Source organism: Uranotaenia lowii, chromosome 3 (assembly GCF_029784155.1).
Source record: "Uranotaenia lowii strain MFRU-FL chromosome 3, ASM2978415v1, whole genome shotgun sequence".
NCBI lineage: Eukaryota > Metazoa > Arthropoda > Insecta > Diptera > Culicidae > Uranotaenia > Uranotaenia lowii.
In genome coordinates, this window is record NC_073693.1 from 256,773,117 (window position 1) to 256,836,678 (window position 63,562).

A 63,562-nucleotide genomic window follows, 5' to 3' on the forward strand; every position below is an offset into this window, starting at 1 on the left:
GGAGATGCGGCTATCCACGATCAACAGGATTCACAAATTCATCCAACAGCGGATCAAGAAGACCCACGAGAAGACAAAGAAGCGCTACGATCTACAAAAGCGGACTGTGTCCTTTCAACCGGGCGAGCTAGTATGGCGCCGCTCGTTTGTTCTTTCTTCGAAGGCGGACCATATCAACAAGAAACTGGACCCCAAATTTATTCCAGCTATCGTTAAAGAAAAGCTGGGAGCCAATCTCTACACTCTGGAGGATGTCGTCACCGGAAAGCGAGGTCGCTACCACGTGAAGGACATCAAACCAGACTAAAATATTCAAGCTATGTAAGCAACAACGCTGACCACAAGCTCACGCGGAGCACAAAATACGAAATGGAGAAGGCTGAAGGACCAACATCATCTTTGAAACCTCGCCCCCAACAACTCGGAGTAAATTATGCAGAACTCTTCCATTCGAACAACTCAATGAAGCACAGCTGATGCTAATTCGTCGCTAGGATACCGACGAACACAACGAAGTAGGCGTTTATGAAGGAGACAACGGCCTTGCGCGAGACCAGCGTCGGCTGAAAGGACTCTGAGAACTCTGCCAGGAAGTTCGTCAGAACTTGGAGAGGGCTGGCAACCTTGCGTGGGATTGCCGCCACTCATTGTCCAGAATGCAATCCTGTCATCTTGAAGCAGCGTAGCAGCGCAGGGGATAGTAGCACTGGTGAGCCACCGTAGCCAGGCGCTACACACCATCGCAGAGAACCCATCCAGGTTCGGGATATTGGAATGTTCGGAAAGTCAAGTACAGCAGCTCCAAACACCACGTCGCTGCAATTGAAAGGATTGTCAGGACATCAAGAAGAGGATTCAGCACCATAGAATACAGTTAAGCGAAGAAGTTGTGAGGAGTAGACATCATGACGGCCGCTACTACCATATCGACTCTCTCTCGCTAACTGTCAAAAGCCACACGCCCATAATCCAGCTATGACCGCTACCCAAGGTAGTCAACAAGAGCCTAACGAGGTCAAAACACGCCAGTCGTTACTACCACAAACAGGAGATCATCCACCAACCCCAAAAATCTCCGAATCAATACAAAAACCCTTCAGCTATGACCACAGCCAAAGCCTGTCAACCAAGCGCAACAGCGCAGGAAATACCGTTAGGCCGATCGGGAAAAATCGTGCATCTGGAAAACGCAGTGAGCAATATCTCTTATCTACCTCCTCGTGAGTACAGTAACAAGTCTAGCTATGTCCGCTACCCAAGGTTGCCAACAAAAGCATCGCCGATGCGAAAAACACGTTCATCGTCAGCACCACAACCATCTGCTTTGCTCGACGACTCCGGAAGAAGGGCCCGTCTGAGGGAGCTCATTCGCAGCAGCAGCAATATCCGATTTTGTCCCGCTAACACGAACCCTGCTTATTCAGCACAGTATCAACAGGACGAATCAGGACAACGCCCAGGGTAGCTTGAAAGAGGTTGCAAGATTCCTGCTGACTTTCTCCTAGTCCGGAGGACCATAGCTGACCAGGCTTCCCAGAAATAAGAAAACCGAACAAGTACATCCACAAGGACCTCCCGATTAAGACTACCCGATTAAGACCTCCCGATTAAGACTACCCGATAAAGACTACCCGATAAAGACTACCCGATCATGACTACCAGATCAAGACCATCTTCAATCAACCATGACAACTCCCGATTAAGACTTCCCGATCAAGACTATCTTCAACCAGCCATGTCAACTCCCGATTAAGACTTCCCGATCAAGAACATCTTCAACCAACCATGTCAACTTCCGATTACGACTTCCCGATCTAGACGAAATTATCAAAAGCTATCTACCAACTTTGTCAAGACCACAAGCTATGAGAACACCATCTACCACGGTCCACACCCCAAAATACGCGCAGCGGAACCACAAATTACCCTCGCCTGAAATGGTGTCGACAGTTCAACTGTCCGATTCAGACTTGACCACAAATCACCAACCTCATAGAATGATACATAATGGATCATGCACAGTTGTCAAGGGAGTTGCCAAGGAAACATCAAAAGGAACGCGATCTGGAGGCGCGGTATAACCTCTATTCCGGGCCCTTGGTAATTAAAAGGATTAAATCCCTCTTTTCCTTAGACTTCTGTTGCTTTTAGTATAAACCAGTTAAGTTCCCACCTAAATTTCGTTTGTTAAGTTCTATTTGTAAGATCTAGGTTATTATCTCTATCAATAACCATTTGATTTTGGATTTTTGTATGCTGCTAAGGTGGATGTTATTAAGTGGATTGTTTTAAGGATTCGAAGGAGTTTCTTTCTGCCAGATATACTGGTAATTATCGACACATTTGCCATAACTCGTTGGCTTAGATTTGATTTGGATTTTGCCAAGACCCGTTGGCGTAGAGATATAGTTTATTGTTTCTGTCCTTAGTCTTTGAAGATACTCACCACTGCAGGGTGACATCAGTACGAGGTTTTCTCGACACAGCCGTCGATTTTAATATCTCCTTCGAATTCCTAGTGGCGTGATTATGAATTTTTCATGGATCCTTGTCATGATCCATGAAAAATTCTACCAAAGCAGCAATGTTGTGTTGCATTTGAATTTATTTTAAGAAATAAGTCGGAAAATTGATACGATTAAAGCGATCGGCAACATAACCCATTTAAAAAACCCAACCCCATGCTAAGCAGCGCTAGCGTGTACAAGGAATACATGCAAAAACACATGAAGAATACTGAGCGTGCAGAAAATAGATTAGCAAAACTGAGCGTGCAGAAAAATGGGTAAACAATACGGAGCGTGCAGAACCGCCGAAACGTCAAGTCAGTTTCCGGTGAAAAAACGAGACGGTCGGTCGCCACATTTATAGCGTGGTAGTGCGCGTGATTCCGGATTGTGGTGCCAAGAAAAGCTGTGCCAGAGCCGTTCCCAGCACATCCGGAGCACACACGAAGAGAGAGTGCCATTTACCGAGAGTGCATTTTACCGACGTGCACCGAGTCAGGCGAAACAAAAGGAAAGCCAAGGGTACCCAGCGCCGAGAAATCTATTCGCAAGGAAGTCGGGTGTGGAGGAAAAAAGCTTTCCTTTCCAAAAGGGTCGCAAAAGGCGGCCCTTTTTTCCCCAATTTCCTTCTAGGAAGCTCCTCGCCGCATCTAAGGCGCTACAGCCGAAAGCCACTGCCGAAGTAAAGGGCCTCTGACCGCCGCAACAGCCACCGAAGCTCCTTGCCGCATCCGTGGCGTAACCTCCGGGAATCGCCGCCGAAGTAAAGGGCCTCTGACCGCCGCCACAGCCACCGAAGCTCCTTGCCGCATCCGTGGCGTAACCTCCGGGAATCGCCGCCGAAGAAAAGGGCCTCTGACCGCCGAAGCAGCCACCGAAGCCCATTGCCGCATCCGTGGCGTAACCTCCGGGAATCGCCGCCGAAGAAAAGGGCCTCTGACCGCCGAAGCAGCCACCGAAGCCCATTGCCGCATCCGTGGCGTAACCTCCGGGAATCGCAGCCGAAGCAAGGGTCCTCTGACCGCCGCAGCAGGCGATCATCGGGCGCAGCAGCCGCCGAAGTTCCTCGCCGCACCTGTGGCGTGACCACTGCCGAAGTAAAGGGTCCTCTGACCGCCGCCGCAGGCGATCATCGGGCGCAGCAGCCGCCGAAGTTCCTCGCCGCACCTGTGGCGTGACCGCAGCCGAAGCAAAAGCCTCTGACCGCCGCAGCAGGCGATCATCGGGCGCAGCAGCCGCCGAGGTTCCTCGCCGCACCTGTGGCGTGACCGCAGCCGAAGCAAAAGCCTCTGACCGCCGCAGCAGGCGATCATCGGGCGCAGCAGCCGCCGAGATTCCTCGCCGCCTCTGTGGCGTGACCACTGCCGAAGTAAAGGGTCCTCTGACCGCCGCCGCAGGCGATCATCGGGCGCAGCAGCCGCCGAGATTCCTCGCCGCACCTGTGGCGTGACCGCAGCCGAAGCAAAAGTCTCTGACCGCCGCAGCAGGCGATCATCGGGCGCAGCAGCCGCCGAAGTTCCTCGCCGCACCTGTGGCGTGACCGCAGCCGAAGCAAAAGCCTCTGACCGCCGCCGCAGGCGATCATCGGGCGCAGCAGCCGCCGAAGTTCCTCGCCGCACCTGTGGCGTGACCACAGCCGAAGCAAGGATCCTTTGACCGCCGCAGTAAGGCGATTATCGGGTGCAGCAGCCGCCAAAGTTGCTCGCCGCATCCGCGGCGTTACAGCTGGAAGCCACCGCCGAAGCAAAGGGCCTCTGACCGCCACAGCAGGCGATCAACGGGTGCAGCATCCACAGCAAATTTCGTCGCCGCATCAGAGGCGAGAGACATCGGGAGTCCAGGCCGAGGAGGAAGCATGTTGCAACCTTGTGAAACGAGTGAGTACACGCTATTTCGGGGATAATGGGGGGTGTTTGAGTTTTCTAATGTTGCCCAATACACGTAAAGTTTACCTCAGCTTGATTTTTTTGATTGTGGCACCGACCACGGAAAGCCTCCATTACAAATTTTTCCAATTAACATTACATAACATCAACATTACCTTCAAAGTATGTCATGTCTGCATTTTTTTTAATTTTAGCTAGTTTAAAAAAATTAAGAATTTTGCAACCATTACTATTGCACCTCCAATTTGGTTTCGTTACTATTCGGCCATTGAACATGCGTAGTGATGTTGTTATTTTTACCCTACCACCAAATGCCGAAAATTGTAAACATGAGAAATCAGCTGTTCGGTTGACAAGTCGGGAAATACTTTATAATACCGTATTTTTTTTCACCTGGAGGCAAACTAGAGGCAACCTAGGTTCGCTCTAACTGCTGTCATCGTGCTCATTTATTGCTCGAGAGGCAACCTAGGTTCGCTCGAAAAACGGACGGAGTCGCCCCGAGAAGAAAGTCAGTTTTGCGAGAAGTTCACCAATACTCTCAACGTTGTTGTCAAAACATTAAACAGCTGTTTTTGGCTGAAAGCAAAACAATTGAAATAATAGGTGGTATGAATAAAAAAATAGCAATTGCTTCGATAGCTTTTACTTTGCTCGAACTTTTGAATGGCAACATTTGAAAGCATTTGCTCAGCTAGATATGAAAAAGCTGAGTAAAACATTTACTTTCAACCTGCTCCGGATTAAAAATATGCATGCCATTCGAAGAAATTGACTAACAAAACTGCTCGAAAATAGCAAAAGCAATTACTAGAGCTTTATTCATATCAGCCAATGAACGGGAAAATGATTATTGCCGCGATTTTGAACCTCTCAGCCAAGCAAAATCGTACTATCTGCTGTCCAGTGCAATCCGGACACGAAAAAAGGCAATCCGGATGTGAAGAACCGAATGAAGAAATCCAGAAGGGAGAACAAAATGACAGCTGCATGTAAACATTGCGCTTGTTCTCACGCACACCTACGTATGGAATAACTCGAAACCCGAAACTCGCTTTTTTTATTCTGACGGTTCCAGAGCCAAATCCGGAATAAAAAAAAATACGCCATAAGGCATTTCCCCACTCGTCAAGCGAGTTCTCATGTTTACATTTTCTCGGCATATCGTGGTAGGGTAAACATAACAATAACATTACGCATGTTCAATCATATAGTAACGAAATAAAATTGGCAATGTAATTGTAGTAGTTTTGCAAGCGCACCTTGGTGAGGAGAATATAAAGTCTTTATTTATTTAATTTTAAATTAATAACAAGTTAAGACATGAAGGTATGTAAATTATTTAAATTAAAAAAATGTTTAGAAGAAAGCATTGAACAGTGCTTATCATTAAAGATCAAAATGGCGACCAGTTGGTGTATAAATTTTTCAAAACAAAAACAAAAAGTTACCCTATACCACAATCTGTCTCAGGAAATACTCTATTGGCAGTTTTGAGGCAAAAGGCTTAAGGGTACGAACACAGTGAGCGCGAAACGAACTGCGAAGCGAAATATTCATTCACCGGATGAATTTCGCAAGTTCGTTTTTGAAGGCCGGCCACAGTGCACGCGAATTGCGAAGCGGTTCAACACTGAAAAAAACCTGTGTCTTGCAAAAACTATTCACACGTGAAAAAATCTTTGCAAATTTAAATATTTGCAGAATCAAAACTGTGAGCGTGGATTACGCGCGCGCGCAAAAAAACATTCCGCGTTAATTCCGAAAAACCAAGATGGCGGCTTCAGCCTAACATCAAAATGCTTTAAATGACTGAAAATCGTATAAAACACCCATAATGAGGGTATTAGGTAAAAGGAATCAATTAGTAGAAGTCGAATTTTGCAGTCTGACGCTATGAAACGCCATCTTAAAATCCCATTCGGCGGCTTCCGCTCAATTTTAAAATATTTCAAATGACAGAAAACTGCATGAAAAAAAAATCTACCAAAACTATGACAAAAATATAACAAAATTATGAAAAGAAATTTTACAATATTATGACAACATAAATTACGAAACGCTGACAAAACTTTGAGAATAATATGGCAAAGGTGATAAAAATATTACAAAAATATTAGAAAAATATTAGAAAAATATACCAAAACTTTGATAAATGTGACATTAAAATGGTGAAGCCATGACCAAAATATTAAAAAAATCTGACAAAAATTAATTAAAATTGACTAAACTAAATAACAAAAAATAACAATAATTAACAAAACACGAAAAAAAAACTTTGACAAATATTTGACAACATTATGGAAAATATGACAAATGAAATATGAATATGACAAATATAATAACTAATCAAAAATTACAAAAATGACAAAATTTTGCTATAAAATAACATAAATCTGCATTTTGTCTTTTTTTTTCAATGGTTCTGTCAGATTTTTGTTCATTTGATTGTAAGTTTTTTTTATTATTGTCTTTTTTTGTTCGATTATAGTCGTTTTACCATCTTCTCTTCATACTGAAAGTCTTACCCGGTACAACTGTGTTCGATGATTACTCTTGTATTTGAACTCGCCAATTGAGCTACACATATCACAAGCCCATAGATTTGTCTTTGTCATATTTTGTCATTTTTTCGTCTAATTTGCCATATATTTGTAACGTACATTCTTCATTATATTTTCGGATTTTTTCATTTTTTGTTAAACTTTTGTAATTCTACTGTCGTATTTGTCATCATTTTGTAATTTTTTTTACATATATTTAAAAGTATATTGTTATATTTTTATCTCATTCTTCATAATTTTGTCAGTTTTTTGTCATTATTTTAACAAATTTTGGTCATATTTTTTCCAGGACTTTGTCATATTCTAGCCCGTTTGTCTTATTTTTTCATTTTAATGTCAAATTTTTGCCATATTTTTACCACCTTTGAAATAATTTTTTTATAGTTTTATATATGTATGTATGTGTCAGTTTTGTGTTTTTATTGTAAATTGTTTTTATTACTTTGTCATTTTTGTAAATTAGTAGTCAAATAGTTATCCTTATATAAGTTCTGTCAGGTTATTTTATTGTCAAATTTTGTCATATTTTTTCCACATTTGTCATAGTTTTGCCATTTATGTGAAATTTTTATCATATTTTTGTCTAATTTTGTAATATTTGTCATATTTTTCGGCATAATTTTTTCAGCACATTTTTCGTGTTTTATTCAAAATTTTGTCATTTGTTATTATTTTGTTTGTCATACTTTTGTCATGGTTCTTTCAAATTTTTGTCATTTGTCAAATTTTAGCAATAGTTATTCATATTTTTGCCACAGTTTTGTTATATTTTTGTCAATATTACTTTATTTTTATAACACTTGTCATATTTTTGTTTATTTCTTTCAGTGCTTTTTTGCAGTTTTCTCAAAATTTTTGTTAAATTTTTGTCAATTATTTTTCATATTCTTTTAGATCCCTTTTGCTTATTTCTTATATTGTGGATGGTTCATGCGATTTTCAGTTATTTACTGCATTTTGAATTTAGCGGAAACCGCCATCTTTTATTTCAAGATGGCGTCGGACAGCCAAATTCGACTTCTACTTATTGAGCACTTTCATCCAATACCCTTATTGTGGGAGTTTCATGTGCTTTTCAGTCACTGCCAGCCTTTTAAAGTTGAGAGGTAGGGGCCATATTGGATTTCAAGATGGCGTCGGACAACGAATTCCAACTTCTATCCGTTCAATCTCTTCACCCTATACACCTATGCCGAACGTTTGTTGCCAGTTAGAATTAGTTTCAATTAAAAAAGACTAAAACCGCGTTTGTTCAAAAATCCGCTTTAAAAAACCGTGCATTTTTCATAACCAACACAGAAACGGCAATGAAAATTAAATAAATAAACTTTTGAAAAGATTTTTTGATAAATAATCATTTGCGATGAAAAATATTCGAAAGAATATTTTCAGTGTATGTCCGGATGAACAGAATGAATTCACGCGATCGAGCCGGGTCTTCGCACGAAAATTCGCTTGTACTGTGGCCGGTCGATGCTTTTTCAACGTGTTTCAATGAGAAGCGGTTTTTCGCGCGAATTGGAAATTCGCTTCGCACTTCGCTTCGCGCTCACTGTGAATTCGACCTAAAACGGTTATTTTTGAATCAAAAATGGTTATAAAAAAATTAGCGTGAACAGTGCACCGAATTATTTTGGTAAACAAAGATTTTGTTTTCATTATGAACGCGACGGACGTATTTGTGCAGTTCCAGATAAAATGTATGCAGATAAACGACGGAAACGGACAGCCCGGAGCGTCCCTGGGTCCACTTCTACGAAATCAGAGTCCCAAGAAGATGATGCCAACAGTGGCTCCTCGAGCGATGAGTTGGTCATCGATATCCCGAATGAGTTGCAACAAGCAAAATCTTCGTCGAATCCAGAACCGTTCCAGCCTAAGCAAACTAGATCGATGACCGGAAGCTCGGCTATTACGCCGACCAAAACTACCCCTCCAGCAAAGCAGACATCAAGATCGGTTCCGGTCAGCCGGAGAAAGCGAAAACGATCACCTTCCTGTAGTTCCACCGAGGAAATCGAGGACCCAACGCTAGAAGAAACGATAGAACGGTGCGCCGTGAAAAACAATCTGACGACCGAGTGCGTTCAAAAGTTACTTAAAAAGTTGGTCATGAACGAACATGTATTGGCTATTGTTAAACTTAAGGTAAATTTAATTGTTTAATAAACTATTTGTAGCATTAAAGTTCTTTTCTGGGTAACAGGAAGAGGAAGAAGAGCGAAACGAAAAACTGCGCAAGGATTCGTTGGAACATGGTGGTGCAGACAGTGATGACGAAGGCGATGAACTACAATCCGTGCTGCCAAAATTGACGCGCCTCAAGGCAAAACAGCTAAACAAAAAGCCACTTCCAATTGTTCCTCTGAAAGTTCCGATTGCCGATGAAGAGGTCGCAGCCCTCATCCGAGAAGAGCTCGGTTCGGACGAAGACGATGACGAGGAGTACAAACCCACCGAAGAAGATCTCCCGTCGGATGAGGATTTGAATACCACCATTTCGGATTTGGATTCTCAACCTCGAACGCCAGTTACTCCGGCGACACCAGGTCGTTCCGAGGACATTGAGTCGGAAGCAACGGCATTATACAGCAAAGATGGAGTCTTCAAGATACCTCGCTTTCGAAACGACAGTCACTGTTCTCAGCAATCGGAACAGGAGCAGGAAAACATTGCCCGTCGAACTCGGTCCAAACTTTGTCTGCAGACAACGGCCATTGAAACTATCGAATCAACGTTCATTCCGCCGGATATTACAACCGACATGTACGATTTCGATTGTGACATGGATCACGTTTGGAAGGAATTTTTGACTGATTTCGTAAAACCACTCTGTGAGTAACTTTATGTTCTTTTGGTTTAAAAGAAATCTTTATCGGAATAGTTTTTTTAAATTTCTTTTATGACTCGAACCAAATTTCTTTAAAAAGTGTACTTATTCATTTTTTTACTTATTTTTTTCCAGCAAATCACAATGAAGATGACGACGATGCGGATCCCGAATATGTAGCTGCAGATACGATTCCAGGTCAGTTTTTTACTTTTAATAAAATGCACTGTGAGATAAAACTTCATATTAATAATTCACAGTTGACCCCGAGGAATTGCGCCAAGTCAATGTTTCAAAAAAGGAATTAAATGAGCTTGTTTCGGAGTTGCTGGAAATGAGTGGAATCATCGATGAGTCTTTTCTGGACAACAGCGTTTTTAATAGTGCAATTAGTCCCGATCTTATACGGTCCGATACCAACGAAAATGCGGATAGTGTGGATAAGAGAACCAGTAAACCTTTAGAACTAAATACGGATAAACCCCGAGAACTATCCACTCCAGAACAACAAAATCACGAACTAGCCTTGGATCAATCTCGAAAACTACCACAGCCAATGAGCTCAGCTACATTATGCCCTGTTCCTTCTAGACAGTCTGAAGTTTTCAATCCTAGCAATGTGTCTACACCGATCGCATCTCAATCGAAAAACAAAGTGGGGAACAACACAGCGTTATCAATCGCACCGCCAGTTTATTCAACTATCGATCCATGTCCCACCGTGCCAGCCGTACCGGTTGTAGTAAACGTTGAAACATCAGCGTTCCATTCGCAAGTCCCCGTTAGCCAATTTCATACGTTTAGTCAACCACAGTATACCAACTATAACCGACTACCAAATAAAGCGCCTTATCCAAGCACATCGTACCAGCAGCATCCACAACATGATCCACGTTTATACGCTTTAAATGCAACGCCAAAACAGTACAGCTTCCAAGATTATTATCCGTCACCCTCAAGAATACCCAACGAACCTGTTTCGCAAAGCGAACCAAGAAAAGCAAGTGAACGACGGTACAAATACTTAGAAAAACTAACACCAGTCCGTTTAAACTTTCCAAAGGACCAAAAAGGATTTACCGATTTACAAATGCAAATTTATCAACAACAATTACGCATGCACGTCCAGTTTGCTGCACAAAATTTTCTCCAAACATACGCTCATCCCAAGTTTTGGGAATTGGCTGAAACGTTCAAGAAAATTTTGGTGGGTGATAATTCATTATTTCAGCTTCAAAGATCACAGTACACCTTAGGTGAAAATTATTTCGATTTTCCCCAATATCATAAAATGTCCGCAATAAAAATCGTGGAAATCCAAATTAAAACATTGAAAGAGGTTTTGAACACTGAGACCGGTTCAAAATTCATCTTCTAACTATTCCCCATCGATTCCAACATGTTACAAAACCAACATATGTCATTTTTTTCGAGTTTTTGACGAAATAAGATTTTTCATTTTTATCTGAGATGTACCGTGACCTTAAGTTAGAACAGAATTGAATATTATGACTATTCTTTCTACAGCTTGAACTGCAGGAACTGGCAAAAACAGTTGAAGCTGCTAGGGCATGTAATCTGGAACCTGCTATTAAATGTTGTTTGTCTTGGGAAAAAGATTTACAAGACATTAATGACGAAAATAATGAGATGATGCAGTTCTTATTGAAACAAGAACAAAAGGCGTATGTTTGCTCTACTATTTAAAAATTAATTTCCATATGTTCAATCAAAATTTCTTTGTTTTTACAGCGAAAAGGCTAAAAAGGAACATAAATACTACGTAGGGTACTTCCCATATAAGATGATGAAACAGGTATTGAACTGTAAAGCTTTCATGTACCCGAAATTGCTTCCGTATTTACCTTTCCGAATGGATTACCGAGCAACAAAAAAGGCGATCTCACTTGGTGAAGAAAGGTTGATCGCTTTTGGATTGGAGTTATTTCACGATATCATGACCAAAGAGAATAGCAAAAATAATTTATCGAAAAATAAAAAACCCTCTACGTTTATCAAATGTCGTTACATCAGTCGGTTTCTTCTGCACGGACACCCAGCAGAACAGATCTATAACTATGTAATAGGACGAAAGGCTAAGCCTAACGAGCTGAATCCCATCACGGTGAATATTCATTTATTTACAACATATTTTCAATGTAATATGTTGACAAAATGGTTAACCAATTTTTTTTACAGTATTATTTTAAGTACTTGAAAGCGCCTCCCTACACACATGAGTTGGAAGATATTGATTTGAGAAACATCCTGTCCCCGTGCTCATATCGAAAAGGAGTTCTACCGCAGCCATGGGATAATTATTTGAGTTCCAAAAAAGAGGTAAGTTACATAGATTGTAATCTTACTCAATTCTGTTATTCAAGGGAAAAAAATTATCACCCATTATATATTTTGTATTTTAAACGGTTCCAAACTGTTTCCCGAACCAACATTAGTGCTTGTTAAAACATATTCTATAAGGTAATGACTAAAAATTCTTAAAAAAATAGATCGTTTTCGATCAAAATCATTAAGGTATGGACCAGCCATTAACAGCATACCAGCAAAAAATAGTCTTGAAATATACGACATTTGGGGCGGGGTCCTGAATTGAAAAATTGGTTTCGAATCGACCATTCTAATTGAACAAATACAAATTTTTCTATATCGACATGTTGGTAACTTCTGATTAGAATGCTATCCAAAATATTTCAACACGCGGTTTAAAGTTAAAACTTAATTGCAATTGTAATTTTTAATTTTGCAGTGTAGAAGAACGCTTCGATAACTGCTTTTTGTTAACCGTGCATTAAAATTGTTTTCTCTGCTTTTTGTAGCGTAGGTAAATAAAAAATATTTCAAGTCAAATATTTGAAAGTTTTAAAAGAAACTTAATACTTTTTTCTTTATTTTGTGCCATTTCTAGCTGGTGAAATATCGAGGGGGACAAAGGCGCAATTCGAGTATTCAGACTAGCTCAAAGTCATCGAAACAGACGGAACCAGTTCAAGTGGCAACGATAACAGAGGAATCATCAACCAACTTGAATATAACCATTAGCCTCAGTCTAGATCCTGCACCTTCAGCTTCAACTTCTTCCGTCACGGAACTAAGAGATCCAAATCCTCAGATATCAGATCCAGTTGAAAAAATAAGTGAACAACTGGAGGAGGTACAGAGTTTGGCTAGTTTTGTCACAAAGTTTAAACCAGAGAATTCCCCCATCCGAGATAATTCCTTCAGTGGGAGGTTTTTGCTGGAAGTGAACAAAGAAGAAATCCGGGAGCCTGAAGCGGAAGAAGGACAAAACATAGCAGTACATAAACACCAATTCCGAGTTGATGGCTGTTGCCATTGCAACTGCCACAGTGACGATTCTTTAATTCCGAATTGTTTGGATAAGGGCCAAAAGAAGTTAACAGACTACTTCCGCCCAGTGCCGAAAAATCCTGTTACTAGTCAACCTCGTGAAGCTAAGCTGAAGAATAAGCTTTCGCAAATTTGTTTGCGTTTTAGAAAGGTATTGGAAGTGAGAAAACGGTGGTCAAACACTCATCTGGGTATAACTTTTGAACATTTCAAGCTGATTGAAATTTTTACTTATTTTTTGGACGATTTAAAAAAGATGAGCTGCGGTCAACAGTCTAGGAACGATTGTCCACTTATCAATGGGTCAGGGCGCAAGCCCACCAAAGTAGAAGCTACAGATGACAAAGACTGTAATTACGCATATAACTTTTTCGAAAAGGTTGAGGAAACCTTGTTAGCTGAAAATAAACGCAGCGAATATGAACAATTCCTAGATATTCTACAGAACTTCGACGATAAAGAAGATCATGTACCGGATTTGTATCGTAAGATTGAAAATTTATTGGTGGCCGATCATCCTGAACTAGTCGATTTGTTTTTGACATTTTTGCTTCCGGGCCAAGCTGCTGAGGTAGGAAAATTTTTCGAACATTTCATCCTCACCAGCGCAAACGATTTTTTGACGAAACTCAATATATATTTTGCTAAACAACCCTCTCAAATCAAAAAGATCTACACTTCTCTGAATGAGTTGTCTAACGAACCAGATGTGACAATGGAACAGATTAAATCGAAAATAGTTCCGCTTCTCAAGGGCAACCAACTGCTGATTGATTGGTTTTTGCAGCTTTTCCCTCCCGAAAAACCTCCCGATAGCACGGTTTCTGATTTGTCCGATTACGAAGTGATATCTGCCAAGAGGTTCATTGTCCCTGAAGGGGTCAGTAGCAGTCAAACGTACGAAGATATCCCATTTGTTGAACCACCAGCAGAAACGGGCTCGGAAAACACTATCTGCGGCACCAAGTACATTCAGGGTAAGATCATGTGCGGAACGCTTCCGGCTCGACTTTCTTTCCTGGCGCACGACAGTCAATCTTGCCAACAGCAATTCCAGCGAGCGATGTCTCCTTTGAAGGGATGCATGCACAATGTAGACCGATCGGCCAAACTAGGCTCGGACGGAGAGGATGGGAAATCCGAACAGGACTTTGGAGACTGTATGACTGCAAGCGATTCGATGGAAGATTCGATGGATCGGTATAAGCTCTGCGATGAAGCAACCTTCAAAGCACACGCCATACGGTTGAATCCCTTGGTTCACGGCAGAAAAGGTGTAAGCTATTCCGATGTCGAACATCTTTTAGTTCCACCTGAGTCGGACAGTGAAGAAAGGTAAGTAGTGGATTTGTAACCTCATCAGTGTTTCAGTTTTAGCTTTTGTATTTATTGGTTTAGTAGTTAGTGTAATGTTGATAGCTTTAAAACCGGTTGAAAATATGTATGTATTTCAACTAGCTAATTGTGCTACCATGAAAAACAATCTTCTCAGGATTTTGGTTATTAAGAGTCATCTGTAGTTGATGGCGTTTAATTCCTCCAACATTATTTCAACTTATATCATCTGTGGCAAAACAAAAAGCAGTACCGTTTCCCAAGATAAATGAAAAAGACGCTTAATGTTCAAACAGTTCCACTAAATTCCACAACCATTTTTTTCGGGAAAATAATGAAATAGGTACAATGGAAAAAACTCTCTGGCACCAAACTTATTACGATTTTTCATAAAGTATGATGTTTAGTGCTTCCACGTACCTAACTCATTTTTTTTTTCAATTTTGACACTTAGCCCCCTCTGGCCCCAAGGACCTCATATGCCTTTGTATAGTTTAAGCCGACATAATTAAAACACATGTCAAACGGTGCTTAAATACTGAAACTTCTAATCTGGGTTTCTAGTCCATATTTTCATCATATTCAAACAAGTGTTTTGTTTAAAAAATGTGAGAAACGAATGGAGTCCCCTAACAGGTAGCACATACACTGAACGATCCCTGAATTGGCAAACAAGAGGTACCGTCAAATACTTTTTGTAAGTTGAAGTTTTCACCCTGTTCATAATATAGATAATAACCCAGCCCATTTTTTAAAAATAACTTAAATCTAATTCAAGGCATTGCTTAGGCTTAGCTATAATTAAATACTGTTGAATTATATAGACAACAATTATTAATTTCCATTTGAACTTTGACAGCCCCACTATTGAGGACGAGGACAAATTTAGCTCTCCAAAGAAGCAAAACGCGCAGCCGAAAGCTATAGTTAAAAAACGTATCAATTCACCGGTTAATAAAAAACTTCCTGTTGCTGTCTCCACCAGCAAAGTTTCGCCTACATGTGGAGGAAAAAAAACCTTCCCCTCTGTCCCTGTCGATTCCAAAGTGATAGCTGTTTCGAAAAAACTAAAAAGTATGGTTGAAGAAGTAGCCGAAGAAACTTCGACGGAGTTAGATGATGAAGGGTTTAAACGAAAAATACCAATGATACAAAGTCAACCGGTGACCCAGGAACCAGAAGCAAACGATTCAAAATCTGTTCCAAAACCAGAAGAGTTAGAGCCTCCGAAATGTTCGGCTACAGAATCTCAAAACACCCAAACAGGGGTGACCTCCGTCCCGCAAAACAACTGGACCCGCGATGAAGATAAAATAATATTGGAGGAGATTAAAAAAGGTTCTAACGCAGTGGAAGAACTGATCGAAAGAATTGGAGCAAAGATTGTTGAACGAAATGCTTCGGAGATTAGAGTAAGGTATGAGTTTCTGATTGAGGTGCTCAAAAAATTCCAGAAGGGAAACAAATAGACTATTCAAGGCATGTATTACGTAACACGAGTAAATTGTTTGTTTAATGTTTCAATAAATTCGGACAGATAATCTATTTTTACGCAGCCCTTAGACCTATCACTTGAAGGATGATGACAACCTTCACCGAATAAGCTAGGGAGGAATGCTACCATATGTAAAATTCGCGGAAAAAAATGAAATAGCTATCTAATTTAAAGCTCAAGATCGGTAGTCCTGGATTTACGGAAAGTTCAGACGTGGTCATTGCTAAAGTTCTTTTCTTCTCTGTTTCGGGAATGCGATCGTTATAGAACAACATTAGATATACCTTTTGAAACATATTGAAGGGATAAGGTATTAATATCTGAGAAATTTGTCAGAGTAGGTGGTGCATGTTTCAGATACTTCAGCGAAGTTCATAAATGCGGCCGATTCCTGCCCCGATAATGTACTGTTATTACCCACAGGTAAGTTAACATACCATTCATTTTATGTAGCTTCTCAATTCAAATTTTCGGATGTTGATGAATTTTAACTGATGCTTTTCAAATTTTCTAGGTTTATTTCGTAGTAAACATGTTTCTGCTCTCTACACAAACGCCAATCAAGCGTTGTGGAGGCTCAAGAAATGTTCACGGTTTCGAAAATGTGACCCCCAGACAGCCGGATTATCGGCCGCTGGTGGCTGCACACGGTTTGCGGCATTGTTGGCAACAGGGCGTTGTGCAATTGGCCTTACGATTTCCTGCGGTCTGTTGTTGTTGGAAGTTTGTCGATCACTGTTGGGTGGATTTCTCGATCTGTTACACATTTTCTGTAACATTTAATGCAATTTTAAAAATGTCAAAAGATTATGCAACTACTACTAATGAATATTTTTCTGCAAATATCCTTCACACGTACCACCTTGAAATTTCAAAGAGAGAAGATGTTTAGAATCCACACAAACCTTTTTTACTAATTCAGGTTATAAACTCATGCATGAGTAATATTAAATTATTATGATCACTTTCTCACAGCTGAACAGTAGAATATTTTTTGAAATTTACTTTTACTATTATTAACGTACTACGTTAACGTACATTGAATCTTGAAAGATTCTATCAATTTTCGCATGTCTTAATAATTTTGCTCTACTATTGTTGTAGACGTTGTGTTTTTTTGTCTATTGTTCACCAAAACATTTTTATTCGTCGCAGTTGGGTATACCGTAATTTATTTTGCTAGCGGCTTATGGTAATGAAAGCGTGTGATGATAGGCTTGAAATTTGAAACATCAAACGGTCTCGTTAAGAAATCGATAACCGATCACAATGCAAATACAGTCATTGAAAAAAGTTAGTAGGTAATCAAGATCAATTTCCACCATTTTTTTTCCTTTTTTCTCAGGGATTTTAAACCAAATTTCCACCATCATTTTGCCTACGTGCTTTATAAAATGGATGCTACAATGATTCATCTAAAGGGTGTCGACGATGAAATTGCCACACACAAAATTGATTGCATCAAAAGCTTAGTTTACGTGAAGAATCCCGTATATTTAATTTCAAAATTATTTTGGGTGAACGAGTCTGTGGCGCAGAATTACACAGAAATTTTTTTTGACCATTACGTGTCACTGAAACTGCAACCTTTAATATAAATCAGCCGGTAATTAACAAAATCTGTAATTTTCAATTGTTTTCCTTAAAATTGAACGAAGAATTTGAGGAATGATTACCTGCACAATTCGCACACTTGAAAAATTCTGTTTGTGGTTTATCACCACTAAAAAGGCATTTAGATTTTTCATGATCGAATGAGCCGCAAAGCATGCATCTGGCATTCATTCTACAATTTTTAGTGCCATGACAAAAAGCTTGACAACGACGACATTGAAAATTGGTAGAAGATGTTTTTTCAAATTTGACTCGACAATCAAACAAAAAATGAGCCTTTTCAAGAATTTGCAAATTATTAACCTTTTTAAAATGGATCAAATAAAGCTCAGGAGTAAAACCAACACTACTGATAATATTCGTGTTGGTTCTTTTCTTCATTTGAATTACTTACTTGAATCGGAGAAAAACCTAACAAAGAATTTGATTCAGTTGTGATCTCATCCGGTGTATGATCGCCACGAAGTACACCTTTAAAAGGACGATCCCTTTTAGTGTCGTACGTAAAAAATTAGTGTTTTTTATTATTCAAATAATTTAAATTTTTTTTGAAAATCGTTAAAAGATTCCGCCAATATACGAGCAGTTTTCCTTCGACCGATCTGAAAAGAAATCTTCACATCCTTGACGGAAGTGACAATTTCTTTTGGAAAGGCATTGAAGTCTGCGCTCACCCGAATCGCGGGACGTCTCAACTCTTCTGAAAACCGAGACAAATTTGCTACGAGAGCACAGGAACTTTAACCAACCCCGTGAACTCAGAACAGTGTTCTCCTGAATCGCTGTAGACACATTTCTTGTCAAATCTCCCATCTCTTTCTTTCCTGTTTGAAAAAAAAACAACCGGATTTCTGTTTCTTTCTCTCCAGTGCACAAAATAAAATCCCACGAAAGAGTTCAGTTTGCCATTTTTCGTTGCGGTATCTGTTCGTTGCTGTTAACCAGAAATAGTGAAAACGCATAGTGAAAATTTTCGTTGACTGCATGGTTGGGTCGGCATATTCGGGTGCAAGATTTTTCAACGCGTTTGCTGGCATGGACCGGATAAGGATAAGGTTCTCAAGGCGCATCGGTAAGTTTCGCTGTCAGGCGGCGTTTTACTAAAAGTAATAGAAATCTTTTCTATTTGTTTTTCAGATTGACAGTCTCGCCTGTATTATAGTGAAAATACCACCACAGACTAATATTAGTCTGTGATACCACCTTACCAAATAAGAAAAATGAAAAAAAAAACTGTAAAATGTGAGAAATAAATTTAAATACTTTAAACAATCACTGTGTTTTTTTTTGTTTTTATGGGAAAATTAAAAAATTTAGAACCAGGGGAAAACAAAAGCTAATTTTACTACAAACCACAGGAGGAACACGTTTCGAGCCCGTAGGAACATTTCAAATCTTCTGCAAATTACAGGAGAAAACCGCTTCGATCCTACAGACGAGTTTGTCAGTTGTTTTCCTGAGCGGTTTTTCTGTCCTGAAATCATCCTGTAATTTCAGCTGTTGAAAATACAGGACGAAATCGTTCCGATCACAGGAGAAAAGATTAAGTGTGTACCTATCCGTTAGATCCGCGGCCTTATTTTGTGAAGCATATTTCCAGCAGTCAGCAGCGGTTTCATCGGCAATCAACTTCTCCGGCAGTCAGCAGCAGCAACATCGGTATATAATTCTCCAACGGCCAATTCCTCGACCTGTTGATCTCTACCGCCCGCTAGACTTTCAGCCACTTCCGCTTTAATCGAACGACTATTAGTTTATTTCAAAAGGGAAAATTATGCGAAACGTTATACGTAAGACAGAAAAGGATGAACTATAGAAAACGCGACAGAAAACTTTTGACAGCTGAAGTTTTCCCATGATACAGGAAAATTGTTAGAGTGCCTGTGCATTCGTGAATATTATGTCCCGGATTTCAGGAGAAATCAACTGTCCCAAGATTCGGGAGGGTCTATACGAACTTCGAATGAATTCAGCCATTACCCTGTGTTTCAGAGAGTCATTATCCCGAGGGGGAAATATGCAATCTAAGTGTGTATACAGATGGAAGTCGTCTTTATTGGAAAGATATTTATTACTTTATTAACCCTCTTAAAAGCAATCCCACCTTTAAACGTAGTTTATTAAAATCAGCATAAAGTTAAAGTGACCCATTATTTTAATTTACTTTTTGCGCAGAATATTTCAAAATAATCTAACAATCTATACAAATGGCTGCTATTTGACAAAAAAATATTGTCAAAAACTACAGCTTAGAAAAGCTTTAAAACATGAGAAAACTGGAGGAATAAAGATGGGTATCCTGAAAATATCAAATTGAACAGATCAGCTTAAGGAGGAGTATTGAAAATGTAAGCATAGATCTGTTAATACCAATCTAAGTAATCATTGAATTGTAACTAGGCGTAACCAATCAATAAAATTTTCCCTCTTGTTTGATCTCTCTTAAAAGCAAGTCACTTTTATTCCTTGCGCTCCCCCACATCTGCTAATAGATCCGCACGAAGAAAGTTCGGTCTTGATGAGCTTGTGGATAAGGGTCACAGGATAAGGCGATACAATCCAGAATCCTCGAAGGCTTTTTCCTGCTGAACCTAAACTTCCCGGCCCGTTGGTGCATTTTGGACGTGCACGTGGTTGATTGGGTCAAGAAGCAAAATAATCTTGGCTCTTGCTCGGCGATCCTTATCGAAATCGACAGCCTCTAACGTTCTGTCCTTCTTTTGGTTCGGTTTTAAGACACACCACAGGTCTTCGAGCTCCAGGAACATTTAGACGGCAAACTTCCAGGTTGCCCAATTTTCGCGAAATTCGTGCTGAAAAACTCTTCAGAATAGGCCCATAACCTATTAGCAGATGTGGTTGAGCAAGGAATAAAACGTTGACTCAACTTGACACGCTCGTCCTTTAGAAACCCCGATTCAGAATTACTCTAATGTTTTGGTAATTTACTGTTGATAAAGATTCTATGTATTTAATGAATAAATTAATCACCGTAATTTATGTTTGTTACTCAATTTTATCGGCATTATCGGTGAAAAGTGTTGTCCTATTCGTTCGCACTGCATGTTTCCGCTCGTGGGGTGAACCACGCTTGGCCTACTAATTTGTAGTGGTAGATGCAACTCTAAAAAAAACGAGCACAATCACATACAGGAAAACTCTATCTCTATCACTTCATGTAGGCCCGTGTGGAACAAAAATTAGGTATGTGATGAAAATGCTTTAAATAAATTCTACCCGCCCATTTTCTCTATCTTTATTTTTTTCTATAACTTTCTATCCGTCTATAAAAGATAAACAATCATTATCTTCAGATGTCCTTACTAAAAAGGACATCTCGTTTCACCGATAAGGCCGATAAGATAAAATTAAGTAATTTATGTGTATTCGTATATTTTCCGAAGTTACGATGAAAATTGATGTGGACTTTTTTTTGTTTTCTTTTTTAAACAAAGATGATAAATATTAAATAAATACAAAAATCTGGATTTTTTTTAAAATAAAAATGATATGAAGTTTTAGCACTGACCATAGTTTTAGTAAAGTATTGAAGCAGGCCAAAACGTTTGAATCAAGAAAGTACCGTAAACTGGGGGAACATTGATTAATTTTTTAATTTATTTTCGAATATTTTGGAAGGGGTTGCTGTTGGGCTTGGCAGAATATTCAAAAGACGTTAGAGACTATAACTAAATGTTTGTTACAATAACAGAATTCATGTTTCGGTGTAAATTTGATCTCGACATCTTCAAAATTATTGTTTTAATGCCATTTAGCACAGAAGGCTTAAAACATCATAACAGTATTTTTTTGTTTGGGCTCAATTGAATTTTTCAACGTTTTCTTTCAAAAACAACTATACTCAAAAGATGGACAATGTTGGTGCATACATTTAGGGGCAAAAATTATAATCACTTCTCAATATTTTTGAGCCCCTAAAAAATGAAATTTCAACTTCATGCAATTCCCTAGGTTAACCCAGCGTTCCCATTTTCTTTTTTTCTTCAAACATAACCATTTTATATATAGGGTTTTCAGCCATTTGTTCTATTCAGACTTACTTATAAAAAAATGTCCGTTTTTTTAAACATCCAAAAACTATCACAGAATGTCCATATCCAAAACACTTAAACTATACCTATACAAAGGAAAAAAAGTAAAACATTCACCCAACCCATTTGCTTCTCAATGCTATCATTTTATCAGGAGAGGTGTTTGTTTGTGTCCCTTCGAAAAAACAGATATTTTAAAACTTTAAAATTACATTTTAAGTAATATAAAAAATCTCGAACTACAAACCAAATTAACCTATTTCAAACTCAATTTATAGGATTTCAAATTTAGAAAACAGTTTTCAGATATTTTATCAAAGTTTACCCCGGTGATCTAAGTTTACGGTATACCAAAATATGACCAAAAAAAAAACATTTTCGTTGTCTTCAAAAAGTTGTTTATTATGAATTTAGGGACTAAATATCAAACGAAAAAAAAAGAATACTGATCGATTAACAGAAATGCATGCTGATAAAATGATCGCGATTTTTGAAATGCGGTCCCCAGGCCGATGCGTTGTTTCCGCCCGACGACTGGCTCCGGTTATCCGTTCTGTTGATGCTGCCAAACGTGGACCCCGGAGCGGTCATGTTCGATTTTTGAGTAGAACCAAATTTCTCCGGCTGCCGATGGGTGGTCGAACCGTTGGTCTGATGGCCAGCGGCCTTGCTCCACTTTTCTTGTACCATTTTCGGTGGTTTTTTGAGTTTCTTCTCTTCAACTTGTGCTCTTTGAAAGGAGTGTCCTTGGAAGGTTTCAGGATCTAGACGGGCCGAGTCGTGGTTGTTAAATTTGGGTGGGGGACTGGGCGGAAAACGGCACAGCGGCGGTGTTCAGGGTACGTACTGAATTTGTGTGAGCACTTGAAATTCCAGCGGATTTCCCGAGTTGCCGGTGCGGCTACCTTTGCGAAGGCTAAGGTTGTTGATTAGCCTGCAAGAAAATAGAATGATAATAGGATTAGTTGTTTCAAGATAGTCGGACGAATTGTATTCAACAATTATCAAAGAAATAATTTGTTTAGAGCATGGGTGGCCCGCGGATGTCTTTTTGTGGCCCGCGAAGCTTTTTCCAGAATGACCACATTCTAATATTAGTTCCTTTTAAGAATTGAGATTTCTGATGGTTTCTGTATTATTTATCAAATTATTATTAAGTATTATGTTAAGTTTATCGAAATCTGCATAAAACAAAAGTGGGAGAAAAACCTGTATATTTTTCTAATTTTCCTATACTGTTGTTCCAAGCAAGATTGTCCCATGTAGGAAAACGTGCAAACGAGAAAAACGCGATTGAAATATCAGCAATATTTTCAATTTTTCTCTCAAACTAAAGATTCACCGATAGTTTTTTCGTAGTGAACAGTTCAAATTAATCATTCTACAATGTTTTATGTCAAAAAACAATTACATTTCCTACAAAAAAACAGCAAATTAGAGCCAAAAATGCTCCGTATGACACTTTTGCGTAGAATCAGAACGCATGCCGATGCTAGTTCTACGAAAAACTATCACACGGCTACAACTTTTCTATCATTTTAAAAGCACGTATAGTTTCTTTTTTTTCCCAAAAACTCATGTTAAACCGTCATTTGAGAAAAACGTTCCTCTTTGTTGATAAAAATGTATAGTTGAGTATGAATCCTGTAAGTAGTGCCTACCGAAAAGTGTTTAGTGAAAATTTCTCTGAATAAAACACTCAAGGCTTCTCGTTCCTCCTCCCCCCTCTATTTTAGTGTTCTTTTCAGTGAATAACATCAAATTCAACAGGTTAAACTCATCTTAAGAGAATTTTTTGATAAAATTTGCATTTTTCATAAAATTTTCTCTAGTGTGACATTCTTGCGTAGAACTATCAACCTAGAGACAACCACCTTGATAAAAATTTCGTATAAGTTCAGAACAAAGTATATTTGTTTGTGTTTTTATTCGAAAGTTAACACTAAAAGAGACCGTTGCAGCAAAAAAGTGAAAATGACCCAAAAGTCACATGGGACATTCTTGCTTAGAACGGCAGTATATTTGACTCATGCACAGAACTTCCATTTGCATTGCTATTGAAATTCAATGCGTTTTTATGTGCCATTTTATAATATCTACTGAAAAATTACAAAGTTATGTAGAGTTCAAATATAGTTTTTCTACGGAAAAATCTTACATCAAATACCTTTTCAAATTTTTAAAATCTGTTTGAATAGTGTCAAATTAAAAAAAAGAATTCTTCGGATGTTTCTACAAGCACGGTCACTGTTTGAACAAACGAATTTATAGTAGGTACGCATTATATTTGAAACTGCATTTTGAATTGTTGAAGTTAGTTCAGTTTTGAAACTCAACTGGTCTGGTTTATTTTTGAATTAATAATTTTAAAATAAAATTTTGAACAACTCGGTATGCAAAAGAATAACTGATCATTCATTTTTTTATGCAGCGCTGCCGATTTTATTACGACATCTGAAATGGGCATTCGTAAAGCAGTACGCAGAAGTGAGTTGACATTTTTTTCAAAACGCTCACAGTTGATACATATCATCACATCATTTTCTTTGTTTTTTTTTTCAAGGAAAAGTTAGAGCAAGTTCACTTAAGTATAAAATCAGAATTTCAATATTTAAAAAAATGGTAAGACCATGAAATTTTTTTAATGTTCTTTGGGATTCTCACACTATTAGACATTCCTGCAACAAATTGAACCAACAGAAGTTTAAACCTTAAATTAAAACTAATAGATTTGAAACAATTATTGCTCCATATAACATATATTTGTATTGAATTTAGTCTGGATAAACACAAATGCTATTTTAGTCGTAAAATGTTTCTAATTTAGTAATAAAAACAATAATATGGTCTGAGAAACGAGCTGTCAATAATTTTTCAAAATATTTTTGAATCAACCCAAATAGAAACAGTATAGAAACCTGTACCGAATCTTATTAATCTTTATTTTATACATACCTAAATACTTTTGAGAAAACAAATGAAAACAAATAAAAACAAAAACTAATTTATTTGCTCTGAATATTTAAAAAAAAATAATGGTGTGGCCCGCCAGCCTCTCTTCTCCAAAATTTGACCCCCTTGTTGAAAATGTTGGCCACCCATGGTTTAGAGTATTACTTCAAAAAAACCTAGTGTGAAATGTTCTAAAAATGAATTAATAAAAAAACAAATAATTTAAATTCCATTGTTCCAACTCAAAAATCACTTTTTTGGCTCTAATTTGAACATTTGGAGACCGTGTGTTCTACAAATTTGCTTAATTGAGTCTACATAAATGCTTTGAAGAGTCGTTACGAGCTACCAATAATTAGTTTAGGTGGAGCTAAATTCGGTTAAAAAACAGCGGTTTGAAATTTGTTATAAGTAGCTTATAATAACTTGTGGCCTTTAAAACATTTGTGTAGAACCTTTCAAAAAGCATTTGAACTACATTTTTAGAACAATCGATCTTTAATTTTTTAAGTTGCATCATGTCAAAACAGCAGTTTGTGCCGTTTCGTTAGAAAAAAATCATGGCAAATTCGCATAACAAATCGAGGCCTCGTCGAGCAACCCCTTAGATTTGATCGATTGAGCTCAAAATTGGCATGGTCTTCAGCCAAAGAACAATTTGGCCACCAAGAACTCATGAACCAGAAATCTTGAGCTCTAACTGCTATGCCAAAATTACTGGCTTACTTCAAACATGTGAATCTTGGTTGGCTTTCTCAGTCCTTTGAACTTTAGGTAACAGAAAAGTAGGCTGTTTGCCATGACCAAGGTAGGATCTCATGAAGTTTGGCTTAGAAGGAAAAAATGTTAACTACCCATACCACGGACGTAAAGAGCCTTTAAAACAATAATTCATTGAAACCATAGAAACGCAACATTAAATTAATAAGCTCTGAATTGTGTCTGGCCTGCTTTCAGCAAGCAATTTGGAATTACAAAACGTAGGTACCTAGTTAAGTTTTTCTACGTTTTGAAAAAAAAAAAACTCAGATACACTTGAGTATAGTTAATTCATGTAAATTAATTCCCTTATAAACATACAGTGTTAATCACAGTAAAAGATCGTAAACTACATTCTTGATAATCCGGACAGAACTATCCGTAAAATAGAATCTACGTCTTACGAATTTCCGTGACAGAACATCTAGAATGATCCAGACATTCCGGTTTCTTTTATTGACACATTTGTAGGTAAGTAACGTATCTAGAGGCGTCGTGGATGACGCCAGGTTTGTAGAAATTGCATCATGCATCATGTCTAAACTGATAAATTTGCAATGGTCGTGCACATGATTTATAATATTTCTAGGCATAGAATGCATCAAGCATTATGTATCACATTGCGATCCAGATCGCCAGGCTTTCGAAAAACACGTTACTGCTATCGTGACGTCCTTGCATGCAAATACGACGCATGACTGGTTCCTTGATCCGTGAAATGCTTACCTTACAGATGGGATGAATTTCAACGCCGAATCCGACTTTACCAATAACATTGACACCAATATTTTTGTTATCACGGTTACAAAGAAATAAAATACAAACAAGACTTTTCACTCCGAAAAAATCTCGAACACAAATTTCGACCGCCGAAGGTTTGGAAATGATGACGGCGGCTTCGCTTCCAGGTCCTATTTATACCCTCGAAACGGCCCGAGTTCATCCGAAGACCGATATATACCTGAATACCGAGACCGAGTACGTAAACGCGTTTAGCGGCGACAAACGCGAGCGGAACTGGTTTTCGTATGATTTCCCCCTTTATCCGTGAGGTAAACCTCATAGTTGTATTTATGCAAATACTGCAGATGAGTATTTGAGATATTCGGAACCAATGTGCACAGCGGGAAAAAAGTTCCTTCGGATGGGTTTAAAACATTTTAAAACAGTTTATTTAAAAAAAAGTATTTAAGTAAAGCTTAAATCTGGACGCATTAAAACGGGTCTATCTCGGAGCTTTCTATACGAAATAAAAATGGTATGTACTCAAAATGTAGGTTTTTCACTGCACTTTAAAAAAAAATAACACAAAAATTATTCCAATGTGGTTTTGATCAAATCTCGAACTTTTCGGCTAATACCACCCATCATAGTTTGGACGTCCCTGTTCGCTGACCTCAGCGGCCATTTTGTTCCGCCATCTCTTCATCTCTGTTGCATCCCGAGTCGTCCTACCATTCTTCTTCAACTTCTGTTTGACAATTGCCCAATATTTTTCGATGGGGCGGAATTGAGGGCAGTCGGGTGGGTTGATGTTCTTTTCGACAAAATTAACCCGTTGTCTCGAAACCACTGTAGTACCTCTTTGCTGTAGCGCCAGCTTACCAAATCTGGCCAAAACTTTACTGATCCTTTGTGAGATCTAATAGACGGATGTCCTCCATGATCTTTTTGGAGTGCACGGTCTTATTTGTCACAAACGCCGGTGTTTATCGTCCGCAGCTGCAAATACCTTGCCAGATCAAACACTTTCTTGCAAACTTATCGGCAGAAACGAATTCGAACTTGCCGGGGACATCACGCCGACCAGTGGCTTTATGAAATTTTTAGCCTGGAAGAAGCCCATAATCCATCTTCACGTACGTTTCGTCATCCATGAGGGAGGATGCATCCGCCGTACTTCGTTAGAACTTTGTTGTATAACTTTCGGGCACGTTCTTTGGCTACTACATTCCGCTTCAATGTCCGGTTTGGTTGCTTACTGTCCCGATAAGATCGTATTCCTTCGCGAAGACGACTCCTTCTGACGGTGCACCGGTCGGCATTGAATTTCTTGGCGATGTCATAGTCCGACTGAACTGGATTTGCCTTGATCGTTCAAAACACCTTCAAATGCAGTTTCCGATGTTTAGTTCCACTATGACGCTTTTCTGATGCATCTCACGGAAACATTTGAGAACGCTGCACACGGTCGATTTTTGACCATTTTCAACTATTTCGCGATTTTTGAACCTGACCACGTCGAGTTTTTGACGTGAATGTCGATTGTCCAATGTGAATGTCCATTGTCAATGTCCAATCAAAACCATTGACTGTTTAAAGTGGTTTAACGCCCGATTTTGTTTCTTTTTTTTTTAAGTACACAAAGTTCCCAGGAGCGGATCTACAATGCCAATTTTTCACAACCAAAACATGTCCGGTTCTCCGCTAGCTTCAAACTAAGGTTTTTTTTGCTGAAAATATTGGTTTTTAATGATAATAATAATTTGTTTTATTCATGTACCTAACATAAGATTTGTACATTCTTTTTGATTTGTTACAATTAGGTTTTTAACTTGTAATTTTAAATATTGAACAATACTTCCTTTCTGACGAACTTTCATATCTACATAACTATAAAAATAACCGATCACTGTCTTATCGATGCAAATTTCATAAGTGAAGCTTTTTTCAATTCTTATTTCGTTTTTAAGGATTTAATCTGTATAGGAAGATTATTCCAGGTTAGGTTAGGAATTATTAAAATAAACCGAGCAATGCGATGGAATAGTTAAATTTAGTGTTCTTGAATTTCTCACAGGAACAAAAAGTCTTTTGATATAATGTGAAGCATCTTTATGAAGTATTCGGTGGATAACTACAAAGGGTCTATATTTGTAAAAAATTTGAATGAACAGCCTATAATTTTTATTGTAGGTGGAAAACACTGGAATATCTAGACAAGTTGTAAACGTAACGAACACATGAGTTCAGTGCAACACGGAGTCTGTCCATGGACCTAACAGAACGATTTGAATAAATCAAAATCGTCATAAATGAATAACGGATGAACATAGCTTTCGAACAATTTTAATTTAGTTTCAACATCAAGGTTCCCCGTGGTGATGTTTAACTGTTTCAAAGATCCTTAAATTTTGCCACACTGTTTATTGACTTGCCTGTTCCATAACAATTCCCGGTTAAAAACTATGTTAAGATTTTCAGCATAATCGGTGAAAACTATCTCAGAATTTGCCAGATAAAGCGTAGGGGTGTCAATAATTCTGTTGGATCTACTGAAGCATAGAGCCTTGGTTTTAGCTGGGTTAACAGGTAGTAAATTCTGAACAGACCCTTGATTGATTTGTTCTAAGTCGTAATTTATTTTATCACCAACAGCTTCCATTGATAACGAATTGTCAGAACAGAAAAATATTTGTACGTCATCGGCAAACATCTGAACGCTACAGTATTTTAAAAAAATATGGCAGGTCATTTATAAAGAGAGAAAACAGCATTGGTCCCAAAATCGATCCTTGAGGTACGCCAGACTCAATAGGAGTTAACATCGAGAAACAACCATCTGTTAAAACTGATTGGACCCGTCCTTGAAGGTATGATTGAATCATTTTAGCTGCAGATCCAGGAAAAGTAAATTTTGACCTAAATTTTTCAATCAACTTCTTATGGCACACCCTATCAAAAGCTTTTGAAAAATCTATAAGTAGCAGGAAAGCTAATCTTATTTTATCAAGAGAGATGGCGATGTCATTGTGAACTTTCATCAGGGTCGTTTCAGTACTATGATTTGCTCTAAAACCTGATTGGTTGTTACATAATAATCTATGTTGATTAACATAATCAGAAATTTGATGCTTGATTAATTTTTAGAAAAACTTCGAAACGGAGCTCAATAAACTAACTGGCCTAAAGTTGGTAATATCGAGATTGTTTGATTTTTTCGGGATTGGTACAACTTTAACTTTTTTACACTGGAAGGGAAATTTAGAAGTTCTGATAATAGTATTAAAAAGATGGCTCAAGATCGAGAGCATACAAGGAAGAATTATTTATATAAACTATTATATAAATTTCTTCGTACTTATTATTGGATGAAAAATTTGAACAAAAGTAATTATTCACTTCTGTTGCAGAAAAGTCAGTAGAAACTGGCGATTCCTTTGAATTGTTCAAGCCAAAACTTTTCAAATTCTTCCAGAACTTTTTAGCGGGTAAACTAGTATTCAATTTCAGTTTATCATGCATAATTTTTGCGTTTGCTATCAATGTGTTTATCCTGTTGCGTAATCGTTTGAATTTTAATCTGTTTTCGGCTAATTTAGATTGTTTTCAAGTTCTGTATGCTAAATCTCTGTTGATTATTGCTATTTCAATATCACGATTAAACCAAGCATTTTTTCGCTGTTTTTTTTTAATTTCAATGCGTTTGTTCAATCTAAACTTCAGTACTTGATATTTATATGGGGAGCTGCTACCAGAACAAGGCTGAAACCCTTACAGATAGCTCAAAACCGTTGCTTAAAGGCTGTATACAAGCGTCCTAGATTATATCCGACCAAGAATCTGTACATCGAAGCTGATAAATCTACTCTTCCAATCAATGCATTGAGGGAAATGCAAGCTGTATCTATTATTCACAATCATCTGTATAACCCAATCGCTCATCACAATCAAATTTACGACCGCCCCGATCACAGATATCCATTGAGAAACCAAAGTAGCTTGTCTGTGAGACAACCCACCTCCGAATTTGCCAAAAAAGCATTCCCATATTACGGCAAGACTTGCTATAACCGACTACCTGAAAACATACGATCGGAAAGAAACATCGCCAAATTCAAAGATCTCATCAAGCGACGCACCAAAGCTAACATAGATACATACATCCAGTAAACTAAACCAACAGTCCGGTTTCCGGTAACCTGACAGCCAGCGTTCCCTTAAAAGAGAATTTTCTCACTGGGAACGCATCAAACTCCTGGATCTTCATCACTCGCGTAAACCGCTAGTGACCTGTATCTAACGTCAAACTAATGCCTGTCCAAATATTTCTTATCTTCTCGCCACCAGCCACCACCGCCTCCAACACCGCCTCCACCACCAACCGCCACCACCAACCGCCACCACCGCCACCAGCCGAACTACTATCTTATGAAAACTGTTTACAACTAATCAATCTAAGAATCAAAAAAGAAAATGTAAAAATATTGTATAATCAAATCATTCGGAAAACATTACAAAAAAGATAGAGAAAATAAAAGAGTGATGAGGAGGTTTTATGCCTTTGGGAGAAGTGGCTTGAAATTAGCTCCACTCCCAGGGGCTTTTCCCTGCTCACACATAAAAAAAAATAAAAAAAAAGGGGAAATAAGTATCAAACAGCGAGAGTAAAAATGAGTTAAATATTTCCACTAGCATATCAGAATCATCTATACTAAAGAAAAAGTTCCAATTCATGCTATTGAGAGTTTGAAAAGGGGCCTGTTGATCATAATTTAAATAGTCACGGAAACAGTATCCATTAGCATGATCTTGCTTCAATTCAAGTACGATAAGATCATGGTTGTATACACCAGAAAGATAAATCTGACTAAACCTGTAAACACTCTCTGTGGAATCCGTTAGTAATAAATCTAAAAGACTAAACTTCCGTCTCTGTGCTTCCGTTGCAATGAAAAAATGTGGGTTAAATTACAGCTTGATGTATCTTTTAAGAGGTCAATCCTTGAAGATGGTCTAAGAAGAAGGTTTAATTAAAGTCACCAATTGAAAAGGAGTTCTTATAGTAAATGGTAAATTGTAAATGTACTATACGTATTTAAAAATGTGATATGATTGAGACCACGATGTATACAGTTGGTAGAACATTTTTCCACTTCAACATTTTCATTGTTTAGGTGCAAGATTGTTTTATGTACACATATATTTAGGGGAGAGTGGGGTAACGTGGGCCATGGGAAACGTGAGTGACTCTAAATATCTCAGCTGTGTGTTGTGCGTGCGTCGTCGCTTTGCGTAAGCATGTTTTTCTATATGTTGTTGACTTATGTACGTATCATATGCTTCTTTTATTTAACTAGCCAAGAAAAATGTACTTACATAATTAAACAAGCACCCGAAAAATTGCATCCGTGGGAGACCTAAAGTACATTACAAAAATATGCTCATACGCTTATGATCTTAGTTCTGTCATCAGATATAGATTTTATGTTGATTTGTTTTTACAAACATTGGTTCCCATGGTTAGATGCATGTATCTTGTTGCATGAACTCTTTAGATGGCGTCGCCAACATTGAAGAATGATAGAAGAATGATTGTTCGTGTTGTGGCAAAGCCTTCTCCATTATCTTGAAGTGACTTTATCTTTGCTGACGTGCAGAACATTATTTAAGCAAGCAAAACCAAAAGATGGCTTACTTAGATTTCATAAAATGTATATTTTTCAAAAATAGTGGACCACAGTTCTGCTGTTAAATTTATACAATCATACCTAGAAGGTCGTTCACAAACTGTCTTTTTCAATGGCAGCTTTTCTGGTAGCAAAACCATCGAATCGGGTGTCCCTCAGAGTTCAATTTTAGGACCCCTATTTTTAACGCTATTTATTGATGACCTGTCATCTGTCCTAGAACACTGCTCTATTCCCTTTTTTGCCGATGATGTACAAGTATTCCTTTGCGTAAATAGAAACTTTGATGTGAATGATTTTTACGCTAAATTAAATAATCAACTTGCGAAGCTTATCGACTGGTCTAAGAAAAACAGTTTACCGATCAATCCCGCTAAAACGAAAGCCTTGCTCTTTGGAAGACATCCACCTTCTTCAGTTCACCCACCACTTTTGCTGAATAACACTGTGGTTAATTTTGTCAACGTTGCTGAAAATTTAGGTGTTATTACGAAAAAAAGCTATTACGAGCATGTTTCAAATTAAGCTCATAATGATCAGAATTTTCAACACTTCAAAGAAATTAAGTACCTGACGTTATTCATATTACTTTTATTTTAAAGTTCCTCGATACTTGAAGCAATGAAATTAGTGGAAAATTGAAATCTTCGTAGTGCTTTGAAATATCAGGAAATAGATCAGAAAATCAACATTTGATGAATTTTCTTACTAATGGGATTCGAACCCACATCAAGCGGAACCTGGCTGCTATGAAATACCTTTTACGACGACAGACTACCCGGCATTTATGATTAATACTTGTCGAGTTTCGAATAAACTATTCAAAATTGTTAACGTGATTGCCATTCCAACGTCCAGTGAATTTTTATCCTTCATAAGTTTGCAAACCGCTCACTGTTAAACGTTTTGGGAATATTCCATTGCCGAAAATCAGCTGCTGTTCGCGTGATCACGCCAAACAAAACAAAAAAAAGGCGAAAAGGAGGTCCCCAAATGGTGGGTGATACTGAGAGTGTTTAACCGGATCGATCCGGTTAGTTTAACTCTCGATCGTTAGCCACTTGTCATCAGAACTGGTAACTACTTATAATTCACAGTAAATATTGAGTGCATTTGGGATTATTGAACTTCTGCCTAGCAGCTTGTTGTTTTCTTTCTCCTGCTTTTCAAATGCAACATTGTAAATATAATTCCGGGATAGAACTTTTAGTAGCAAAATTATTCCACCTGTCTTATACAGTATTTTATTTCCATGAGTTAAGTTTGAAAGGAGCTTGGTTCAACTCGATGGGATTTGTACACAAAAACAATTATTTTAAAAAATCCTGTAGTTGTGTAATTTTAAAGGAATACAACAAGAAACGGCTAAAGTTAGCTTAGGACTCAATTTTAACGTTGAGTAGCGCATTATGTTAAGTTTCACGCTTAGCATAATAATGGTAGTGGAAAAGAAGATTTTCGATAAATGAAAATAAATAACATCTAAAATAATTTGAAACATAGAGATATAGAGCCTAACAGAATAAACACAGCAAACTTTTGGCTCGATATCTAGCAAAAAAAAGCTGGAAACGTCCAGCAATGAAAAATTTTGCTGTAAACTAGCAATCGGTTTTCTAATTTGCTGGATTTCCCAGCATTTGATCGTGTTCTTGTCATTTTTGCTGAAAAATCTGCAATCGGTTTTCAAATTGTTGAACTTTCCAGCAATTGGTCTAGTTTGCTGGAAAATCAGCAATCGAGTTGTCAAATTGGAGTCTGTTAGTTTTCGCACGCGCTTAATACAATTATTTTTATTTTCCTCTATATTCTAGCAACCAGACATCAAGTTAAGGGCGAGTTTTTATTGGACAGGTAGATATTCCATGAAAAATACTAAACAAAACTCTTTTTCAGGTGGCGAATGATCAACAATTTGGCACAAAGCTGCCAAAAAATCTTGTTTCTGAAAATAATCCAGCAATCTCAATTGCTGGAAACCAGCTATCTATCTTTCAGCAACATTTATAACATTGATAAAATCTTAATTAATCTGTTTTAAGTTGTTCGTTACAATAATGTAACGAAAAACGTTTCATTTAAATATGTTTGAAGGAATTTTGTTCTGTTAGTTGCCTAGCCAGTAGTGCGTAGTACATTTACTGTCTCACGTTCGTCACTCGGAATAAAAGCTTGCAATTTAATCCAGTCTATTATTGCATCAAATACTTTACATTGATGGAATTGCTTTCCACATGGTCGTAATTGGTTTTTGAGAAAATGTGCACAACTACGAAATTTATAACAGATTTTATCTTATAATATGTTCCTCCTTTCATAACTTGCGACATATTGGACATTTGGAAGATCTTTTGTTCCTGACAACAGTCTTTTCTCCTTTAAACGCTGCAAATAAGAAGCTTCTATTTTTAGAGCTATTGATGTATATTTATTTCACACGGCGGTAAAGATCTTGTTTTGTTTATTTTTTTACTGCTTTCAATATTATTCATTCACTTTTGAGACATATGACCACTGGCGGTAATATCGGGTTATCCAGTTCGATCCGGAATTGTTGAAAACCGGCGTGGATACCGGTTTCCGAGGAGAATCCAACGCCGAACAGGTCAGTTTTGAATGAATAAGTAAATGCAACTGAAAGAACACATAGAGAGAGAAACAGACAGAGAGTGTGAGAGAGAGAAATGCTATTTATTGTATAGGAGGAAAGGTGGATTTACGACATGAATGCCAGGCGCTTTTATAAAAAATCAGGACTTCATGAGGAAACAATCTGAATTTTTCAGGACACCACAAATTCTGATTAAACTACATAAGTAAAAGCAAAATACTGATACTGTATAACCCTTAATTTATGCACTTGGAAGAGCAGAATCTTGGCTGGCCTGCAGTTGGAAAACACCATTTCAATATTATCTGAACCGAACATTATTATCGCGTTTAACTATTTTATAACTGATTTGTTCGATATCCTGATAATTGAACTCTAAATTCAATAACAGTTAAGATATTTTTTTGAAAATCAGAACAATTCAGTACATTTATAGACCATTTTTCAAAACTCGGGACAGTTTGAAACATCACTCAGGACAGTGTTTCGAAAATCAGGACAAATGATGATTTATCAGGAAACTTGACACCTCTGATTTACTAGCTAATGAAATATTAACAATGCACAGTTATCCAGAAATGAAATCAATCGGGAAACAATTATCTGCGTCCATATCTTCAGTTTGATGCATTTGATTTCTTCGACAAACTTTTTCAACAACTAAAGGCGGCAATTTTGAATGAAATAATTTTAGGGTGGTTTATAAAGTTTCAGAGATATGAAAACTATGCTCTAACTGAGATAAGATAAAGGCGTAAATTGTTCTACAATATTGTAGAACATAATAATTCATGAAAATTTGTCGAAGACATCAAAAACCTCCCAGCAAACATAACATTCGCCGCCGACTGTATCCTAGAGGATAGCGTTCAAGTCTTCTAAGCCAGAGGTCATGATATCGAATCTCGGTCACTGCATACATAGAACACTCTCTATGTGCTGGTGGTGTCTGGTGTCAGAATTTCTAAGATGCTAGCCATCATATCGTTGAAAGATGTACGCCTTAGTGTTCAGTGAAATTAGATCTCTTCAAAGAAATATGACGTTCACTGAAATCCTATATGTGTGTGATCGTTTAAAAAAATCGCATTAGGAATGATAACTCTAGTCGTTAATAACGTTACTGCGAATCGCAATTCCTACAAAATAAGTAAAAGGTCGTAAGAATGGTTACTTGTAGTTGGTTTAAATCGGATATGATAAAAAGTCCGTCATGTTTGCAGATTTTGAAGACGATTTTGCACAATTTGTTCTCTCGCGTGGGCTTCAAGTTAGAGATCAGTCTTTTTGTTCTCTTTGCGACCAGCACTGCAACCAGATTGCAAAAATTCAGATGACGTTTTTAGAAGAATTGTCCAATGAGAGAAGCAGCAAATTTTGTAGTTGGCAACGGTTCGCATACGTTGAGAGCAAAAACTTGTGCTCTCTTGCATTGTTTCAGTAGGTACAAATAAGAAGTCGAATATCGTTCAATTCGTATAGTTCCTATTGCTTTAGCCGGAAGTTGAAAATATGTATGTATACACACAAAATTTTCGAGGCCGGAAATTAGCAAAATTTTGCTCAAATTTGACCAGCTAGAAACTTAGCAATCAATTTAGCAATATTTTTTAACTAAAATTTTAGCAAACGAGTACAAAAGTTAGCCGCCGCAGTTTTTACTCAAATTTCTAGCAAAAACCGGAGAAAAAGATTGCCCGGATCCGTAATTTCATGTTTCTTTATTTTTTCTCTGGAGAATCAGGGGAATGTTTGAATATTGAATAAAATACATAAATTTCATTCACTTATAATTTATTTTTCACATTTTTTATATTTTTTTCACATTTTTCCTATTCTGGGAACGCACCTACTGGCGAGCGAAATGCCATGCCACCTTCGTCAAAGAAAGCACCGGGGTGTTTGCCGGATGCAGCTTGTTGAATTTCCAGTTGTGGTCCTTCTTCATTACCGGCCTGTGGCGCGCTTCATGTTGCGGTTTTATCCTGGTAGAAAAAAAAAACAAACACACAAATTAGAAATTGAGAAATTATAGAATCTGAACACTTTAAAATCAGACCTTACCCTGTAAGCATCCGGTGTCGATTCAGCTACCATTTCGTTGTGGAGTTTGCCACCACAAGAACCATCAGCAACGAACATCCGGAACCGCACTTAATCGCGACAGCTTTTTATTTTTCTCCCTACTGGCGCGGCGGCTGGTGTCTGTGAACAAAGCGGCTGAAAAACCTTCGTTTTACTAAAATCAAGTAAAATGACTTTTTTTATTACTAAAATCAAGTAAATTTAGATTTTTGCTAACTCAACAGTAAAAAAATATTTTTGCTAACGGGAAGTAACAGCGAAATTTTGCTAAGTGGAGCCCCGAAAGTTTTGTGTGTATTGCCTCCACTTTGGTACGTAAATGCTGTTTTTTTTCGAGTTTATATAATGTATATGAAACGTGTTACAAATTTGTTGAAAAATATACATAAAACATGTTTGCTGGGCTATTTGAAAGTTTTACGGCAATTTATTTTCATGAGATTAGGATGGTTCTACAAAAACAATTTTTTCGATATATCTTTTCAGGGTGATACGGATTACCAAAATTTGTTTCTGTTTTGGAATTATAAGTCAATTTGTGTTGAAAAATGACTCTTTTAGAACTACGATAACTCCAAATGGGGCAACCCAACAAACATTTTTGCTGATTAAAAACGCCAATTCTCAGATCGTATGCTGTTTTGAGCTGCTGATTGCTGTTTCAGCTTTCTTGCTGAAGAAAGAAATATTTCAGCGCTGTTTCAGCGTATAAGGAAGTTTTATTTCAGCCAATAGAAAGTAGGGGAAAATTGGCTGAAGAATAACTTGTTCAGCCTTTGTCCAACCATTTTTGACACCTTCAAATTTGACAACCGTCAGCTGTACAAGGGTAGCTTCGAAAGCGTCTTTCAGCAATATCAAACTTTTTGTTATTCATGACGAATCAACATAATTATCTTGTGAATCGTCTAATGATTCGAAATTTCTCATTTTGCATGATAAAATGGCATTGCCGGAAAATTTACATTTTAATTCTCGTAGCCATTTCAATTTCTTCATATGAAATTGACTTTGGTTGAGAAATATTTTGGTCGCTTAAGAGCGACACTTTCCTGTTCCTTCGCAGAATGCATGGTTGGTTCTGCCTTCTGCGGCATGAGACCAACAAGTCGTAGATTCAAAGTTCGAGACAAGTTCAAATGAAGAAAAAATAACACGGGAGGGGAAAATTAACTGGCAAACATCGGACATACATCGGTCAGCATTCTTTTTGTTTTTTTTTTTTTGTTGCTCCGTCAATTGACGTTTCATGTGGTTTCATGTCATCTTCGCTGATTAATTTCTCCAGATCTCGATGTTTAAGGGCTGAACAGCAGCTTCTCTCTGAATTTGGGTTGCCTTCTTTCAGCAAGATAGCTGATTTAAAATTAGAACTAAACAATGTTTCAGCGGTTGTTCAGCAAAAAATGTTTGTTGGGAAGTCGACGTTATATCGTTGATTGCATTTGAATGATCATTTTATAGTCTAAATAATATAAAAAATGAAGGTATGTTTTTTTGTTCAAATTGTTTAATCGTTTTTTGAAGTTTAGTAAAAATCGCTGAAATCTTTACAAAAATAGAGAGAATTTGTATCTGTGTTCTTCAAAAACTCTGAAACTACTGGACCGATTGATGTGAAATTTGTGATGAAATAGTTTTTTGAGTAAAAAATTGTTTCTGTGAGTTTTTGAGTCCCTCCCATTTAAGGTAGGGAGGGCTCCCATATAAAATAATCAGAAAATACGATAAAATTCATTTTAATTCAATCAATTGACAAGTAGTTCTCATCAAGTTTTGTAAAAATGTATACATTTGCATGTTAAGATAATTTATAGCAAAGAGAACCAATTTTTGTTTTTGACTAGGCCACCAGATGTCTCCAAACACACCAAAGAGAATTGTCGAAACCATACTGAGAAAAAAAAACAATGTTGGTCAGTTTTGAACAGGTCGCATGAACTGTTTGGCATGTTTCAAGAAAATTGCTGTTAAAGTTTCGTAATACTTTCGTCCTATTGCATAGCGTAGAAAAATCTTAAAAGTTAGTCGCTATTTCCTTCAAGTTAGAAGTGCCAAATTTTGGACAATGGGATGCAAAAGTGATACTTGAAAGTAACCCACTTTAAGATGACTAGAATCATTTCTTATGGATTAGACTGATCGTCAAGAATGTTCCTAATTGACTGGATATAGCCGATTCGTCCTATGAAGTTACCATTTTTTTCGATAAATAAATGCCTACTTTCATAACAGTCCCATGTGCAAAACCGAGCAAGCGAGAAAATCAGCTTTTTCTGTTTTGTAATATGTTTTTCAATTCAGACCATAACTTTCAGCATAACCAAATAGGTACCGTTTAATGGAATGTGTTCTAACTTGTCATAACAAATCGTAGGACCTGAAATTTTTTAAATTGGTAAGATTTGAAACATAATTTTTGTTTATTCTGGGACTGTTATGCGAGCATATTCGAGACGTTTTTCAAATATACTCACATAACAGTCCAATACAGAATACGTTTTGCACATCAAGCTACTTTCCAAGACTTAGAATTGGTCAATTTCTGAATGCATTTAAAAAAATAGAAACATACTTGTGGGAAAATATCGTGAATTTCACATTGTAAGTTGAACCTTATCATGAATTTTATACCGTATTTGTTTTCACCACCCGAAAGTGTTGCACCTTCCACGCTGAAAACGAGCATGAATCGAGTTTCGCACCCACCTTAGTTGGTGTACGTGAAATCGGTAGTGTCAACAGAAAACATCAAGCTGTCAAAAATCCATTACAGCTGGTATTTGTTTTCGTTTGACTTCGAAAATTGAAATGAAATTTACTTTAGTTGATCATTATCTTTTAAATAATATGAAAATTTTAGCATGAATTTATATACTATGTTGAATTGTGAAGATTTCAGATTTATTTTGCTTGGTAGATTCGCCTCTGGCTCTGATGATAACTGCAATACCAGCTGATTCTGGGTGGTCTATGTTTGCTGCTGCTAGACTGCAGTTACCCCAGCTTGAAGGTTCCGGTATTTTGAACGTTTATTCCTCGCAAATACCTCGAGTACCTATTTCCGTTTTCAGATGACAAAAGAAAAATTCTTGGAAGTCAAATTGGCGAACTCAGATCGCGGAAATCGGGGGAGAAAATTTAGCTAACAGACCGAAACGAAATTCAAGCTCCCTATGCGGGTGTAGTCTCGAACTACCATTTTTGAAGGGCAACGGGTGGGAATCCGGGACTTGGCGCAACCGAGCATCGTCACCCTAAGGCACAACTCGAAGCAGAGTAGCTTCGATGCAGCTGAACGCTTCTTGCTGTGGAGACCAACTTATAGGACCCTTCCGAACAAGAAAACTTTTCGATTTGGGCGATTCCACCAGATCCCTTTGGCCTTTTTGCACTCGGATTTGCTCCTTTTTTTCGGCATCGCCTGGAACTGATTGCAGCAAGCCTTCTGGGCACATTTCTTCTTGGAAGCGTTGTTTGCTTTGGAACGTGCCATTCAGGTGAAATTCTCCGCCTCTGTTGGAAACGGCACTGGTATTGAATCCGGAACAAGTTTCCGTTCTTCGGGATAATAAAGAGAAAAAAAAACAGCTCGAACGCAATTTATACGGTATAGAAATAAACCAACCAGCTGATATTTGTTTACATCGGGAAGCATGTGCTGTCAAAATTCATGATAGTATTGGTGAGAGCGCAAGCAACACCGAATATTTTCAGAGTGTTCCACCGTCCACTTTATGGTGCACTACCAGTGGACTACTCATCCTGAAAACGAGCATGAAAACAGCAAAAAGTGCACTACCGGTAGTGCCCCGGTGCACCACCACACGAAAACGAATTCTCTATTAGTTGTTTGTGATAGTTTTTCTCACAGGAAGACATGTCTTCCTTTATTTTAATCTGCCTTCAAAAATTAGTGTGCAAAATTCGACATCAAATGAGTTGAATATTTTTTAAATGACTTAAAGCGATAAATCAAAGATTTTTTCATCGAAAGAAATATAATAAGGAAACTATCCGAGGTATTTCACATGCGGGACTGTTAAGCGGATATATTTCTTATGAGACGTTGTTAGATGAAAAAACAACGATGAAATTCATATGGGACTGTTATGCGTAGGGACAGTGCATAGCAGAGTCAATTTTAAAATTCAACAACCGTTGGAATATGTATAATTAACAATGACGCAATAATTTTCTTTCATTGTCAACAAAAATCTTCAAATTCATGTAAAGTGATAGTTTTCGAATGTTTACATTAAAGCATGCTCTGTCCTCTTTGCATTGCAATAATGTCAAAAGAGCGTTATCTCAATTTTGGCGTTGAACTCTTTTAACTCTCTGTTCTCTTCTCAAATTAACTGTGGAACATCAACTCAAGCCCACGTGGAGGGTCGCCATTGGTATCAAAGTTGACCGTTCTTGTCAAAATCGTCACAAGCTTACTTCGATGAAAAGCTGGCCCTAAATTAACTACACGCGCTACACATCAATTTATTTAGTGTTTTGATTATACTTGCTCGCGAGTGTCACAGCGATGGCTTCAAGACAATCCAGTTTCTTGGATAAAATCAAACAAACCGATCTTGAAAAGTCGAAAATGACCGGTAAGAACACGTGTCGTTTCCGTATGGCAAGCTCTTGCATTTTTTTTTCATTTGTTAGAGCTACGGACCAAATAATAACAGATGATTTAGAAGCATAAATTCAAATTCATTTCAGAAACGATTCTGGCCGTGAAGAAAAAGAAGGAAGAACTAGATAGACGCATACTGGAATTGAAGGGTTCTCTTTCGAATCGACAAAGCCAACTGGAGGTGCTACAGAAACGCTGTGAGGTAAGTGAGGTTACACATGATTTTCTTTTATTGATTTCGCTTTGTGGCTTTTCTCATGCTACTTAACGTTTAATATATTGACACTAGATCATTCACTACAAATTCGGTTAATTTTAGGAATCTAAACTGCAACTCACCGAACTAGCTTCCAACGAAAAACGCGTTGACGCTATTCACGAGATTGAACATATACGCCATGAGAAACTTCGTTGTTTGGTGCAGGAGCACAAGGCAGCAATCGATCGACTCACTTCGAAGAATAAAGGTGAAAAAGTTGTGGCTAAGAATCCCTTTTTTATTAGCATTTCTGTATACATATATCATTTGCCAAAAGGAAGTTGAAGAATGCAAGTTAACAAGAATCCAATAATTCGTTAAGATTTTGAAGATAGAGTTTGGAGTTTTTAACATTGTAACTATACACACAGATGAACCATTCTAGTTTGATTTTTTTGGTTTATAGATCAATTCCGCAACCGTATCACCTGTCCCAACGTAGCCTCACCGTATCAACTATCCGCAGCTAGTTATACGCGTGAGTACCAGCTCGATGAGAGAGAAGGCACTTTGAATGAATTGCAGCGTTCCCTGGAGAAACGGGAACAGAACCTGGTAATCAAAAAGAATCACAACACTGCCAGAATCGTACGGCTACGAAAGTTGCTCCAGACCAACGAAACAAAGCGTGCAACGTGCAAGGAACAGCTGGTTGCGCTCAAATCGCGTAACACCCGGCGCTACTAGTTAATCTTGTCGTTTGAACAGGCGCCAGGTTAAAAAGAACAAGAACTCGGTGAAAGTTATCAAACTGCAACCCAGGAAAAAACCACCGAGACCACCGATATAAACTGAAATGGTTCGAATTGTACAAGTTGATTTAGTATATTTTTAGCACTGAATAAAATTGTTATTACCAAAGACATCCGATAAACCAAAAATGATGTCTCTATTCAACTGCATCTTTGGATAGTCAGTTAAACCCCATTGAAGATTTGCTCCTAAGAACCACTCTCTTGAACGCTAAAAAAAATAACAAATTACATACAGGAACTTCTCCAGCTAATTAAAGAAAATGGCATACAAAAGCTTGTACGAAAAAGTTTGAATCGTCACAGTTTGGCAGACAGTTACATTCGACATTGGTGCTGGGTGGTAAAGTCAATAATATGTCTGAAACACAATTAGAAAGTATTGGTTCAAGTTTTCAAATGTTTAATTCGGTTCTCACCTGAGTTCCTTCTGAGGCAGTGATAACCATCAAAATTACATATCCGGTACTTTGCGTTAGCTTTCCCTTAGAAAAACAAGTAAAAATTTAGTATATGTGAGTAACACTGCTATGGGAAATCTACCATTGTTGCGATAGAAGTGTGGAATACAACCACATATTCGTGCAGCTAACCGCATGCGACATTCGATCCGGCAAAGGTTGTAACTGTATACTGGACTGAACTGTAATACTTCAGCTTCGTGCGTGAAACGACACTTTCTCTGCGAAACCGATAACCTATTGGTTAGAAAGTAACAAAGATGACCAAAATTTTATCTTAAGTTTCATAAAATAAATTTAGAAAATCATACTCCCTAGCGTTTGGTGATGTAATGAGTTCCAGTGCCAGCAACTCCACAGTGGTGTAGAAGGCATCCTTGAAAGAATATCGCCGTTTAGAGATCTCCGGAACCTCCATGTACCCATGGAAGTAAACTTCGTAGGAACTCTCAAGCTTAATCAACTGACCGTATACTTCACCGTCCAATGGATGAACAACAACATTCGGGATATTGTTTTCAGTTGTGTCCCAACGTCGGTCCCTCCAATATTGATATGAACTGTACTGCGCTATTCTGGAGTTGACCGATATGCACAATCCCAACTCTGTAACCGTAGGCTGGAGATAGAGGAACAACGTTGTTCCACTACTGACCTGGGGTTGAAATGACCAGGACAAATTCGAAATCAACTCCATATAATCCGAGCTATCGATTCCATACGTTTTGTGCATGGGAATTTCACTAAATGTGTCATACGTTGCGTTGGCTAATTTCATTACAAATTCTTCAAAATCCTCGACATCTCCATCGATTGTAAATTTTTCCGGGTGATCTTGGATGTACTGTTTCACTTTCTGCTCATCAATTCGATGGTGGGAACAAACGGTCAAACTGGGAAAGCTGGTGTTCCAGAAGTACATGTTTCTATCCATCGATATGACGACCGGTGATGTTTGGTAGCGGTCCCAAATTCGTTGAGACAACGCTACCATGCCAAATATTCCAACCACTATACATGTGATCCAAATAATTCGTTCCACTATATGGACACCAAGTTGGACCAGGTGGCGAACACCATGGGCGGAAGTAGTTTCAAAAAGATTTATTATAAATTTTCGCGAATGATTTGTAAGCCTGTTCAACAGAAATTGGTATTGTTTCATTTTGAAATGTGAACCAACGAAAAAGTCTGAATAAACTGATTTTCTTGTCCCAGTTCAAGTCGCCAAACCTATGGGAAATTGTTCTTTACGCAATGTAGATGGTGAGCGATAAGCGTGACAAGACTCGTACATACATAATTAAATTTTGTTTCCCTGAGCTAATTAGCTAGCTGAAGCTACATAGTCTTGTAGTACCGTTATTTATTTACAAAAATGACGTAATCGAGAAAGGATATTTTTATTTCTATTCACGGACACTTAACTTTGAAATGCTGGAATGTTGGAACTTTGTAATGTTGGGAGTTTGAGTTTCTGGTTTAAGGGTTTTAACACAGAGAACATTTGTACAAACACTAACAAAAAATCTTGAGAAAGATGTGCCAGATTTCAAATGCTCCCATTGAGAAAATCTGTTTAAAAATGGCGAGAAACGATGCCATCTATTGCACCCTTGAAAAGCTACAAATCTGCATTTTAACCCTCCAAAGCCGTTCGGGTCAATATGACCCGAAGCGCACATTTCAAACATCTTTACCATCATTCCAATATATTGATGAACTGGTAATTTTAACAGACCAAGTATGTTCTATGAAAATAATGATCAAATTAACGCCAATAAATTAAAATTTGAGTTTTCAAAATCGGTTCATTGAGAAATGAAATACAGCTAAGCAAAGCCAAAACTGGATGTCGTTTTTTTAAAGTAAGACTTTTTTCTACCGAAAGATCTGTCATAGCGGTAAAAACTTTCATTGGACCCCAACATATCTATACATTGTCGGATAGATGGATTCTTGACAATTTCAAACATCAATAAAATAATTTAATAAGGAAAAGCTTTCAGAAGTTATGAGTATTTAAAAAATAAATTTGATTTTTCGGACTTTTTACTTTCTGAACCAGTTTCTGATAACCTGGTAATACATATCGACTTTATTTTGAAATGTTGAGAAATAAGAATAAATTACCTACACAATGAATATAATATCATCAAAATCGGTTAACATTTACAGCCAGGAGAACGAAATCAAATTACAACTCATATTTCCCCGAAACGGATATTTAGCGAACGGCTTTGGAAGGTTAAGTTCAATTTTTGGAAAGAACACAATGCTATTGAATTTTTCGCGAATGCTATAAAAGTTCTTAATGCATAGCATCAAAGTTACCATAAGAACCTAGAACAACCTTCTATGTGACATTAAACTGAGTCGATTTGTGGTTTTTTTTGAATTTCTTAAACCCTGAGGGTCTTCAAAACTTCGTTTTGGTTCAAAACTCTTCCTTGGTATTTTGCTGAATTTTTAACTTTCTCATAAGTAAATTTAAACTTTTAGGTTTGTATGGGAAAATTGGATATTTTGTACTGAAAAATCAACATCATTTGCGTTTCTTCTGTGAAACCGAGCCTGCTAATGGTTTTTGTGCCAATTTATAAATTTTCTATAGGAAATTTTCAGCTGAACAACTTTGTTGAAGATCGTAACTTCGCATCTTATTAGACAAAAAGTTATTACTTAAACTTTGTTGAAGATCGTAACTTCGCATCTTATTAGACAAAAAGTTATTAGATGTTGAATGGGGACGTGTCTTTGGCATTGAAAAACAATAAATTCCATAGACATCACTGCGGGGTGTCTAGCAAGGTATGGCATGGTATGACTTAGGCCAGGAAAATAGATATTCTCTGCAGCATTTTTTTAAAGAGTTGTAATCGTTTATGATAAACACTAAACAAACAAAACAATTGTGTTATAGATAAGGCAAGCTCAGTTTGGCGCAATTTGTAAACCTATGCAATGCAAAACTCTCTCACAAAGACTTTAAAAAAGTTTTTATAATGTTCATTCTAATGAAACAAAATTTGATACCTGCACACTGCACACTGGTCGGTGATTTAATCAGACCAATTTGACATTTAAGCGATTTTTTTTCTGTTTAACTGTCCTAGGGTATGACCAAGATTGGTAGATGAAAAGGTATAACATCGCATTCATAAAGAATAGTAAAAAATATGTTGGTTCTTTATAATTATTCAGGTTTTGTTATTTAACATTAATAGTTAGTATTTATTCATAATACTTACTTTCGAAAATATAAGTCCTAGAATAGAATTTACAATTTTTCTAGAAAATAAAAAAAGGATTTTGAAGAATTTTTTATATCTACTAAAAATAACAAGTAATAAGCTAATTCGTTTTAACCACAAGCATAAGAATATTTGACATTGGTGAAAATTTATCAAACATGTAAATAAAAGTAAGAGATTAAGATCGCAGTTCAAATCAGATTTATTTTCTACTCCGGTAAACTCGATATAAATTAAAGATTTTGTATTTACTTTGTATTTGATGAATTTGCTACATACTTACCCAAGCAACCAAAAGTCCCATAAAACAGGTACGAAAACGCTTACTCAGCCCCATAATTGATATAAAGAACGTTCTATGCAGCTCAAAATTTAAGTTCTTATTGATACTATCAAGTTCCCAAACAAGTCTTAGTGATCTTCAATTCAGCTTCCAGCGGCCTTTTAATTCAGCTTCCGAAAAATCGCAAAATGAGCAAAAAATCTCTCTCTATCTAAACTGCACCCTTGGCTTCGGTTCGTATCACCTTCTCTTGATTATTTACTATGTTCTGTACATGCTGCCGCCGCGCCGGATTCCAAACTCGACAAATTGCTCTACATTTCCTACATATATTGAATCAGAATGGTCACTCAAGTAACAAATTACTTATTGAAAAAAAACTTGCCCGGCTTGAGGTTCGAACCCGACCTTCGTGGTGAGAATCGAACACGCTACCACAAGACCCCGCCTGGATGTTGTACTAACTGAAACTAAAACTCGAAGTGATGATTTGATTTTGATAGCACATCAATGCACTTTTTGTAACTTACCAAATCCTGTTTCGAGCACTTTTGTGCCCTTTATGTGACTTAAGTCTCGTATAACGTACGTAGACATAACTTTTGCAACTTTCAAGTTCGTTAATGAGTACATATAGATCACAAATCCCATAAGGGCAAAACAAGCCACATACAACGCACATATTGATCACTTTTGCAATTTTCAAGTTTATTAATGAGTCCATAATGTTCACTAATGGGAATCGGGTAGTTGATTCTCTTTGTCAGCCAATATGTAACTTTCAATGCCTTCATTCAAGTAAATATGTGCCCTTTGGTTGCTTGGAATGTTATACAAACCAATAAAATTATTTTTACAGCTGAATTTTCACTTCAAGATAAAGTACAAGTTCTAAGACAAACAAAAATTTATCCTTAATGATATTAATTAAAATAAGAATCCCGTTAATATTTCTCCAAAACTCAAACATATATTTTACAAAAAGGAAATCTTCACAATAAAGTTTTATTTGATACAAATTTATGATTTCTTTTGGTTTCTTAACGCAAACTGGCTTTGATTGAATACTTAAATTCAATTTTGAATCCAGAATCAAAATTATAGAACTTAACTTCTGAATGCAAACTTTTAATTTTTACTACGGATCTGAATCTTGTCTTTGAACCTGAGTTTTAAATTTGAATTCCGAATTTGAAAACGATGTTTGAATCTGAGTTCCAGATAAGAATTCCTATTGTTTATGAACTAAAAAGCAAAATTTGTATAAGCAGAACCCTCAACCAGAAATCTCTTATTTGAATTCTGAATTTTTGGTTTTCAATATGAATTCGTTCTTCAGTACTTAATTTGAATTTTGACTTGTGAATCAAACTGAAAATGGTGAGTTATGAAACTTTCTTAAGTTCCGATTCCTTATAAGAATAAAAATAAAAATTTCAAATCCACAAGTTAAAAATGGTTTGCAATTTTTTATATTAACTTTTCATATTGGGACGCTGAAATTGAAGAACAAAAAACGGGATACAGAAGCCGAAATCTGATCACAAACATCGAATTTTTAATGTTTATAAAATATTTGGAAAACGAAATACGGAATGATTCTGACCTTAGGTTTTTTTCCCGCAAGTATCTGGGGCGCGCAAATTCGGGCTATTTTCCAAAAAAACTTGCCAATATTAAAATTATTATTTTTTTTAGGAAAACTTGAAATATTGTTTTTTTTTTCTATCGATACCCATCAGTCAATTTCAAATCATATTTCAAACTGCTAAGAAAACATTTGTGTTAATTTTGACAAAATTTTCACAACACGCAAAATACATAATTTTACAGACTTTTTTTTTTTTAATTGGCATTTCAGTCAAAAGTAAGCAAATGAAAAATTTACAATTTGTTCGACTTTCGGCCTTTGGTCTTGGCCTTCCTCAAGAGATATCTGAATTTATTTTATACAAAATTTTTACATTTTTTTTTTTTGATTTTGCAAGTGGAAAAAATCGGACAAAATCTGGGCAATCTGACAAGCTAATTCTAATGTTACTGAAATTCGATATTCGGGACTAAATTTGAACAGGTGAGAAAATGAAAAAAGAAACTGTAGTACAATTGTGGACCCGGGATAAGATTTCGAGGTTTAAGCTTTAGTTCTGAGTCGAGATTGTTACACTTGAATCATTTTGGTCTTTCATAAAAATTTTATAAGGAATTTGAAACTTTGAGTTTAAAGAAGAACTTCGCGCTTGGCGTTTTTTCACCCTTAAGGGGGGGTTACCCCCCAAAACCCTCCCCGTTCCTACGGCCATGACATTGCGCTTAACTTCAATCGACATAGCCGTGTAAACGTAGGGTCAAAAATAGTTATGAAATTTCGAACGATATGTATGGGATTTGAAAAATTGAGGGGTCTTACTGTTCTAATTAGTTATTAGTTGCATTCTTTAAATGATAAGTGAGGCTATAAGTAAAATTGATGTTTAAAAAAAAGCTTTCAATATTCTGACAAAGAGACCGTTTTTCTTTGGAAATTTGGCAGTGTAGGGGACACTAGGAGATAACGTATAAAAAAATGCAAAAATAAATAAGTTTAAAAATAATGTATTTCAGCTAGATATTCGAATCGCGGAAAACATTTTTTCAAATGATGTTGTAAAAATATGTTTAAAAAATGACTTGTTACTACTTGTAATGAATGCTGAAAAAAAATAATTATAAGGAATTTTGCGGAAAGAATTTTTTTAAACTATATTAAAACGTAAATAATATTTTTTCATCTGAATAAGCGCTTAATACATTGTTAATACTTAGGTGAATATTTCATATTTTTTGCAGAATTTAAAAATTAGTAGATTTTCTAGAAAACTAATATTTTTAAAATTTTCTATACATTTCTGTGGAATTTCTATTACTATTTTTTCTGTGGTATTAGTGGTATTAGCACATTTGCAAGCAACGGAGTAGTATACCTAAGAAATCTAGCTATCCTGAGGCATGGCTACTTTTTGTGAAAGCCAGTGATGTCAATTGAATTTATTGTTTTTCAATGGCAAAAGACACGCTTCCATTCAACCCTTATAACTTTTTTGTCTAATAAGATACGGTCTTCAACAAAGTTGTTCAGTGGAAAATTTTCTTTAGAAAATTTATAAATTGGCACAAAAACCATTAGCAGGCTCGGTTCCACAGAAGAACAGTACAAAATATTCAATTTTCCTTTACACACTTAAAAGTTCAAATTTTCTCATGAAACTTGACTTCAAAATTCTGTTAAAAAATCATGAATGAGTTTGAAACCAAAACGATGCATTTTAGATCCCCGGGTTTGAGAAATTCATAAATTGACTCAGTCTAATGTGACAACATGTCAACAACATCCGTCATTTCATGAATTTGAAATGTGAACAAACAACGAACAAACATTTATTGAAATAGGAACAATTCTTCAAAGTTTAAAAGAAATTCAAATTTTTCAAAAAGGTGTTTTTTAATGAGATATTCCATTTATTCGGAATGTTACGAACACTTATTACTACTTCAAGTTTTAGTTGCTCTTTTAGCAACATTTAACTGGAAACTCGTGGCAGAAATTTGACTGTCATGTCGGAGGGTTGCGGTTCAAAGATAGTTTATTTTGGCATTTCGTTGATTTTGTTGGTGCTGTTGCCATGTCCATATGGTTAATTTTATCATTAGCTCTCGAGCTAGTTTGAAAAACACGCAAGCTTTTACAATTATGAACCATGTAGAAAGGAATTAGGTATTTTATTTTTTATTCAAACTTTTCTTTTTACCCTTCTTTGCTGCGCGTTTACGTCTTTTTGGCTGCAGTACGATCCCTCGGCGCTTTAGATTGGCTCGCCACCAAGCTTGTATAATTTTAGCGCTGGCAGTCTTTTCGAAGTGATCGATGTATTCTGCTTCCAGCGTTTCCAGTCGTTCGATTTCCTCTGTTCGACGTTCGTATTCCTGAATCATATCTTCCCAGTGTCTTTTCTTGGAACGAGCTCGTTGGAGTCCTGATTCGACCAAAGTTTTCTCCCGTTCGAATTTCTCCATCCAGTGTTCGATGAGATCTTCTATTCTTTTGAATTCATATGCGGTGAACTTATCAATAACTTGACGAGAGTCTAGGGCCGTTTGAATTTCGGCTAAGGACTGATTCGTTTGATTTTCTAGTTCTTGATTTTCTAAAGTTTTCATCTGTATTAACTGTTCTTTCCTAGCTTTTTCCCATCTGCTTACAAAGATATTTCTAGAAATTTCTATACTAAAATCGTCCTTAAAGAAATTGAAACAATAGGTACTTAATTGTGTGTTTCTAAAATTTATTTATTCCATTATTTACTCACCAACATTTGCAGGTGGTGGAGATCATACAGGCGGGTGAGATTCCCCAGCTGTCTGCGTAAATATCTGACTAGTTCTACATAACTGTAATATTTTTCACGACTAAAGAGTTCTTCCTCTGACCTCATGGATGACGAAGATGAAAGTTTATAATAGCCGTCAATGCTCAGGAATTCGAAGTCAATGATTTGTTGACGAAATTCTTCCAAGGCTTCGATTTTTTGTTCCAAAAATTGCCGAAATGAGAATCGTTTTAACGGTTCAAGGATTTGGTCAAAATTCTTTGGAAACACGTCCAGCAAATTTAATTTCATAAGGGCACTGTTAATTAGCTTCAACATGACAATGTTATCCATTATTCGAAATAAATATTTTCCAAGAATATTGCACAAAATGATTGTTTTTATAAGAATGCTGCGTTCAAAAATGACAAACTTTCATTTAAAAAGTTGCCTACTTATTTTCAAAAATATACAATGTATTATGTTATAATTATGTATCTTCACTTTCAATACAATTCAAAATGTGTAATGGTCTCTTTGTGAATATTCATATGGAAAATATATCTGGTATATCCCCTATATGTATCTACAGTTTTTTTTTGAAACATTGCAATGCATTGTTACCAACTTGAAAGTTCTAGTAAGACCAAATGAGCTTTAATTACCTTCACGATTACATGCAAGATAAGCCGACGGTGTGTTCTGCTTTGATTAAAATCCGTCTCTAATGAAGTGCAGTTATCGAAGAAAATTCCTGCCGTTTTAGTCAATTATTCGGTCTTGTGGGGTAAAATGCTTCAACAAATTAAGTTATAATGTTTTTTTAATTTGTGTTTTTTTAAGAGTGTTTAAACTACAAGATTATTAAACACTGATGAATGCGTATCAAAAAAATTAACTTAAAATTATGCTAGTACTATTTTTATGTGTTTTATTGCAGTTTACCCATTAAGTTATCGATTATTTGTTTCAGTCTGGTGATGTCGAATAGAGAGTTTGGATCGTTAACCGCACTGGTCATCTTTGCATGTTATTTCCTCCATTTGCTCGGGTATGGTGAAGGTAACAAGTTCTACTACAATAAACTCTGCACATGCCGTTTGAGAACAATCAGTAATGAATAAACTTGGTCATATTAATTTGTTGAAATGAAATATTTGATTGTTTTCACAGTTAATTTGATTCTAATTTCCGGCTTGATTAAAATCACTGCTAAAAAGATATCGTGAATTGATACCTTAACCGGAACATGATTATTGAGCTGAAAACACGCGTCCTTACCGCAATCCAATCCGACTAGGTCAATGGCTATTATGAAATGGTACGCATCCAGCCATGATGATTCTATATTTGGTTCCGACAGTTTCAAGTGCCTTCTGTTTTGAGTTCCGGTTTGGGCAATGCGAGAGTATTGTACCTGTACTGCACTATGCCATATAGCTTCCCCTTCTTCCAGTGCCATAAAATAATGGGTGCGCCTTCTGTACAACTGAACTGTGCTTCGGTTCGGAGTTTATCAGAGGTTATTTTCAATTTAATCTACCATTGATTTCCAATCGGTTGTAAATAGAATTAAGCAATCGGGTTTTATTTGTAAAATTTGTTTTTATCACCTAGTGGTTGTGGTCGAAGGATTTTCAGGTTCCGAAACGGTTCTGTGATGATATTTTCTTGAAGCAAAGATTTAGCACGCTTTAGTTTCGAAGATGTTTTGATTTTGTTTTGAGGGTTCACATAATGAATTGTCTTCAATAATTTTTTAGTTCGAAGACTTTTCAAGTTACAATTACATTCATTAAAGGCTTTTATTTTAGGTTGAATAGAAAATGAATAAAACAAGTCCAGATAAACATAGAATGGAATGAAATTATATGATCTAATTGAATGAATAAGAAAAATGTAGTTCTGAATCAATATTCCTTAACAATTTCCAACGCCCACCTTCCAAGATCACAATTGAAATGTTAACCGCTTAATGATCCCGCACCGATCCTCCGGTGCATAGGGCCGTGGTAAAAGACCTCTACTGTTGACGATGCGGAGCCAGCATCTTCACCTGGTCCCAGTCAAGATTCTCGTCGACAGTTCGGATTTCAGCGGCTAGGCTTCGCCGCCACGAGTTTCTGGGTCTGTCTCTTCTTCGATGACCTTCTGGATTCCAATCTAGCGCCTCTCTGCAAATCTCGTTTTCATCTTTTCGCGGCGTGTGCCCAATCCATCTCCACTTTCGTTTTCGAATCTCGATTTCCAGCGGCCTTTGATGACACCGGCGATGTAGTTCCTCATTCGAGATCCAGTTGCCAGGCCACCAAGCGCGGATGATATTCCGCAGGCAGCGGTTTACAAATACTTGTAGTTTTCGCGTCGTTACCGTATATGTGCACCAAGTTTCGCACCCATACAGCAATACGGATTTGACGTTTGAGTTGAAGATTCGGATTTTCGTTCGAAGAGAGTTCTGGCGTGACCGCCAGATGTTTCGGAGACGCGCAAATGCAAATCGGGCCTTTCTGATCCGGGTTTCGATGTCTTTCCTGGTACCACCATCAGGCGTTATCTGGCTACCAAGATACTGGAAGCACTCCACTTTCTCAACTTGTTGCCCAGCTACCATGAAGCTGGAGGGATTTCCTGTGTTGATCTCCATCGACTTGGTCTTTCCGACATTAACTTTGAGACCTGCTGCTTTGGAACTTTCGGTGAGGTCGTCGAGTTTGCTCTGCATGTCCGGTTGTGTTTGGGCGAGCAATACAATATCATCAGCCAGGTCAAGGTCGTTCAGTTGCTCCATTGTTGAAGGATTCCACGGCAATCTGCGGTTCGGTGCACAGTCAATCGATCCAGTCAGAATCTCATCCATTACGATTAGAAAGAGTAGCGGTGATAAGATACATCCTTGTCTCACTACAGCAGTTACCGGGATTGGATCGGACAGGACACCGTCGTGCAAGACCTTGCACGAAAATGCCTCGTATTGTGCTTCGATGAGATGGACTAGTTTCTCTGGTACTCCTCTTCGCCTTAGAGCCGCCCAGATGTTTTCATGGTTAAGTCGGTCAAATGCTTTTTCGAAATCAACGAACACCAGCAGAAGAGCGTCCTGGAATTCGTTGATTTGTTCCAGTATGATTCGTAGCGTTGTGATGTGGTCCACACAAGATCGTCCGGATCAGAATCCAGCTTGTTGCCGTCGGAGTGTAGCGTCGATTTTCTCCTGGATCCTGTTCAGGAGCACTTTGCAGAGTACTTTGAGGGTTGTACAGATCAACGTTATGCCTCGCCAGTTACCGCACTCTGTCAGGTCTCCTTTCTTCGGGACCTTTACGAGGATACCCTCCATCCAGTCGGCCGGGAATGTTGCAGTATCTAGGTCGGTCTTTCTTTCGGATTCCGAAACAATTTCAAATCGGGAACAGTAGGTTGTTAGCCTAAAGTCCCTATCCCGCGATGGGGCTGCCATCTTGGACTTAGCTGGCGGGAGCCGCATTTCATAAATTGTTATATGATTTTAATCGCCGTAATTTGTATGATTATAATTTTAATGGCATGTGCGGCGGAATGAAAACTAGAGAGAATTTTATTTTATAGAATTTGAAAGAAAGGTGGATAGACAGGCATTAGTGCGCCAATAGGAGAAAGCTTGATAGGTGTTGAAATTTTAGGCTAGAGGGCATGTTGATGAAAAGCTCCCATGGATTGCTCCCGCCTTTGCTCTGCATTAGCTAACTATACATGAGAAACCCAGAAAGAGAATTCCCATGTATAGCGAGCCCAATGGTTTGAGAGCGTGTTTTTACGCACACTTCAAACGAGCAAAAGCGTAGCAACCCATGGGCCTACTGAGCTTTCCTTATGCGAGAACAGTTCTATCGACGTTGCCATTATTTCAGATCTGAAATAATGGCAGATTCCGTGCTTAAATGTTTGTTTTTGGTTACGAAGTTTGTTTCTTCTACCGAAAAAAAAAAATCAAAGTGAAATATTTTCAATAAAGTTTCAAAACAGTGTCGAAATGTGCTATACTTCTCGACACTGTTTTGATTTGGAAGAAAACACGGTAAGCCTCGTTGCACAAATTTAAGACTTGTGCTGAACTACTTGTTGCAAACATAACATTTTGCAGTTCAGTGCGAAAAGTAAACATTTCGACACTGAAAATAGTATAGAAAAGTACTGCCCAGAACCAACTTGATCAGAAATCTTCAGTCATTGGCATGGTCATCCACATGCGGTTATTGGTTAAGGTGGATTTCTTGTAGGCTAATTAATGGATTTCTAAGGGATTTTTTTTATTTGCGTTATAATTAACTATGTATGAGCTCATTTTAAAACTCGATATTTCAGCACTCCAGCAAGCCTCGTTGGATAAATTTAAGACTAGTGTTGAAAAAATCTGTGTTTTCTGCAACTTGTTCTAAACCACAGGAATGCAGTTATGGGTGTGTGATGTGAAGCACAACTCTCAGATTTAAGCTTTTTTCCTCAGATTTAAGCTTTTTTCCACAGATTTAAGCTTTTTCTCAGATTTGAGCTTTCATCTCCAACCCGATCAGAAGAGAAAAACTAAATTATATCAAGATGAGATATTTTGATATTCAATATTTTCTTATCTGGATGAGTTATAATTTAGTACTCGTAGGATGTTAAAATATCTCAAATTATATAAAAAAGTCCATGCAACCATAACTAATTCATATCAGCCGTTGTTATAATTTAAACAAAATTATAACTCGTCCAGATAGGATATATAAACTAAAAATCTTATAGGACTTGTATGCAAAAAAAAGATGGCGATAAGAGAGATAAGTCTTGAACTCACCATTTTTTCAATGCTATCCTATCACACCAGCTGTGTGTCCTTGCTAACTACGCTACCTGAGCTACATAGAAGGTGGGTATTTATTTTCGTACTGATTCTGCATGCTCGATCCTGGCTGCTTGTTTAGGGACGGCGCGCAAAGACAGGCAGCCGTTTGGATTCCATAGAATTGGCCAATGGGAGTTCATATAAGTATACCTGATGTATTGGAATTTGAAGGATCGGCCCGATCAGGATCGGACAGTTGGAATTCTCAAAGGGAAGCGTGCGCACGGGAATCAGGCAGTTGTTTGTGTGGACTCAAACTGGACAATGGGAATTTCTATACGTTTACTTGAAGAATTGGAATCGGACGATTGGAATTTTAAAAGGGATGCGCGGAAGGGCAGGCAGTCGACTTCAAGTGTCGTTCAGATGAATGGAATACATTGAAAGTTTACCTGATGCATTGCAATTAGAGAATTGGAAAAGGATTATCAGGATTTGAGAAGAAATACTAGAAGTACCTGCTGAAATGAAGGCTCCGAAAATCCAATAGCGGCTTTTAAAGCATGCAGGCAGATCAAAACAGCGGAAACAACAGTACTCCCCAGTATTTTCCTTTCGACTCATACTTCTGAATAAAAAGTAAACAGATTGATTATAGTACTAGCACTGATAAGGTACTAGATTCAATATAAATTCTTGAGCTTTGAAAATATAAGTGAAACGATGCCTCAAAAATTATTATTTTCATTCATATATGTAATCGATTAATTTCGCCTTAAAACTTGAAAAAGTGCGTTTGAAAAAATTGTTTTTATCAAAAGTAGATATAATTCTGTTTAAGAAAAACACAAACAACAAATCTCATTTCAAAACTATAACTGAATCAGATATAAATATCTCGCTGAGATAGGTTTGAGTAACGATTGTGATATGCTCTTCTGATCGGGAATGCTCTCGACGCAAAAAAAAACTTTAATCTGAAGAAACAAAAAAAAAAAAAACGAGACGAGATTCAAAAACATTTAGCAATAAGATGCAAACGTACACACACACACACACACACACACATAGAATTTCAGTGAAACTTCATGTTTCTTTGAAGAGTTCTAATTTAACTCTAAGGCGTACATCTGCTAGCATTTTACAAACGCTTAAACCACCAGCCCACAGAAAGAGTACTGTGTATGCGGTGACCGAGATTTGATCTCATGACTTCTGGCTTAGAAGATTTGAATGCTATCCTCAAGGCCGCGGTCGGCGGCAGTTTCATAAATATCTAATTTTTAAGCAGGCTCTCTGGAGCCACCATTTATTGAGTTCGTTATTGTAATCAAGTGAACCCAATAAATAAAAATAATAGACAAATAATAGGAAGGATGATTTTCAAAAAATTTCAAACTTGAGTCAATTAAAAGGGACATTAAAACCAGGTGAAAAATGTTCAATTTGAGCAACAGTGGTGGGGTGTCAATTGCTTATACGTCTAAAATAATAGCTGCACACTGTTCATCCTCCGCTTCTTGAATTTAATTGAACGAAATCAGAAGTATTTTGAAAAATCTGAAAATCAGGAAAAAATAGTAATTTTTTTTTACAAACTTTCACAATAAACTGATTTTGATAGTCTGCTTTAAATCTTCGATCTGCGAATCTATAATAGTCCAGGCGGGAAAATATTTATAAAAAGGTACTTTTTGTAATTTGTTAAACAGTTGTAACAGTTAAAAATCATCTCTATAATTATAATTTTGCAAATTAAAATAATACACACGTTGTTGAGAGAGGAAAGTGTAATTTTTTTTAGAGTTATCTACATATTTTCCTAAGCTTCTTCATATCAGTGCCAAGCTCACAAATATTTTTGGATGATTTTCATTTTGCAAATATACGTTTGAAAAAAACAAACATTCGAGATAACTGATTGATTACAGGAAATTGCTATTAATTTAATACTGGTTGTTAAAGTCTGATATTTTATAATTTTCCTAAATTATATGATTGAATCGTGATTTGCAAAAAAAGATTTTTTTATCAGCTCTGAAATGTAATTCTCATTGATAATTCTTTTCGATAAATAAATTTCTAATTACCTATAGTTTCAATTCTGAAATAGGATTTTCCGAATCAGATTTTGAGGTATAAAGCTTTGGAACTTTATTTCCATTGTTTTGCTCTTGAATTTCAAGCTATGTTACTAGATTTTAAATTTGAATGGAATAGTACCGTAAACTGGGACAAATAGGGAGACAAATGGGTAAAATTGTTGTGATCCAAATATCCTCTCATTATTTCATTTCTGTATCAGAATCAAAATTGGGACATGCTCATTAAAGTATTAATAAGCCCCCGAGATTGTAGAAAATAATACAACTATTATACAGCTGAAGAAAATTTACTTTTAAGATATCTTATAATATCTGCGAAAGCTGAAAGCCCTATTTTTCTAGGATCATATAGGCAAATTTTAAGGCATTCATTTGAGGAACCAATTTGGAAGGATTTTTGCTTCTTGGACTCGAAGTTATTGTCAAATTTTGACTATCACCTCTGGTTTTAACATCAATTATCTCTGGGATACGGATGAGTTAATCCATTTTTTTCAAGAAAGTTAACAGCAAGCTGTTATTCTTCCCAACTAAATAGAGACTTAAAAACTCTGATAAGAACTGTTAAATGCTTGGTTCAATTCGTAATTCATCTAATCAATCTTTTACCAACGAAAATTTTCTGTTTTAGAAAATTAGAAACTTTTAAACCAAAATTTAAAGAATAAAAGAAAAGAATTACATAAGTTCAAATTCAAATTACAACTAAAGCCAAAGCAGGAACGGAAAAATGTTTAGTTCATAATCCAAATGTCTATTTCGATTTCATATAATTGAAATCCAAAAAGAATATATATTATCTAATATGTCAAAAAAGTAATTAAAAATTAAGAATAAGATTCTTATCAGATCAAATGTTGAACACCTAAAAAAAGGGAAATAAATCAAATATGAAAATCGTATGGAAATGAAAAAAAAATTAAATATTAACTCAGCAGAACCATGAAGATAAAGAAACAACACACGAGATAAAAATCTCATTAAATTGAATCTCTATTGCAAAATCTGTTGAAAAAATACGCCAGGAACATTTTTGTTTAGAGAATCAGTAATCACTCATTGAAATTTATAATTAAACTATGAGAATGTTTTTATGGTAAAAATAATAATGGCCAATTGGAAATTAATGATACTTCAGTTAAGGATAATTTTTTAATAGAGGTACCTCAAATGTCGGTTAAATCAGTTTAAAAAAAAATCAATTTCAATTTCCAATATGATAACCAAATTGGAATGAAAATTTGATAAAGATAGATAGTCAATGCCGTCAACGCTTTTAAATCGAACCAACTCGATAATCGGCCGCTATTTGAGTAATGCTTTTATTGGACTTTTTATTGAAAGATAATACATGCGTAATTCAACTTCACTTTTTCCAAAGCCATTCAATTTGGACAGGTGAAACGGTAGATATAGGTATCTACTTTCTACAATCCAGCAACAGCTTCTTTCGTCGCAGGCAAACTCGGATGAATGGGGACGAATTGTTCCATACACACGCCTTGCCTGGGCCGACTGCTGCTGTCAATGATGACGAAGTTAAGATATTTAATTTTCTCACGAAGTTCTCGGCCTGGAATGTCCCTCATAATCGGAAAAGGAATTCAATAATAAAATAATGCATTTGTACTGGGGTTGGGGTTTCCGATGGATAGGAAAGAATGCGATGGCAAACTGGCTCAGTAATGTTCAAAATGTGTGTGATGACAATCACGATACTGTGGTTTTAAATCTTTGGATAATTTGACGTTCCCAAAACTGTATGCATTGTGGTGGAACGTGATCCTAATGACCTCTTGTGGAAGTTTTTTTTTCTCTATTTAAAAAAAAAACAATTCCCAAAAGTTGCTCCTTGAACATCCCCACTCGTTTGGCGTCGCCGGTTACGCGTGGGTGGCTCACAATGGGAATGTTAAGCGATTCCGATTAGGGGTAGAAAAGTTCACCCCCATCTCGGCTTCCACTATGTTGGCTATGTGTTCTATTCAGAAAGGGGTTATTTCTGGAGATGTATGAAGACGATAATGACGAAAGTAAGTCAGTGAATTTTGAGTGCCTTTTTGCGGCAGACATGTTTTGCTTTCTGATGCCACAACATTGAGCTGAAAAATTCCGATATCTCCGGCATCGTCCATGTTCGGTATTTCTCGGGTGTGGGCTGAAGATTTATGGTAATTTGTGTGATGCGAAGCGGCATTTGGTGATGATCTGTAGAATTTTCTCGATGATCGAAACGGCAAATGACAATGTTTAGTCAATTGTATTATCGTTAATTTAAGAACATGTTTATTGGTATTTCACTTTCTTTGTATACGAGCTATGTATTTACAAAGGAATTCCGAATTTAAATAACATTCGATGTTATGAACTGTTAATAGTTATTCATGATACGATCCGCAAAAAGTTTTTTTTAGCCCGAGATGTCGAGCAAACTCGACGACCTCACCGAAAGCTCCAAGGCAGAAGGTCTCAACGTCAATGTTGAAAATACCAAGTCGATGGAAATCAATCCAGAAAATCGTTCTATTCTCTTGGTCATAGCTGGGCAACAGGTTGAGAAAGTGGAGTGCTTCCAGTATCTTGACACTGGCAGCCAGATTTCGCCTGATGGTGGTACTAAAAAAGACTTCGAAACCCGGAACAGAAAAGCCCGATTTGCGAGTCTCCGAAACATCTTCGAAAGATCTTTCTAGGATCAAAAATCCGAATCTTCAACTCAAATGTCAAATCAGTATTGTTGTGCGAGTGCGAAACTTGGAGCACATATGCCGTCACGACTTGGAATTCTTAGTTTTTGTGAATCGTTGCCTGTGGAATATTATCCGCGCTTGGTGGTTTGCAACTGGATTTCTAACGTGGCGCTAAAAATCGAGATTCGGGAACGTAAGTGGAGATGGATTGAGCACAAGCTGCGAAGAGATGATTGATAAATACGGGATTTGCAGAGAGGCGCTTGACTGGAATCCAGATGGGCATCCATGAAGAGGCAGTCCCAGAAGCTCGTGGCGGCGCGGAGCCTAGCCGCTGAAATTCGCACAGTTGACGAAAACCTTGGCTGGCAGCTAGTGAAGACGGAGATCTCTAGGCTAGAACGAGACGTATGTAAATTTATTCAACGAGGCTTGCCAAGTTGGATGATTACGTCAAGTGCTGGAAAAATCAAGTTTTGCACCGATTTGTATACAAAATCGTATGAAAATTCTGAAAATTTCCTTAAAAATCCGTTATTCAGCCTACAAACACATCTCAAAAAATTATCGCATGTCGACGACCAATGGTAGAGAATTTCAGATCAAGAAGGTCGTGAATTGTACAAGTAGCACTTTTCGATACTCTTTTCAGCTCTAAATTGCATAAAATACATCATGTACGCACATAAAAATGAAATAATAAATTTCAACTAAAATAAAATTCTGACAATGATTTCCAAAAACTATAAATGACATTGATTACCGTTTAAAAAAAGTCTAAAGATTAAATTAAATTTTATTTTTTGTTTAATAATATAAGAATTCCAAAACAGACTACTATTCAATTCAATGCTATTGAAAAAGTCAACTTTTCGACACAAAACAGTATCGAAAAGTTCTGCGTTGTTTGATCCAAGCTGAACCAAATCATAAATTTGATTATTTCATGTGAATCAAATTTGCAAATATTTTGCCATTTATTGCAGCAGTTAGTTCATGCAGCACGAAACATAAAATGTGTTCAGAACTGCTCTCTATCTTAACATTTTTAGGCAAAGCTAAACAATATTAACTTTCAGCAATTCGGCTTTTTTCGATTATGATATCAGTAATTTTCATTTTGAATAACTCCAAGTTTATTAAATTTGTCAAACATTTAGATTAAATGCCTTCTTATGTTAAAGTCGGTTCTAAAAGTAAGCTATTATCTTGAGAGGAGTTGACTAAGAGTCATTCTACTGATAAAGCCCTTCCTATACTCTATAGGCATCAAGCGGTGGCTCCAGAGAGAAAAAATCAAACAGAATGAGCAAGTCATCGGAGAAACTGAAGCGTATTTCAAATGGTTAGAACATTTCGCTTTGAAGAGCTAAAGTTTTCTAAAAGTAGGGGAGAATGGGGAGACTTGATCCCATTTTCTTATGTTCAGCATATCTTTTTGAAAAAATTTCCCCCGTCTTTTGTCTTTTCTGACAGCATGTAGTTCCTAGTTTACATGCCTTAAAAAATAAGAACGCTTTTTGATCCCGTAGATCATGGGTGGCCAAGATTTTCAGTACAATTGCCATATTTTGTAGCTTGCGGATAGCAGAAAATGAATTTCTTCATGATAATTTCTCATCATGGAGCTGTTTGTGTAATTTGAAAGAAAAATATGTTGCATAAATTTGGAGGTCTTTTTTAGTCAAAAACAATTTGGCCATACACAAGGCTTTTGACTGCTAGACTCCCGGAAGGATGCAAACATTTTTCTCTTTCAATGTTCACAAACAGCCCACAGGCGGATCCATGATGCAAAATTTTCATATAGAAATCCATTTTCTGGTGTCCGACTCAGACTATAAATAGAATCTGTTAAATGGAAAAATTAGCTCCCACACCCAGCAAACATTTAAGAAGGTATATCGCATGAACAACAGAATTATACAATCTAATATACCAGATGAAAAGGTTGTATTAAACTTACCAAAATAGCATATAGCTACAAAAATGAAGGCGAAATATTTACAATGACAAGAATCCAACGATTCGATTTCCCCACAAAAACTAAATAAACAATTTCAAGTAATTTGAGTAAAACGAAAAAAAAAAATCATTGACCGAGATTTGAACTCGAGTCCTCCGAGTTGGCTGTCTGATATCTTACCACGATGCCAACTCATCAGTTGATTTGATCCACGCTATAACTCTAAAGGTGAGATTTTCTTTTTACCAACCGGTCATAAGAAGAAAGGGAGATAGCGGATAGAATGCCAATTGGAGGACCGCCCATTTATCGTAAATCAGTTAACTTTTAGATAGCTCAAACCGTTAATGTCGGATTAGCATACTCTCACCTTTTTGTAGACCTATTTACGAATTGACTAAATATCTATCCGATTCAACTTTTTTTGGGTAAAGATTGTCGTAAATGAATGATAGAAAATCACTCAATGCCGCAACGTGTTTACAATGATTATTGAAAATGTCTTAATAGTCGATTTGGATTATCATTTGTATTACATTATTTATCATCCTGTTAGCTGGACAGAATGTTGAAGGTGCCCTGGCCGAACCCTGCGGACAGTGTGGGGAATCAATCCAACTTTGCATACTTTCTCATTGACGTGTATTGTTTACACGCTGTCAAACTCCAAGTCGTGTTTTTCGATTCAACGAGAATAGTGAACCAACGCGAGTCGAAAGAAAAAAATCTTTCAAAACACCTGGAATTTCCTGACCTGTCGCGCTCTGGAAGTTGGAAAAAATGTTGAACATTTACCATTCAACCGTCTCCAGAGTGTTGAAGTGGTTCCAGGAGCGGTTGACGTTGGACCACGGAAGAAAACAAGGACCGTAAAACAAAAAGACGGAAGGGAAGGCGAAGCGGATGATTAAAGCAAATCCCAACGTCTCAAGCCGTGTTTTGGCAAAAAAAATCGACATGTCGCAGAGCTACGTGCAGAATGCAAAGAAGAGAGCTGGACTACATACATTCAAGATACAGAACTTCCCAAACCGTGATGAGCGGCAACAATCGACGGCTTAAACTCGGGCACGGAGGCTCTACGAGAAGATGCTGACAAAATATGGACGACGAAACTTATATAAAAGCCGATTTTAAACAAATTCCGGGGCTGGAGTTTTTCACCGGCAAGAGCAAAATCGATGTGGACGACAAATTTAAGAAGTAGAAAATATCGAAGTTCGCCTCCGAGTATCTCGGCAATAATGAAGCGGAAACTTCGGAAGAGTAAGAAGACAGTCAAAAACGTGAAGGATATGTTAAGAAAATGGAAAAAAACGCTGAGGAACTGGTACCGGATGACACCGTAAAGACATTGATGGAGGGCATCTAGCGATAATGCGTTAAATTTTACACTCAAGGCTACATCGATTCACTTTTCTTTTGATTTTTTAAGTAAATATATGTATGAAACTATTCTTATATCTTGGTTTGATTCTAAGCATTATAAGAAAATAGGCATGACATATTCGGTGTCTCAATAATTTCGTGTTCG

The 63,562-nt window shown here is 37.1% G+C and overlaps 4 protein-coding genes and 3 long non-coding RNA genes across 8 annotated transcripts; 2 read left to right on the forward strand and 5 right to left on the reverse strand.

Moving 5' to 3' along the window:
• The first annotated feature begins 2,196 nt into the window (after positions 1-2,196).
• Positions 2,197-16,020, forward strand: LOC129752042 (uncharacterized). 2 transcript variants are annotated; one of them, XM_055747834.1, is made up of 11 exons: positions 2,197-3,568; positions 3,751-4,384; positions 8,645-9,105; positions 9,164-9,791; positions 9,923-9,985; positions 10,048-10,994; positions 11,315-11,472; positions 11,540-11,912; positions 11,987-12,127; positions 12,714-14,491; positions 15,351-16,020. In XM_055747834.1, exons 2-11 carry the CDS (start codon positions 4,363-4,365, stop codon positions 15,958-15,960), a joined length of 5,181 nt encoding a protein of 1,726 aa, XP_055603809.1. In that variant the 5' UTR covers positions 2,197-3,568; positions 3,751-4,362; the 3' UTR covers positions 15,961-16,020. The 2 variants fall into 2 exon arrangements, with proteins under 2 accessions (XP_055603809.1, XP_055603808.1); XM_055747833.1 differs by having other exon boundaries at positions 2,197-4,384.
• Positions 16,021-16,484: 464 nt separating this feature from the next.
• Positions 16,485-17,085, reverse strand: LOC129752044 (uncharacterized). Its single transcript, XR_008738841.1, has 2 exons — positions 16,846-17,085; positions 16,485-16,756 (listed from the first exon to the last, which is right to left on the reverse strand). It is a non-coding gene; the product is annotated as an uncharacterized LOC129752044 (long non-coding RNA).
• Positions 17,086-22,027: 4,942 nt separating this feature from the next.
• Positions 22,028-26,365, reverse strand: LOC129752734 (uncharacterized). The gene is made up of 2 exons (XR_008738900.1): positions 26,090-26,365; positions 22,028-22,586 (listed from the first exon to the last, which is right to left on the reverse strand). It is a non-coding gene; the product is annotated as an uncharacterized LOC129752734 (long non-coding RNA).
• Positions 26,366-36,161: 9,796 nt separating this feature from the next.
• Positions 36,162-36,664, reverse strand: LOC129758359 (uncharacterized). Its single transcript, XR_008739958.1, has 2 exons — positions 36,449-36,664; positions 36,162-36,369 (listed from the first exon to the last, which is right to left on the reverse strand). It is a non-coding gene; the product is annotated as an uncharacterized LOC129758359 (long non-coding RNA).
• A 4,208-nt stretch (positions 36,665-40,872) lies between these two features.
• Positions 40,873-42,228, forward strand: LOC129756545 (uncharacterized). Its single transcript, XM_055753454.1, has 4 exons — positions 40,873-41,076; positions 41,192-41,307; positions 41,425-41,572; positions 41,771-42,228. Exons 1-4 carry the CDS (start codon positions 41,007-41,009, stop codon positions 42,049-42,051), a joined length of 615 nt encoding a protein of 204 aa, XP_055609429.1. The 5' UTR covers positions 40,873-41,006; the 3' UTR covers positions 42,052-42,228.
• Positions 41,480-43,750, reverse strand: LOC129756544 (uncharacterized). The gene is made up of 6 exons (XM_055753453.1): positions 42,889-43,750; positions 42,660-42,814; positions 42,536-42,601; positions 42,389-42,477; positions 42,222-42,327; positions 41,480-42,155 (listed from the first exon to the last, which is right to left on the reverse strand). Exons 1-6 carry the CDS (start codon positions 43,740-43,742, stop codon positions 42,052-42,054), a joined length of 1,374 nt encoding a protein of 457 aa, XP_055609428.1. The 5' UTR covers positions 43,743-43,750; the 3' UTR covers positions 41,480-42,051.
• A 6,123-nt stretch (positions 43,751-49,873) lies between these two features.
• On the reverse strand, positions 49,874-50,814 carry LOC129753321 (uncharacterized). Its single transcript, XM_055749122.1, has 2 exons — positions 50,461-50,814; positions 49,874-50,389 (listed from the first exon to the last, which is right to left on the reverse strand). Exons 1-2 carry the CDS (start codon positions 50,812-50,814, stop codon positions 49,874-49,876), a joined length of 870 nt encoding a protein of 289 aa, XP_055605097.1.
• Positions 50,815-63,562: the final 12,748 nt, after the last annotated feature.

Bases quoted from the DNA above. Each gene is read 5' to 3' on its own strand.
- LOC129752042 (XM_055747833.1), top strand. From the start codon at position 4,363: ATGTTGCAACCTTGTGAAACGA. The intron at 9,986-10,047 runs GTCAGTTTTTTA...AATAATTCACAG, and splicing joins AGCTGCAGATACGATTCCAG to TTGACCCCGAGGAATTGCGC. The intron at 10,995-11,314 runs GTGGGTGATAAT...TTCTTTCTACAG, and splicing joins AAACGTTCAAGAAAATTTTG to CTTGAACTGCAGGAACTGGC.
- LOC129756545 (XM_055753454.1), top strand. From the start codon at position 41,007: ATGGCTTCAAGACAATCCAGTTTCTTGGATAAAATCAAACAAACCGAT. The intron at 41,308-41,424 runs GTAAGTGAGGTT...GGTTAATTTTAG, and splicing joins TGCTACAGAAACGCTGTGAG to GAATCTAAACTGCAACTCAC. The intron at 41,573-41,770 runs GTGAAAAAGTTG...TTTGGTTTATAG, and splicing joins ACTCACTTCGAAGAATAAAG to ATCAATTCCGCAACCGTATC.
- LOC129756544 (XM_055753453.1), bottom strand. From the start codon at position 43,742: ATGAAACAATACCAATTTCTGTTGAACAGGCTTACAAATCATTCGCGA. The intron at 42,478-42,535 runs GTGAGAACCGAA...ATTGTGTTTCAG, and splicing joins CTGCCTCAGAAGGAACTCAG to ACATATTATTGACTTTACCA. The intron at 42,156-42,221 runs GTAATAACAATT...GAACCATTTCAG, and splicing joins TGGTTTATCGGATGTCTTTG to TTTATATCGGTGGTCTCGGT.
- LOC129753321 (XM_055749122.1), bottom strand. From the start codon at position 50,814: ATGGATAACATTGTCATGTTGAAGCTAATTAACAGTGCCCTTATGAAA. The intron at 50,390-50,460 runs GTGAGTAAATAA...AATTTCTTTAAG, and splicing joins TCCACCACCTGCAAATGTTG to GACGATTTTAGTATAGAAAT.